Below are 60,775 nucleotides of genomic sequence, written 5' to 3' on the forward strand. Positions count from 1 at the left end.
TTGACAAATTTAACAGGGATGAATTGGTGCAACCCACCAGAGGTCTGTTCAGAAGGTGGTGCAAGAGGAAAAAAAAACATGAGGTCAAACTCTTGAAGTTACGGGTGAATTATCAGCCTTTTAGATGACACACGGGCAAAGGTGATGTACAAAGCAAGACTAAAATTTGAGCTTTCTCGCAATGAACACTCAGTAACTCGAGACTAATAGAAAGAGACACTAAACTAAGAACATTCTTGAGTGCGCTTATTTTCATATATAACTTCTAAACCCAATGTTCTCACAGTGGCAGTGAGCTTTTCTCATGGTGATTAGTCATAAAGAGACGGCCTGTGGAGTCGGGTTCAGTCTACAGTTAAATCAATAAGTAAATCAGTGCGTTAACAAACAATCCTCAGCTGTGCCTCCAGATTTTGGGAAATGATGAAGCAAATGTGTGTACTTTGTGTTGATTTCACAATGAGGTTTTTTTTATTTTGAGTAACGTGTGTGTACGGCAGAAAGTTCAGGATCAGCAGAGTGCAAGGTTATGACCTACCTAAGTTCAAGTCAAGAGATACAACATGGGGTATCATCTGGGCCGCTAACCTGACAAGACAATTCATTAAACCACCGTTCAAGGTTTAAGGACTAAAGATTATCCTCACTCAGTTCTACATTAGACAATTAAACTGTTTCATTTCAATGATTATTCTACTATGATGTTTAATTTTGAAGTTAAATGCAGTTGTTTGTGCCCAAAGACGCATGCAAATATTGATCTTCTTTTACCAGTCAGGCGGTTAATAAGTAACAGGATGGTCTTTGTCCAGTTTTCTGTCTGATCATCTCAGTTTACTCCATCAAATTCATCTCATTTTCAAACTGTTCCTCCTTTTAGGTCCAGCATGGACGCTTCTGTCTGCTGGAGTTGGCTTGCTGCACTCGCATGTCTCCTCTTTATGGGTAAGGTATCTATATTCAAGATAAAAGAATGTCCAAATGTCAGTAATGCTCACATACTTATTGTGTATTACTGTTTACACTTGGGTTCTATTTTATTTGGATTATCTTTAAATGTTTTATAAGATACAAAATAAGGGAATTTTTCACCACTAAAAGTAAATGATCCGTAATTTTGACATATAAAACAACAACGTGTATGAAATTTTTCATCTTAAATTTTAGTCGAATTTTAGTTGAATTATTAACGTACATGTGAAAGTTAATTCTAAAGATTATTTCCATGTATCAAGTCTACACTTAAATTCTGAAACACGGATTTCTAGAAAAGCTCTTCCTGCCTCCGTATTTATTTCATGACTTTATCTTCCTGATGTGTGCTTTTTATAGAGCCAACCTTAAAGAAAATGCACATTGTTTCCTCTAAAAAGCAAACGGTATTGAAATGAAATATATATCCACATCTAAAAGTGTAATGATATATTCCCACACTTTTTACACTGTGTTGAGTAAAAGTATGTGAACATAAAAGGTAAAAGTTGTCATCACAGGAAAATAGCACAGGTCCTGCTGGACTTTATAGTTTTATGGAAGTGTTTCAAATAATTTATTAATTAAGTATTAACCTTTGGATCATTTTCTAAATAGAGAAAAAGATAATCCAGTAAAAAGCAGAAGAAGTAATCGCATGTTTGTATCAAACCGACATGTTTTAATCATAAAATCAGAATGAAATTCGGCTCATTTAAAAAGTTTGTGCTTTTTAATACTTAGAATACTTCAAAACTGTTTCTGATCACTGTTTGTCAGTTGACCAAGTGATTGTGCCCTACTTCTATGTACAATTCGAAATAAACCGTAAACCTAACATGGTCGTTTCCTGTCAGCATGTGAGGTTCAGTGCAATTGCTCTGAGGAGAACTTGGAAATCCGGGGGGGAAATTACACACTGACCAAGGAGAATTCGCCAGGGAGCCTGCTCGTCTTCTACTGTCCTGATGGCTACTATCCGTACCCTCATTTTCGCCATGTATGCCAGCCTACTGGCCGCTGGGATCCTGAACCTTCAAAACATCAGAGATGCAAGCGTGAGTAACCTGAACTTTGCTGTTTTGCAGTTTGTCTCGAGCCGTAATAACTCCGATCCCTTTGTTCTGTTACACAGTGGTCCAATGCCCAGACCCCACGGTAATTGAAAACGGAGTTGCCGAACCTTATCTGGAGAGGTATTTTGTTACCAACATCACCACATATGAATGCTACTCTGGATACACGAGGAAAGGCTCGTCCATTCGTACCTGCTTACCAAACGGGAAATGGAGCGGTTACACTCCCATCTGCAGCCGTGACAGTAAGTCCTGAGGAGCACAGACGGCTTTCTGTTGGGTTTTAGTTATTTGATTTGTGTTGAAGCTGTCCACACATGTAAAGCTCTGGAAAACCAGTGTTTCCCATGTGGCTTCTTCTTTTCTTTTTGATACCGTTATGAGTTGAGTAAGATTTGAGCTTATATTTGTAGAGAATATCTGAGTAGTATTTATCACTGATACTCCCCACCAGCCAGTTTAGAACTGAAGAAGGATGAGAAACAAGTCCATTTGCCCCTATTCAAGCTTTTAGGATCACCATGACCTGCATCACTCAGTGGGGTTACATGGCACTGAAAGGATCTGATTATTGGCTAAATTATAATAAGACTGAGTTATTAAGTTCATGTAGACACCTTAAAGGGGAACTCCGGGGCATTTGAAGCGCGTTTCCATTGCTAGAGGTTGTCAAATACTGATAGTAGGACACAGACCGGTGCAAATCGGCGCTCCCTGTGAAGCGATTGCGCTGTTTGCGCAGCCTGTCATGCTAACCAAATACGTGGTGGCTAAGGGGCAAGCGCTAACCCTTCCACGTAAAACAACAACTTGCACACAGCAGAAACGTCACACCACTTTAGAAACCATCCGACAATAAAGTCACAAGCCTTACCATCAAAACCAAATGCATGGTTCTCACATTACTGGCATGGGGACGTTACAAAACAACTTTATAAACAGCATGTAACTCACCGGTTAGTTGTACGCCCGCGCATGTGACAGCCCAAAAGAGTCGATGGACGATAATCACATATACAAAACAATTATCTTCTCTAGAAAAACTGCGTTCAAGTATTTAAAACATTACAACAATACATGCCCAGTAATATTGTTGTAATGTTTTAAATACTTGACCGCAGCATGACAGGCTGCGCAAACAGCCTAATCGCTTCACAGGGAGTGCCGATTTTCACCGGTCTGTGTCCTACCGTCAGTATTTGACAACCTCTAGCACTGGAAATGCACTTCAAATGCCCCGGAGTTCCCCTTTAAGGCCTTGAACAATATCCGTTCAAAAGAGAAATACATTTGCATCACAAAATGTTTCTCCAGGAAAAAGTCAGACCTCACAATCGCTTGGCACTATTTTATCTCCCTTCGTATCACTGCCTGCTGTGTAGACCGTGCAGACCGAAGTGCAGACCGAGCAGCAAACACCGTAGCAGGCCCGGCTGTCCGCAAGCGGCATTACTGTTGTTGTTGCCGTCAGAAAGAAACAAACAACGCGATGGAGAATGCTCCGTTGTGCATCGCGTTTGAGCAACAAGCAGCTCATCACAGACCAAATGTAGAGGGACGTAGCTTCATCTTTCTCCAATGCCTGAGTTTGCTGTTGTTGTTGGTGTTGAAGAGGTCAACAGGAAGTGGCTCTATTAGCAATAGTTGGAATGGGTACAGCGCCACCTATCATACCGGGGTATGACACGCTTTGTGCCTCTGATCCGATTTATTCACCGCCATATATCCAAGGAGAATTACCCTTGCTCAAATAAGGAGCATAATCCAACTATAGTAATCCATTTAATCTCATCATGTAGACCCACTGACTGAGAATCTACTCTGACACAAACCCACCTCTCCTTCCTTCTCTTTTTTCAAGGCTATGCAAACATTTGTGGTTCTTTCCCGGCTTATCTTGCGTCTTGTCTTTCTTACAACAGCTGGAAACACCTGTCCTGATCCCGGTGTCCCACCTGGAGCCTCGAGATCAGGGAACATATTTGATGTTGATGACAAAGTGAAATATACCTGCAATGGAAACTTGTTTTTGGTGGGATCCAGTGAAAGAGTGTGCCAGGAGAACGGCCAGTGGACCGGGAAAGAGCCAGCATGCTACTGTAAGACGGATATCTACACATGACATTCACAATCCGTAAGATTTAGTAAAAAATAGGGCTGGGCAAAGATTACAATTTTTTTATTGAATTAATCACATGATTTCCTTGATTAATCGCATTTGTAAGCAAAATCCAAAAATTTATTCAAAAGTAGCGTATAGCTTTAAGCATTTAGTTTTATGTAGAAGCCTCGCTCCACTGTTTGTTTCCTTGAATGACTTGCTGCTATCAGTTGTGTGTTTTGCCTTTAAAGCAATACTATGTAACATTTCTACCTTAAAATAACAGCTTGAAAAAAATCGTGCGGCTAGAATGAGTTTTAATATTACGATTGGCCTGTCTCCTATGCCCTTCGTAGCCTGACTACGTCATACTCACGATTCTAGTCAGAATGTGAGTCTGATACTGCTCAATAGAGTTTTGAGTATGGGGCGTGTTTCAACCGAACCAGGAGAAAAAATGCCTCTTCGCTCAATTGGATAGACCTACAACCAATCAAAGCAACGTAGTATGTGACGTAGATTAAGCAACACACACTTGTTGTAGGAAGGACGGCAAAAACATATTTTCTATCGATAAAAGCCTTTATCGCTTTCCTCTGTTCGTCTTTCAAAATGAATGCAATGTGGAGATCCTGTACAACAGACTCGATGGCAGAATCTACACACCCTAGCTCTCCAGCGGCAGCCGTGTTCAGCTCTTTAGTGACATAGTCGATAATGTCCCTGTTGATCATCTGTCCATCATCGTATAAAGCCCGCCCTGGCAATCTGATTGGTCCGACCAATTCTTGGTCGGGCATAATGATTTCCCAACTGAGCAGAGCCAGACCGAACTTCCCGACCAAAACTTTAATGGGCGGGGCTAAGTTCGGCTGACACCCAGGCTATGCCCTTCGGGGGTCTGAGTTGGAAAAACTGCGCCATGTAACTTTGCTGGAGCGGCCCGGGAGCTGAGCGGAAGTACTTCGACTTGCTTTCTGGCACACCTACCGCAAAAACAAATAGACCCCTCTCACGCTCCCAGGTACGTTTGATTACTCTTACCTTCTCGGTCGACATAGATTGCACCTTCTGACTCCTCGCCGGTTCGTCAACAAACGTGAAACGTGAAAGCGAAAGGGTGTTGTATTTACGACAGTGTAACTATACATTACCTCCAAGCGTGTAAGGGGAGCTCCATAGTGGTTTTTTGAGAAGTTACATTGTATTACTTTAAGTGATATTTTAGACTGAAACTACTACGGTGAGAAGATAATTCAACTTGGCTGTAAATGCAGGAGTTTTTGTTAAATTTATTTTGAAATACGTGCTTTTATCTTGAAACAAGTTAAACAGGAAGTAGCGCCGGTTAGCTCCGTGAGCTCCACACAGAGACCGAGGAGCACCTGTAACGGTGATGTTACCAGCTAGTTTATTTTTATCTTAATGCGTTAATGCGCGATAAAATATTAATAGGCGTTAAATTATTATTTTTTGGGGGCTTTTTATGCCTTTAATGGATAGGACAGTTGGAGACAGATAGGAAGCAGGGGGAACAACACGCAGCAAAGAGCCGTCCGATGTGGGACTCGAACCGGGGCCAGCTGCAGCGAGGCCTATAGCCTCTCTACATGGGGAGGCTGCTTAACCCACTATGCTACCGACCGCCCCAGGTGTTAAATCATTTACAAGTTAAAGTGATAATAACGAGTTAACTCGCCTGGTCGTAGTAAAAAAGCCATTAAAGCTGCAGTCTGCAGGATTTGTTGTTGTCATACGTAAAGTCCTACTTTTTGGCATTTTAAGAGTTTACATGATCTATCAGAACGCTTGTAGTTGAAAACGGTGACCTCCGTAGTCGCAAAATGCAAGAAATGCTTATTTTTTAACCGAAAAATAAAAAGTTATTCAACTTCCTGTCCCGCCCCATCAAAACACATGAGAACTCGTGCACGTAGACGTGCACGCCAGATGCGCTTACACGACTCCTCATTCATCAACTCACCTGTCATTTGCGATCATGGAAGACACAGTAAGTAGACTAGCCCGTAATGAAGTTCAATAGTCCAGATAAATAAGCGTGGGGACGAGCCTACCTTGTATCGCGCGTGCACAATCGGTGATTGACAGGCAGCAGAGCCCAGCTCGTAAACCTGATTGGTTACCTTTTACCGGTCCGGTCTGCAATTTTGTAAACAAACCTGCTGGCTTTGGAGGGACCTAGCGGGACATATAGGGGACCTAGAGAACTCATTTTTTTTTGTATTGGGGTATTTAATGTACTACTTTCAGAATCCCCGGACAGTTCCAGGCATTATGCTTGAAAAAGAGTTGCAGACTGCAGCTTTAACCATTCTAATATGTCAACTTTATGCCTCGTGGAGCTTTACAGCTGACAGTTATTTCAAGTCAACTCCCTTTCTCTGTCCAGACAGATTTATATCTGTGGTTGAATACCCACAATAGCAAAATACATGCTGTTCCAAAAGGGAAATACTCGTCAATCAAGTGGAATTTCATAGTAGGCAGTTACGGGTCACGTTGAAGGGTATTAACAGGGGACATATAAAGTAGCTTCAGAGAACTTGCTCAGGGAGATGCTTTCTGAGCAGCCGATAACGGACGTGAGCCCTCACCAGTGTCCCACATGTGAATGCTATTTGAAACTGTTATGGGTGCATGCTTTGGTTTGACGTTGTCATAACCCGGCTCTAAGGCTGTAACAAAGATGGGAGACAGACGAAAGTTTCCAATTTCAAAATAACGTTTATCAACCAAAATTAACTAAACAAAGGAAACGTGGAAGTCAGTTGTCAATAGTGTATGCATGCCTGAGTGTATAACCGATCAAAAAACAGAACAAAACAGCAGCCGCCCTGCAAGTCAATCCAAGTCAGGGGGGGATCGTAACTGGCAGGAGAGGAGCTTTTAAAACACAAGCCCCAGGTGTAGCTCAATCAGCCTGATGAGCACTCCGCCTTGCTCCCTGCAAAAGGGTAGAAACAACAAAGAGAACAGGGACAACTAGTGGAGCGGAGGGGTCGTCACAATGTATTTAGGGCTTTTTTCAGAATTAAAATCGAAAAAAGTCACAATTATTGATGAAAACCTCAGTTTTTCTGGCTTTTTACTTCTTGCAGACAAATACACCTACGACACTGCTCTGGAGGTTTCTGATGCGTTTGGCAGTTCAATCAAAGACACCCTCACCACTCTGCAGCCTGTCGGTAAGTTCTGGGCCCCAATCTCATCATCAGCCCTGTTTACAATCATTGTTATCATGGAATATTTTGTTACTTCAGTCAATTTAATTGTGTGCTTTATCACGGGAACGGTACAGTAACGGCATTTGTTTTTTTATTTAGATGACACACAAGGAGGAAGAATTATAAGAATTACAAAAAATGGAACACTCAGCATTTACATTGGTGTGGACATTTCTGAGAGCATCAAAGAAGACTACTTTAAAAGAGCAAGAGAAGCCGTTGTAACGCTAATTAAGAAGGTGAGACACTAAAAAGACGCTCTGCCTTAATGACCTCATTCAGGTGGTGTTTTTAAACTTTAGGTGTGTTCAAATTTCCTTTGAAATATGGTTTTAAAACCATAAATCAAATGAATCAGAATCAGGTCTGACTTTAACTTGGTGTAGTTGGTGCAGACATTATAGTTAAACATACAGAATCAGTGCAAGCTGAATGCTATAAATGTGCGTATATACAACAGGAATAGAGACTGAAGTCTGGGGGGGTATCTGAGTGCTGATTCAGTTCAGTTTCAATTCAGTTTTATTTATATAGCGCCCAACACAACAAATGTCATCTCAAGGCACTTAGATAATAAAGTCCAATTCAAGCCAATTGGAATTCAATTCATTGTAATCATAATTAATTTCAAAATAATCCAGTTCATTCATATGGAGCCAATTCAAAAACACTTTCCTAGCTAAGGAAACCAACAGATTGCACTGAAACTTGTCTTCAGTCCAATCTCCCGGCCTGAGCGTGCCTGAGGCGACTGTGGAGAGAAACGACTCCCTTTTAACAGGAAGAAACCTCTGGCAGAACCAGAACCAGGAAGGGTGGCCATCCGCCTCCACCAGCTGGGGGCTGAGAGGACAGAAAAGAGGGGAAAAAACACTGTAACACCATTCAAAGGATATCTGTTGGAACAGGGAAACACAAGTTAATGACCACAATAATGTCACATGTACATAATATCATTTGAGAAATTAAACGGGGGAAAAAGAGAGTAAAGTGAGGAAAGGTGTGACAGATGAGGCCCCCCAGCAGGCTGGGCCTATAGCAGCTTAACTATGGGATGTTTCAGGATCACCTGAGCCATCCCTAACTATAAGTGTTATCAAAAAGGAAAGTTTTAAGCCTGGTCTTAAAAGTGGAAAGGGTGTCTGCTTCCCGGACATTTACTGGCAGCTTATTCCACAAGAGAGGGGCCTGATAACTGAAGGCTCTGCCTCCCATTCTACTTTTAGAAACTCTGGGAACCTCAAGTAAACCTGCAGTTTGGGAGCGAAGTGCTCTGTTAGGAAAATATCTTACATGCATGCACAGTGGAAGGAAAATGCACTGAGTGAGGAAAACCCTGCTTAAAGCAAAGTGGCTACAGGTGGTCCTCGGTGCAGGGCTGTTTGAATGACTTAGTTCCACAGATAAGTAAGCAACTCAAATCAGTTGAATTTCAACTAAAACAAACTAGATCTAAATCAAATTAGTTCAGTTAGTTTCAAAACAAATGTCATCTCAAGGCACTTTGTTGTCTTTGAAGGGATGTTGCATAACTCATTGCAGTCCTGGAGAGAACTGAGGCCGGGACTGAGATTGTCAACATGGATATCTTGGAAGCAAAGTGCTAAAACAAGCCTCGCCCGGTTTAAGGGAAACCCTTTAAACCAGCTGAAAATTTATATGTGGATCAATATAAATATTTGGGGACAATAATTGATAAAAACTTGACACATGACCTAAATGCCTCAACAATCTTCAAAAAGTTCCAGCAGATATTATACTTTCTGTGCAAACTAAAATCTTTTAGTGTTGATAAGACCTTAATGCTTATTGAGTCAGTTTTAACTTTTTGCTTAGAATAGAAGAATAGAATAGAAAAATACTTTATTAATCTCCCAATGGGGGAAATTCAAATTAGTCAAGTAGCTCAAAAAATTATTAATATTTACAATGATAAATTGTTTATTGTAATTAACAACAACAATAATAATACAAATTCTAATAAAAATACTACTAGTAACTAATAATAAAAATAATACTAATAATAATAACAAATGACTAAATAAATACATTTAAAATAAATAAATCCTATGCTTAATTTCATTTTATGGAAATTTGTTGGTTAAAAACAAAAATTGTGAGAGACGCAAATAAGATAACTGGCATGCAGCAGCTCTCTCTCTCTCAGAGATCTTTGACAGACGAGTCTCACAGAAGGCTCGGTCCATCAGGTCTCGCTCTGATCACCCATTGTTGGAGGAATTCATTTCTCTGCCGTCTGGACGCAGATATAAGCTACCTCGGGCACATACAAATAGGTATAAATTTTCCCTTTTTTCCACATGCAATCAATTTGCACAATCCTTAAATGCACAATTCTTGTGGCATCTTTTATCTTTTATACACTTTAAATATACTCGCTGATATTTATACTCTTACTTCGTTTAGGATTGTTAAAATCAAGTTTGGTTGTGCTGTCCTCTGTGACATTGTTTTATGTCACTGTTTTATTTATTGTTAAGTTCCTGTTTCTCTTTATTGTGAGAATGCATTAAGCATTCTCACTATTAAGTTCCTGTTTCCCTTTATTATTATTCTTCCGTATTATTATTATTATTATTCCGCCGTTTTTCGGCATTCAACTACTTCAGCATACTTTCAGCTATTTCAACAAATTTGGTATCAAAATGTTCAGCTCTTTCAGCTCTTTCCTGCAATTATTTGGTGTTTATATTGGTGTTTCTAACTTTTCAACTTTTTAAGATATTAAGCTTTTTGTTCAACTTTTTTTCCCTTTAAAGGACTTATGAAACGAATTTTAATTGTTGGAATTTCACAGTTTTTGCTGCTGATTCTAAAGGTTCCAAGCCTTGCGATTAAAATGAGATATTGTCTGGATAATAATTTATCCGGGAAGTCATGTTAAAACGGGCTCAAAAGGAGCCACATTTTGTCTTTTTGTGCGAATTCATTTTTTTATGCGTCTAAATGTAATGGCGGCGTCTATGGCTAAGACATCAAAGCACGGTGGAAAATATTGTGTTGCTGGAGGAACAAATGGTGTTAGTTGCAAAAATAACAGCTTCACTGAAGGAATCTCTGCACATGTTTCCCAAACTAAAAAATACTGGAACTGAGGCTGACAAGGAGAAGGCAAAGACAAGAACACGGTGGATCGTATCACTGCCTGCTGCCGCCTGCCGATAGCTGCACCTGTTACGGTGTTTGCTGCTCGGAAGCAGGGGACTGCTCGCTCTGCACTTCAGTCTGCACACATATCCAGCTAGAATTTGGCGACGTTGTGAGTGGCTGGCCGTCTACCTCTGCTAGCTCTTTTTGTGTTTTGTCATGTTTTTATCGTTTTCATCACTACTGATGCATGATCGCCTGAGTCTCTTGAAAATCAGAGATTCTGTGGACATTAAATCGATCACGTCACCGATCAGACAAAGCCACCGCCACCTGTTTTGGCGTCTGTAGTACCCTCTTACCTATGGCATCTACCTGGTCGGTTGCCACGCAACAGCCGTCGCAGACGACGTGGAAAGAGAGGTGGAGTAATATGCCGGCTGAAAGCCCACCTGGCTTTGCCCTCCACCAACAATGCTCGCCATCTGCTGTCTGGTCTCTCCGGTGATTGCGCCGGCTACGACATCCGAGGCTCCGTGGATCAGTCCTACAGATGGCTGCTGTCAGTCGTGCCGAGGCCGGGTGCCCATCTCCCTGCCGCCGACCCGTGAGGATCCGCAGATGGGGCCGCGCACTGGAGGATCTCCGACCCGTTAATCCACGCCACTGTTTATTAAGCTTACATTAAAACCATGTTATTATCACATACGTTTTTTTTAAGTGGCTGGATTTCAAAGTGCCACTTCGTTAGGTTTCAACGTGTCAAAGACAGCGCAGCAGAATGCCATATCTGCGAAACCGGCATGTTCAAATCTTTTCCAGTTTACCACAGCAAACATACACTATTGTGTCATTTGATTGATAACATCTTAATAATAATCAGTGTGTAGTAGGAGCAATGGCTGTTTTGTGCCGCCGATCCTGTGCCGAAAATGGTAACTTTAATTTCCATTACCCATACGGGAGGTGCAGAGAGCCTCTACAATATAGATACTAAATCGATTTGTGTGGCTTAAATTCAACAAAAGTTTTTCCACATAATGTGAAAGGTGTGTTCTTTCGACCTGCTGATGTTTGTATCAGAATTTTGGTTCCTTTATGAGATATAGGTCCATCAAATGTATGTTGTTTTCGCAGCCAGCCATACTAGCAAATAAGGGAGTCAACCCTATGACGTCACGGTCATGTGGCCAATTTCGCACCAAAGGCCATATAATTTACACTTTTAAATGGCCGTTTTAACAAGTTATGCCCGGAAAATTTAGTTCAAGTTGGATTGATGGTTTTAGAAAAAGACAAAAATTTTATTTGAATGATAGATGAACATTCGTTTTAGTTCATCTTTAAAAGTAATGGTAAATCTTCAAATCCTTCCAAATCTTAACTACTTCAGCATACTTTCAGCTAGAGACACCATTCAAATTTCAAAATGTTCATAAGACATTCAGCTGTTACCAAATGTTTCATCTTTTAAAAATATTTAGCCAATTTTGAAATATGACAGTTTAAAAAATTTGAAAATTTTGCTCCTTCTTGGATTTTAGAGTGAGACATTCAGCAGTGCGAAAAGTTTCAACTTTTCAAACAAATTACTATAACTTTCATACAGTTTAACTGAGAGAAACAAATTATACCTTAAAATGTAGGAAAACTTGTCCTCTTTCAGCCAATGTAACTCCTAAAGAGCTCACATGGACAGATTTTGAACTATGAGCCTTTAAGCTTGAACAAATTCTCAAATTCTGACAATCTGCCATTTTTTAATCAGCTTCAAGTGTTTCAAACTGCTTCCATTTAAATATAGCCCGGGTTCAATCCCCAACATGTCAGATCAAACTTTTAAAAATTTTTTTTTTAACAATTTCAGCATACTTTCAGCCATTTCAACTGTTTCTAGCTTGAAATCATTCCACTCTCGTCTCGACAGTTTCAAAAATATGAAAATTAAGTTTATCTTCAAATCCTTTCAAATCCTTTCACATCTTAACTACTTCAGCATACTTTCAGCTAGAGACGTCATTCAAATTTTAAAATGTTCAAATTTTTTAGCTTAAGATTTTTTAGCATGGTTGTTCAGCTCTTGCATTCTCACAGCTGTTTCGCAGGAACAGCTCTTTCTAGTTATTATTATTCCGCCAGTTTTCAGCACTTAACTACTCCTGCATACTTTCAGCTATTTCTACAATTTTGGCATCAAAACGTTCAGCTCTTTCAGCAGATTCCTGCTATCATGTTTGGTGTTTTTAACTTTTACACTTTTTAAGATATTCAACTTTTATTCAAATTTTCCCGTCATTCAAATTAATAGAAACTGCTTTCAGCTCTTCCAAATCATCTTCCTCTTTCCAACTATTTCTGCATGCTTTCAGCTAGAGAGACCATTCAAACTTTAAATGGGTCACAAGACATTCATCTATTACCAATTGTTTCAGCTTTTTCAAATCTTCAGCCAATTTTGAAATATGACAGTTTCAAAAACATGAACATTTTGCTCCTTGATTTTTATGAATGAGCACACAGTTGAGTGCGTGCTGATAAGTTTAAAAATTTTCATTTTTTTCAAACAAATTCCTCTAACTTTCATACGGTTTAACTTAGAGAAACAAATTATACCTTAAAATGTAGGAAAAATTGTCCTCTTTCAGCCAATGTAACTACTAAAGAGCTCACATTTACAGAATCTCAGCTATGAGCCTTGAACCGAGATCAACCTCTCAAATTCTCTGACTAACTCCAATGTTAAGTTCTGTAGTACACAAAAATGACAAATCACCTGCTGTTTCGCAGGAAAAACTCTTTCTAGTTAGAAATAGATTTCCTTGTGAATCCCAAATCATAGTCCTGTGCTGTCAGCTCACACTCCTGGACATTTTCCACGTGCTCACATGAAATTATCCATGTCATCCACAGATTGCATCCTTCAGTGTGACACCAAACTATGAAATCGTCTTCTTTTCCTCCAACATATACGAAGTCGCCAACATTCTTGATTTTCATGACGGCAGAGCGTCACTGAACTCCATCATAGATGATTTGCAAAAATTTGAAATAACTGGTGAGTGAAGCACAAAGACTTTCAGACTGTTATTGTTCTAAATGCAAAGCCTGACCTTGATGTAACGTTGAGCTGTTCGTGTGTGGCTGACTTGAAGGCAAAAATACCGGGACAAACGTGGAAGCTGCCGTCAAGCTGTTTGAAGAACGCATGGCGATCATAAAGCAACGGGTTACAGATGAGAAATTTAAGGAACACCGTCATGTCATCATCCTGTTTACAGATGGTAATTTCATACCTCCTTTCAACAGAAGCTCACAATTCCTTTGGGAAATTAGATTTTTGGCATACATGCTTGGAGATAGAGATGATTGAAACCACAAGCTTTACTTAAAAAATTCATGGTATCTTTCATCATTTACATGGGTAAACTAATCCAACTGTTTTCATGTATCAACTTTGGTCAAAACTGCTAAAAAGGCTGAAAGTTTGACAATAAAAGACGATGTTTTTCCTTTCCATTAATGTTATTCACATCTTTCCTTCTCTGCAGGTGCCTACAACATGGGCGGTTCCCCTGAACCCACCATTAAAAGAATAAAGAACATGGTGTACATGAACCAGGATGACGGCTCCAGAGATGAATTTCTTGGTACGTTCCAGTTCTGATTGTTTTCTGTTGTTATTGTGGCTTTTATCATTCAACCATATCACTCTGTTGCAGACATTTATATTTTCGGTATTGGGGCTGTTATCCACGATGACGACCTGCAGCCCCTCACAGCAGGAACCGGAGGCCAGCATTACTTCAGACTGAAACATGATACAAATTTACACGAAACCTTTGATGAAATAATTGGTGAGTTATCTTTGAACATGAGGAAGGAACACTGTTTGATTCTGAGGGCATTTGTGTGTTAGTGGTCGCCTTTGCTTTCATCATCGAGCCGTAAGGCAGCACAAGTCAGATTAAAGTTTATTTGGAGCACATTTAATGCACAGAACAGTTCAAAGTGCTTCACATAAAATAAAAGCATTGCAGCAGGGAGAGGAAGAAGAAGCATTAAAAATACATAAAAGAATATAAAGAGAAACAAATAAAATAAAAACAAGCAACAGTCCAGATAAGTTAAAAGATATCGTGCAGATTTCATGCATAGACTCATGAGAAAAGAAATGTTTTTAACCTGGATTTAAAAATGTCTCCATCTGGTGAAAGTTTAATCTCCACTGGCAGTTTGTTCCACTTGTTTGCAGCATAACAGCTAAATGCTGCTTCTCCATGTTTAGTCTGGACTCTGGACTGGACCAGCTGACCTGAGTCCTTGGATCTCAGAGCTCTGCTGGCTTTATATTCTCTGAACAGATCACAGATTGTAAACCATCTGCAGGCTTTTAAAATCTATTCTGTGACTGACTGGAAGCCAGAGTAAAGATTTTAAAGCTGCTGTGATGTGTTCAGATCTCTTAGTCCGGGTTAAAACTCCAGCAGCAGCGTTCTGGATGAGCTGCAGATGTTTAATGCTCTTTTTGGGAAGTCCAGTTTAAAGAGCGTTACAGTGATGGAGTCTACTGGAGATGAATGCATGGATGAGTTTCTCCTGGGACAGAAAACCTTTAATTCTGTTGATGATGTGAGATCAAACCTGGAGGCCTGTGTTGCATCTGTGAACATGAGCAATATCCGTTTGGTGTTTCTAATCATGAAACATTTTGGTTTTTTTTCATGCAGATGAGAGGGAAGTTGTAGGTCTGTGTGGTCTTCACAAAAATTATGAAACAACATATGACCATGTAAGCAAGCAGAAAAGATATCCGTGGATGGCGTTCGTTATCGTCCAGGTAAAGAATTCAGAATGACGCTTCATCATCATCGTGCTGCTGCTGCTGTAAGATGTCCAGACTAACGAGATGAACTCAGTATAAACTATGCTGTGCTGTAGAATATTAACCAGTACAGTTAGTCAGTAAACTGCAGGCCTAAAACTCTATGATGAAGTTTTAATTATTTTAATTATCTTTTTAAATTTAAGGGTGACTCGCCAAAGAAATGCCTCGGCTCCCTGGTGTCACCGAAGTTTGTCTTGACTGCTGCTCACTGCTTCCAGTTTGGTGATTTACCAAAGCATGTCACAGTGGAAATTGAAGATAGACCTGGTAGCAGAGGTAATAACGGTTTGCCTTAAATGCTGTGTTGGCACATGACTCTCTATCAGAATTAGAAGTAAGTGTTGCAGGTAATGTATTCTGCTAGCGGCTCATTTATGGGCCTATAAGAAAAAGCCTTAATGGGAAGTTTTTTTTTTTTTTTTTTTTTTTTTTTTTTTTTTTTTAAATACAATGCAAACATGTTGCTATTCTCTGCTTCTGGGGACAAGTACACCAACACCTGACTGCAGGTTTTCTCTTTCAGTAAAAAAAGTTAAAACGTTCATGTTACACCCGAACTACAACGTTAAGGCTCGAGTGGATCAGGGTGTTGCTGAGTTTTATGACTTCGACGTGGCGCTCATCCAGCTGGAGGAAGCTGTTCAAATCTCCAGTTATACCAGGTGAGAATTTGCTGTTTCTGGTCCTCAGATTTGATTTTATATTCTCACTCCTGCTTGGAAATGTATTGATAAAACACATTTTACTATCCTGTTTAAAGTAAAACTTTACTTTCAGGCCTATTTGCATACCTTGCACCGAGGAAACCAGTAAAGCTCTTCAACTGGACAGCGCTGCAACATGCAAGCAGCAAGGTGTGGTGACTCTGGATGTAGAATAATGTGAAGTTATATAATCTGATTCTGAGGGAGGAGCAGATTGCAGTTTGATAGACGGCATCAGAATCCAATCATATGTGTCAAAACTTTTAATTAATTGGTTGCAATGGGGGTGTGAAGAGTATTCAAGCAATATGTTAAAAAAATGTTCCAGAAAAAGATCCCCTACCCCGCCTTTAAGCCTTTAATTCTTTATGAGGACAAAAGGGGGGAAATCACAAGCTGAATCCGGCTAGATGTGCTGTAAGAATGTGTGCATGCATGGTCTGAATGCACACGTTCTCATCTCACGTTCTTTCTTTATAAACACCAGAACGCACGTTTTGCAGATAAACTTTGTTTATTCTTGGAGGAACCTTTCAAAACAAAACTTATTTCTAGGGCTGGGCGAGTTTATTCGTTAATTATTTAACGCAGATAAATATTTTATAGCGCATTAATGCAGGTTTCATTTAAAAAAAATAAAAAAATTTGGGGGGGCTTTTGTGCCTTTAATGGATAGTAAAGTTCAGAGAGACAGGAAGCAGAGAGAGGGGGAACGACACGCAGCACAGGGCCGTTCAATGTGGGACTCGAACCGGAGCCAGCTGCAGTGAGGACTATAGCCTCTTGTACATGGGGCGCCTGCTCAACCCACTACGCCACGGACCACCCCTGTTTTATTATTTATTTTATTATTGTAAAAGTCTGTTGCTCACAGGCTTTTATTTTGTAAAAGTCTGTTGCTGTCTGCTGCAGAACCGGAAAAGAAAGTAATCAGCGGATCCACCAAACATGGAGAAGGGTACGGAACTTTTACTCGGCCATTTTCATTTTAAAGTTCTTCCAGACGGCGCAGTCGACAGAACCAAAGTCATCTGCAAACACTGCCAAGTTGAATTGTCTTCTCAGCGTAGTAGTTCCAGTCTAAAATATCACTTAAAGCAATACTATGTAACATTTCAACCTTAAAATAACAGTTTAAAAAAAAATTGTGCAGCTAGAATGAGTTTTAATATTACGATTGGCCTGTCTCCTATGCCCTTCGGGGGTCTGAGTTTGAAAAACTGCGCTATGTAACTTTGCTGGACCGGCCCGGGAGCTGAGCGGAAGTACTTCGACTTGCTTTCTGGCACACCTACCGCAAAAACAAATAGACCCCTCTCACGCTCCCAGGTTTAAGGCTAAGGTAGCGCAACATTGTCAGTACGATCATGATGGCAGAGGCATCGAAGAAACAGAAGAAGACGTTTACTGATGAAGCAAGGAAGAGAGAGAGAGGCCGACAAAGCAGGAGACCGGACTAGAGTTGCTCTCGGAACAGCCTGTAGGGGGAGCTCCATAATGGGCTTTTTGAGAAGTTACATTGTATTTCTTTAAAGTTAAAACACACAACTGATAGCAGCAAGTCATTCAAGGAAACAGACAGTGGAGCGAGGCTTCTACATAAAAACTACAGAAAGATGCTGATGTTAAAAGTGTGTTTGCACAACAAATGTTATGGCACTTTCATTCATATGGCAGCACATTTAAAATAAAACTAAATGCTAAAAGCTATACACTACTTTTGGATTCGTTTTTGGATTTTGCGTACAAATGCGATTAATCGTGATTAATCAGGGAAATCATGTGATTAATTACATTAAATATTTTAATCGTTGCCCAGCCCTAATATTTCTAATTGAAATCACGGAAAAGGGATTTGTTCCTGACAGTTAGGGTGGGTTTGAAAGGACACGGATGCGGATATTTGGAAAAAGCAAACTTGATTTATTTCTCAAACACAAAGTACCAAAAGAAAGCGTGGCTGAGCCGGATACAAAATCCTAAACTGTGGAATGATTATTTAACAAAACAAAACACTTGGCATATCATTGGGGAAAGACACTTATCTGTGGCGTGGCGTGACAGTTCCTCTCACTTCACCTGTTTGAGATCTCATCCCATCATGTTTGTTGGAGGAGAAATCCTCTGACTTGCATCATCTGATAACATGGTTTTTGAACTGTGTAAAAAAAAGTGGTTCCTTAGTGGGATCTGGAACTGGTTTTAGAGGTTCAATAGCACAGAAAGGACGTGAGCGTGTTGGTGTCCCGAACAGAAGCTGAAGGCCCGCGGTGCGTTCTGCACCGATTGTAGTGAAGAAACGGGAACTGCACATAACCAGCGTCCCCCAGAGGGAATGCCAAGCTTTTCCACTAATATCAAGTTATTAATATTTATTTTATTACTATTCATTTCCCTTTTTTTTTTTTTTGGATAATAATGAATTGCGGGTTGTCCCTTTTCATCCATGCTCCTCTTCGCCTGTGATTTTAATGAAATACAACCGCATACTTTGGCTATAAAACAAGTGATCTGTCTTCTTTTACTGATTCTTGATACGGATGGCTTGTTGTTGGCTGTGAAGTTAAACAAAAGGTAGGATGCAACACACTGTGCCTTCTGCTCACATTTACAGAGGATCTTCTGCTGAAGGCTGATCGTGAAAGACTCAGTTTCCTAACCAGGGCAGCCCCCCTGGTACAAGAAAAAGACGTCTTTGCCAAGCTTGGAAATAGCGTGAGTTTTGGGGGTTGGTGGGGTTGACGATGGAAGGGTTAATGCCTGTCTGCTTTCTTCATTTCATAACCGATAGTTCTCTTTGTTTCGACTTATTACTCCATATAGAGACCCAACTGCATCGTGAAGGCACTCAAGGCAAAAGGTATAACAACAGGAGACCCAAAGGTTGCTGTGACTGATAGCTTCATATGCACTGGTGGTGACAGAGATCACATAGCGTGTACAGGTATGTTTCATACACACCAACACATGAGCAGCAGTGGTGATGATGGGTAACACTGTAGATTTAATTTATAGACTAAAAATTACGAAGCGAGACGTTTTCTTCAGTTCAGACGTACTTTAGTTCGCCTCTTTTGACATGAAGTTGTATGACATCCCATATTAGCAACATCATTTATGAACATTTTCTTACCCCCTGCTGCGTCCTGTGAGCCGAGTTCCAGCCTCGTTTTGGCGTTGACGAAGGTAGTCCGGCTAGTTTGCTAGGGTCCCGAAAATGAAGCGTTTTGCTTCTCAAAACAATATGCGTTCAAAAGAGTAATACATTTACATCACAAAATCGTTCTCCAGGAAAAAGTCAGACCTCACAATCGCTTGGCCCTATTTTCTCTCCCTTCATATCACTGCCTGCTGTGCAGACAGTTAGTTAGTTAGTTAGTTAGTTAGTTAGTTAGTTATTGCCTACCGCCCAACTTTGGGCATAGGCCACGAACAAGTGCTCTCCAGTCATCGCGATCCTGGGGCATCTTTTCTAGTTGTCCCCATGTATAGCCAGACCTCTTCACATCTGCATCTAAGTCACGGCGCCAGCTGTTTCTTGGTCTGCCCTGCTTCCTTCTCCCTTGTGGATTCCAGAAGAGGGCCTGTCTTGCTGTGTTTGTTGCAGGTTTGCGAAGGGTATGACCAACCCACTTCCATCGCCTTTGGAGGATCTCATGTTCTTCAGGGTGTTGTCTTGTGTAGACCGTGCAGACCGAATATTTCCTCCTCGTCCGTTTCTCCACCACAGCACCGAGAGGGTCCAGCCTTCTGCCTACAACAGAACCAGCCTTTTTCACCAGTTTGTCCAGGCGCCTACAGTTTTTGTCTGTAGAGCTACTCCCCCAGCAGACAGCAGCATAGAGCAGTGCACTCTCAATGATAGTGTGATAAAACATGCACATCAAATCACCGCAGACATTGAAGGACCTGAGCCATCTCAGGAAAAAGAGACGGCTCTGGCCCCTCCTGTACACTGCATCTATGTTGGCAGACCACTCCAGTTTATTATCGAGCACCATCCCCAGGTATTTGCAGGTCTGAACAGTCTCTATCTCCCCATCATCAATGCAGACTGACTGGTATAGGGTTTTAGATCTCCTGAAGTCCACCACCAGCTCTTTGGTCTTGGTGGTGTTCAGGAGCAAACAGTTCTTTTTGCTCCAGTCAGTAAAGGCCTCCACAAGGTCCCTGTACTCCTTCTCCTGTCCACCGCGCACACATGCCACAACAGCCGTATCATCAGAATATTTCTGTATGTGGCAGGACTCTGAGTTGTACCTGAAGTCTGATGTGTACAGGGTGAAAAGAAAAGGAGCCAAAACAGTACCCTGCGGAGCACCAGTACTGCATTCCAGTGTTCCAGAAACACATCTCCCCATCCTGACATACTGTGGTCTGGCAGACAAATGGTCTATAATCCATGATGTCAGGGAGGGGGCCACACCCATACCTAGCAGCTTGTCTTTCAGTATGGGAGGCCGTATGGTGTTGAAGGCACTGGAGAAGTCAAAGAACATGATTCTCACAGATGAACCAGGCACATCCAGATAAGCATATGCCCGATGCAACATGTACAGAATCGCGTCTTCCACTCCTATGTGTTTCTGGTAGGCAAACTGGAGGGGATCAAGAGCCTCAGCAGCCTGCAATCTCATGCGACGAACAAGGAGTCTCTCCAAGGTCTTCATGATATAAGATGTCAAAGCCACCGGTCTGTAGTCATTCAGCTCCACCGGTTGCCCTAATTTGGGCACCGGTATGAGACGAGAAGTTTTCCACAGTACCGGGACTTTTTCCATCTGAATGCTCATATTGAAAAGCCTCTGAAGAGGGACTGCTAGTTGACCAGCACAGTCCCTCAGGAGCCTTGGACAGACTCCATCTGGGCTTGAAGCCCTCCTATCCCTCCATCCTAATATGGGATGTCATACAGCTTCATGTCAAAAGAGGTGAACTATCCCTTTAATAACAAGGGAAAAAATATACAGCGTGCGGTTTTGCGAGTTACAACATGGCGGCCCACCACACCCAACAAACCCTGACGTAATCACGTCACGTTCACCTTCCTGCTCATAGAACACCTTGGGTAGTGAAGTCCTTTTAATGTAACTACAAATAAATTAAATTCAGTCTCCTTTTAACCACATATTCATCGCATGAACTGGGTTTTTATCAATATTAATGTTAACTTATATTTCAACTTGTATGAACTTATTTATTCTTCTCAAATAATGTCTTTGCAACATATAAATTCTCAACAAATACTCTGTGAATCTGCTGGAACAGGTGACTCTGGAGGTGCTGTGTTCAAGAACTACAATCTCCGCACGATACAGGTAAGCATCCATGTGCAGACTCTGTGTCACAAATCCGAATCACCTGCTGGCAAATATTCACTGAGAACCTGAGCTGAAGAACCAGGATCAGGTTTGCTCCCGCTGACTGTGAGAAGTAAGCAGCTGTTTGTCCACAGATCGGGTTGGTGAGCTGGGGAACCAAGGAACTGTGCACCTCAGGGGGTCTGGTGGAGTCCACTGACGACTCCAGAGATTTCCACATCAATCTCTTCAAAGTGATCCCTTTTCTCAAGTCTATTCTTGGAAATGATGACCAGGATGACTACGCACCTCTTAAGTTTTTGACTGGTTAAATAGTGTTGAAGTGTTTGAATAGTAAGAAGTGTTGGTTAAAAGCATCTTCGGCACCACTTGGAGTTCCAGTGTTTAAATGATCTGCATGTTCTGTACTAAGAATACACTCAGGAGTCCGAGTCAGACCTTAACTATTTATCTTTTCTTTCCAATCAGCCAGACCTTCTTGTAATCTTTCAGATTCACTTCAGATTAAATGCAGACAGTGTCCAGAGTTGGAATGTCCTTCAAGATGCTTGAGGATAGTGATATACGATACCACTGATTTTCATTACGATCCGATTCCAAGTTAAACCAAAGGTGATTTTGTTGATGCCAACACTTTTACAAAAGCTTAATGTGTTAAAAGAAGGGAAACTAATAAACTGAATGTTTTAAACTATAACCACCAAAACTCAGATTATCTTTCTTATTCTTCATTTATAATAAAGATGAGGAATTAAAACAAAATGACCCGCAGAGAACCTGCATATTATTCTAAAATTATGATGACTGACCTGCAGAACGATCAGGTCAAGATGAACCCTAACCCAACGTCTACATCCCATCAAAGCAGCGGGAGTCCGGTGCACAGCCCAAGACAGAGCCAGCTCTCCCAACCAGCGTATTCAGAGTCTTCTTGTGTACTTCTTGGTGTATTTCACCTAAAGATACACTGGATATGCTGAGCCTGTTTTATTTGACTGTTTTCTTTTCTGTACCCTGTGAAAGCAAAATGTTTATTGTTACTTAAACTCTGCATCCAACCCCTTCCACAGCTTAACTTGACAAACAGTCATAAATTGTGACTATATTGTCTCAAACCAGAGGTGGAAAGAGTGCTGAAAATTTGTACTCAAGTACAAGTGGAAGTACTAGTGTTAAAAAAATACTTAAGTCAAAGTACAAAGTACTCTAGTACTTCAGTAGTACAGTCTCGATGTGAGTCGCAGTCGAATTATTGGCGGAAGGGAACATTTCCGCTTTCCGTCAACTTCCGCTAACGCGTAAATGGACCGGAAATGAGATTTCCGCAAGTGCTAGCCGCTAGTGCTAGTGCCGGGTTAAGTTGCCTTCATTTGGAGGCCCCAGGGGTCTCTAAATGAAAGCAAATTAACTCAACTTTAACGTTTTAACGCAAAATTAGCTTTTTAGGAAAGATTAATGTGTTCTATAAATGTTCTAAATATTCTATAAACATGTCAAAGAGAGTGAAGATGCCTTGTTGATATGAGAGGTCAGAGGAGAATGGGCAGACTGGTTCCAGGTGTTAGGAAGCAGAGGTGGAAAGCTTTGGTGAAATAATTGGTGAGTAATCTTTGAAAATGAGGAAGGAACACTGTTTGATTCTGAGAGCATTTGTGCGTTAGTGGTCACCTTTGCTTCCATCATCGAGCCGTAAGGCAGCACAAGTCAGATTAAAGTTTATCTGGAGCACATTTAATGCACAGAACAATTCAAAGTGCTTCAGATGAAATAGAAGCATTGCAGCAGGGAGTGGAAGAAGCATTAAAAATATGTTAAAGAATATAAAGAGAAACAAATAAAATAAAAAAACAAGCAACAGTCCAGATAAATTCAAAGATATCGTGCAGATTTCATGCACGACGATAACGGCATGATTGGTGTGTGTTAATCCTGATTCCATTCTTCAGATGCTTGTCACACCAGCGGGATTTGCTTTGTGCATTTTCACAAGCAGAATTGTTACACAAACGCTCCACAGTCCATGTTTGATTCATAGGCTACTTTATTCAGTTTAATGAAAGGGGGGTAAAAATGGGTAAAAACCTTTGCCAGAAATACATATAAACACATATAAACAGGGGTGGACTGGGGAGAAAAAGTGGCCTCGAAAACCATCGGTAAATTAACTCGTTATCTCGAGAAAACAATCAGAAAAAAGTTTATACGTACCACGTACACTAACACAATCCCACTTAGAAAAGGAATACCTCAACCTTTTTGAAAGCTTAACCGAATCTCTAATAGATATTCAGCCCTGCTGATAAAGCTGCTCGGCTCACGGACTCGGGCCCAGTTCCAGCTTTGGCTTAAAGACGAACATGAACTGAAATAATCGGTTGTTGTGTTTTTATAGCTCTGACACCAACATGGCTGTTTCATTACAAAAGATTTGTTGTGGTCAGAGACGGTTTATGACTTCGACTCGTTGCATTTTATCACATGAAAATATGGATTCATTAAAAAAAAAAAGTACTAAATGTCTTTACTAATGCACACAGGCTTGGTAATCATCTGTTTTCCCTTTAACTGGGAGAAAGGGAGGAGGTCTGTGGGATGATAAAAGGAGGCAGAGACAGAAGAAGACAGGGCGTGAGAGGGGAGAGAGAAATGGGAGAGGCTTAATCGAATAAAACCCTCTCCAGGTCTCAGATGCAGAGGAAATCTAAACCAAGGTCCATTCCTTATCCAATCCCTCCTGAGGACTCCCCTCTTTGTCTTCTCTTTATTTCCCTGAGTACCAAAATAATGTCATTGCCTCGTATCCGTCCTTCAGTTTAAACAAAGCTGAACACCGGTTTTAACTGGAATAAATCTCCAGCTAAAGTTGGAGGAGTTTGCATGAGGGCAGGGCAGCCTGGCTCTCTCCACCCTCACTGCCCAAACAGCAAGTATCCTGCTGTTTAAACACGGACTGATCTGTCCTTTTACATACCTTTAATCAACCTTTTAGGCCATTTCACAAACTGCTACCATTAAAAACTGCATTTTTCTTTCCTTTTGAGCCCTGAAAAGATCATATGCTCTGAATCCTTGGATTCTGCGGCTGCTTGAGTATGAAAGTGTACAGCTTCTGGCAAATAATATGGAATTAAATGTTTTATTTTGTAAAGAACTAAAGTGTTTGATGGAACAGACACTGACAATGTTGTATATAATACAAAATGATCAGTGTTTGATATACAACGTCTGAGGTTCAAACCAAGGATTTGTCCAGAAGGTGGTGCTAAAGATAATTAAATGATAGATCGATAGATAGATAGATAGATAGATAGATAGATAGATAGATAGATAGATAGATAAGTACTTTATTCATCCCAATTTGGGAAATTATTGTGTTGCAGCAGCGTACAGTATAAAAGATATGTAATAAACAATTAAAGTAAAAACAAGCAAATAGAATAGAATAAAAATAGAGAATAAACATCAGCTATAAACAAATCTACAGTATAGAATAAACATTAGCTATATACAAATCTACAGTATGAAGAGTAGCGTAAATAATAATAATAATAATAAACATCAGTAAACTAAATTTGAACAGATTTGTACATTTAACAATAAAGGTAAAAATAAATTTAACTGAGCAGACTGAACCAATAAGAAATATAGGATATATGGAGAAAATATATGACAATTAGCTGTTATTACCCATGAAATCATGAAAACATTCAGTAAATTTCAAGGTCATCGGTTTGATTATTGGGCAAAATCGATGTCTTCTGCCTTCTGTGTAGACCGTGCAGACCGAATTGCAGACCGAGCAGTCCCCTGCTTCCGAGCAGCAAACACCGTAACAGGCGCGGCTGTCGGCAGGCGGCAGGACGCAGTGATACGAAGGGAGAGAAAATAGGGCCAAGCGATTGTGAGGTCTGACTTTTTCTTGGAGAACGATTTTGTGATGCAAATGTATTACTCTTTTGAACGCATATTGTTTTGAAAAGCAAAATGCTTTATTTTTTAAGCCCCAGCCAACTAGCCGGACTACCTTCATCAACACCAAAACGAGGCTGGAACTCTGCTCACAGGACGCAGCAGGGGGTAAGAATGTCACGTCCATGGGGTTTCTGTTTGCTCATCCACCTTCATTCACTTCACCTGTAGTTTTCTCCCCAGCTGCACTCACTCACCAAACACCCTCCTCAGCATTTAGTTTCCAGGTTTCGCCATGCACTTTGTCAGATCCTTGCACCTATCTCCGTCTTGACACCTTCATGCCACGCCAAGCCAACTCAAGCCAAGCTAAGTCCCTTTTGTTGTTATGTCAAGTCTTTTGTTTTTTCCCACAGCTTAGTTTTTTTCATCCGGCTCAGCCGTGCCTTTTGATAACATTGTTTCTTAATAATAAACCTAGTTTGCTTCTCACCTCTGGAGTCTGCATCCGTGTCCTGCCAATACCCGCACTCTGACAAAGAAAATGTTCATAAATAAAATTGCAAGTATGGGATGTCATACAGCTTCATGTCAAAAGAGGCAAACTATCCCTTTAAGGCAGGAGGCACAACATGTGGACCACTTGAAATGCGCGCTCAACCTTATAATCGATAAATATCTTGTTCAGGATCTTTTTTTTCTATTAAAACCAAATATTTCGAATAAAGGACAAAAGAAGATTTTTGCTCATTTCTAAACGCACACGTATCGATCTTCTTCTGCTGTTAATAAAGTTAATAAGTAACAGGACGGTCTTCATCTGGTCCCTCTGAGACAGCTCACTCTGCAATATCATTTCAGTTTCAAATGGTTTCCTCTTCCAGGATCAACATGGAGGCTTTTGTCCACTGGAGCTGGCTTGCTGCGCTCTTATGTCTCTTCTGTAAGGGTGATGTATATGTTTTATAGATAATTCAGCATCTCTAAATATCAGTACTGTTTGCATGCTTATCACGAATTTATCTTTACAGAATATGTCTTCTAAAATCCTTTCTTAGATATTACAATCAGAGGCTGGTGATCATATAACCAGAGGCTGTAAAAGCTCTAACAATCTTTAGTCAAGTGGAAAAAAGTGAAAAAGTTCAGGCTCTTAAATGTGCCTCAAGTGTATCAGTAAAAAGTAACTCTTAGCTCGCTGAAGCTGCCTGAATTTTTACACTAAAACCAAGAACAAACGCAGCACTCCAATCATTTTACACGTTTTAAAAGGACTGTTATTACAGACAATGCTAAGGCAATTAATGATAAATGCTAAAAAAAAAAGATGCTTCTTACGTCTCCAGATCTGGCCACCCGATGAACTCTTATCTGGTTCACTTTCATCCTTGATTTCAGTTACTGACCCTTCTTTGAACTGAACTGTCTCCCTCATGTTGTTACATCCATAGTGTGCTGGATTGCCACTTTTATACGTTCCATCCATGTAGGATAAATGTTAGGCGGGCATGAAAGAAAAAATGAAAAGAGTAGGGCTAGGCAGCGATTAAAATGTTTAATCTAATTAATCACACAATTTCCCTGATTAATCACATTTGTACCCAAAATCCCAAAATGAATCCAAAAGTAGTGTATAGCTTTTAGCATTTAGTTTTATTTTAAATGTGCTGCCATATGAATGAAAGTGCCATAACATTTGTTGTGCAAACACACTTTTAACATCAGCATCTTTCTGTAGTTTTTATGTAGAAGCCTCGCTCCACTGTCTGTTTCCTTGAATGACTTGCTGCTATCAGTTGTGTGTTTTGCCTTTAAGTGATATTTTAGACTGGAACTACTACGCTGAGAAGACAATTCAACTTGGCAGTGTTTACAGATGACTTTGGTTCTGTCGACTCCGCCGTCTGGAAGAACTTTAAAATGAAAATGGCCGAGTAAAAGTTCCGTACCCTTCTCCATGTTTGGTGGATCCGCCGATTACTTTCTTTTCCGGTTCTGCAGCAGACAGCAACAGACTTTTACTTTTTCTTGTTGTTCTTCTTTACAGCCATTTTTTGACAGTTTCTGCCATGCTGTCTACAGTTAAAATGGTGCATTGTAGTTTTAAACATATGCAACGCTACACTTCTATTTTCAACTGAGATCGAGCACTATGGAACAGAAGCATAGCAGCATAGAATAAGAAAAAAAACTGGAAATGCGTAAGTAATTCCAAATTTGTTCTTAAATGAGTACTACACGTACTAATTATCATTACTGCTTAAGTGAAACTTCATTACATTCCTTCATTGTTCAGTACATCATTGTCCAAAATAAATATATTAAAAATAGCCCGTTACAAGTTATAACCTGAGAAAAACACGCTCAAAACGTATTACGACCTGTTAGGCCCACTGGTGAGGTGAGAATAGGATATCTTTAGATTCTTTGACTTGTGTGCGATGGATGCTAATGCCAAGAATGTTTCAAGAATATCAAACAATCCCCTCTTGGAATAACATGCAGTCAAAATGACTTTTAAAGGCTTGATTAAAGGCTATGATAAAGGATATGACACAACTATTTTGATACTTACTCAACCAGGAACACTGTTGCTGTGAGGCTAAAATCTGTAGCATGAACTGAGAGAATTAGCTGAGATGCTATGATCCATTGTAGATCAGTGTAGAGCTTTCTAAAATCAGACTTTAGGTCTCTGTGTGTGGTGATGGTTTTTCAGGGGGCGAGGTTCGGTGTGACTGCAGCGAGGAAAATGTTCAAATCATGGGGGGTCATTACACGCTGACTAAGAAGCTGGTCCAAGGCAGCAAGCTGATCTACCACTGCCCTGAAGGCTACTATCCACACCCTCATGTGTACCGTGCATGCCAACCCGGTGGCCTCTGGGATCCTGAACCTGCAACACATCAGAAATGCCAGCGTGAGTAACCTTAAAGGGATATCATTTATGAACATTTTCTTACCCCCTGCTGCGTCCTGTGAGCAGACTTCCAGCCTGGTGTTGATGAAGGTAGTCCGGCTAGTTGGCTGGGGTTTAAAAAATAAAGCGTTTTGCTTCTCAAAACAATATGCGTTCAAAAGAGTAATACATTTGCATCACAAAATCGTTCTCCAGGAAAAAGTCAGACCTCACAGTCGCTTGGCCCTATTTTCTCTCCCTTCTGTATCACTGCCTGCTGTCACGATGGGTAGGTGCGAGGCGAAGAAGGACACGGATGCAGACTTCAGAAGTAAAAGCAAACTGATTTGTGTTTAAAAACAAAAAAAATTGTAAATAGCCGGTATTTTGTCAGATTTTCAACACGTTGGGGAACTAAACGACTACTTTCTCGCCTGAAAATGTTTCCAATGTTGCTAAAGTTTACAGTGTTTAGAGCTTAAAGGTAGGGTAGGAGATCCTGGATTTCTTTCTTCAGATTCCCCCCGAAGCCACACCTCCTAGAGTACATGAACGCGCAATGCTTGTTCACGAGCACAAAGGTGCACGAGCGCTGTTCTGACAGCAAGCATCGATTGGTTTGGCTAACTTTTGCTAACTGGCGGATTCACAGATAAGAAAATACCTTTCAACATCATAATGAATCGTTTAATAATGCTAGGTGCTAGCCAAGCTGGCTCTAGTTGAGCTTCCTGCCAAGCTTCTGGACGCGTAATTCGTTCACGAAGAAGGGTACGCCCACAGGGGGAAGGAGGGGGAGGGGGAGGGAGGAGCAGATTGCAGTTTGATAGACGCATCAGAATCCAATCATCGTTAACAGTCCTTTCAGTACTGTGAAGAGTATTTCAAGCAACATGTAAAAAAATGCTCCAGAAAAAGAACCCCTACCCCACCTTTAAGTGAAATCAGCTTCAGGCCGGTTGATTTCAGCTCGGGTAGGAGCGAAATGCATTGTGGGTAAACGCTCTGCATACTGTCTGATCGATGAGTATGCAGTTTGCAAGTATGCGGTTTCAAACACAGCCTTAATACTGAGGAGGGTGATTGGTGAGTGGGTGCAGCTGAAGACAATGAACAGGTGACGTGAGTGAACTAATGACCTGACATGGGAAGTGAGAGAAAAAACAATGGCAAAACTGAACTAAACATGAACTTAAAACTAAGACGTGAGAAAAACTAACACATGATAAAACTCAAAAAAACTAAAGACATGGGGAAAACCCCATGGACATGACACGGCCTGTGCAGACCGAGCAGTCCCCTGCTTCCGAGCAGCAAACACCGTAACAGGCGCGGCTGTCAGCAGCAGGCAGTGATACGAAGGGAGAGAAAATAGGGCCAAGCGATTGTGAGGTCTGACTTTTTCCTGGAGAACGGTTTTGTGATGCAAATATATTATTCTCTAGAACTCATAGTGTTTTGAGAAGCAAAACGCTTTATTTTTTAAACCCCAGCCAACTAGCCGGACTACTTTCGTCAACGCCAAAACTCGGCTCACAGGACGCAGCAGGGGGTAAGTCAATGTTCATAAATGATGTTGCTAATATGGGATTTTGTACAGCTTCATGTCAAAAGAGGCAAACTATCCCTTTAACTTTGATGTTCTGCAGATTCCAAGCCGCCCGCTCTTCGTGATTACTCTCGTTTTGTTACGCAGGTGTCCAGTGTCCCGACCCCACTGTGATTAAGAATGGATTCGTCACCCCTCAGCTAGAGAAGTACTTTGTAAGCAACGTGACTACTTATGAGTGCCACGCTGGATACGCTATGAGAGGCCCGTCCAGTCGGACCTGCTTACCAAACGGGAAATGGAGCGGTTACACTACCATCTGCAGCCATGACTGTAAGTCCTGAGGAGCACAGACAGCTTTTTGCTTGTGTTTTAGTTATTTGATTTATATTTAAAGTTATTTTTTAACTTCATGTGAGTTGCTTTGCAGCAGAGATGGGGGCTCAAGTCACTGTAACTTGGACTCAAGTCGACTCGAGTTGCTGTTTTGATGACTTGTGACTTGACTTGACAAAAATTAAAAGACTCGAGACTCGACTCGGACTTGGAAGTTAAAGACTCGGCACTTGACTTGACTTGAGACACAATGACTTGAATGACTTGAGTGTTCAGCATCTAGCATAACTTCAAACTTTGTTCGTCATTTGAAGATCCATTCTGACCAGTAAGTGCTTGTCAAATTAGCTAATATTAACCTGTTAGCCTAGTTGGTAGTTGGCTAACATTAGCTTGATATGATACGGGGTGGACAGGTTGGAGACATTGGCCAATGATGTTTACTGACAGTTACTTATATCTTTGTCTTTTCACTTTATTAACCCATTTAAGCCGGGAAAGCATTGCCGCATTTCTACCTTTAAAGCTGGGGGCGCTGTTGCGTTATTCTACCACTAAGGCCGGGAAAGCGTACACGTCTTTTTCAGATGGTAGCGATTGTGAGGAGTTTCTTGGCTTTGATGATGCTGATGAACGTGCTGACCCAATTGATGGAGATTTATGGCTAGCACATGTGTTTGAAGATGACGATAACGACGAGGATGATTTTGAAGGGTTTGAATGTGAGTGGAAGACTGACAATTACCACCGTAATCGACGGAGAGATTTCAATCGCACACCAGGGGTGAAGTCGATTTACCTGCAGATGCCACACTGTTGCAGGCATTTAATCATATTTTTACTGAGGAGCTTTGGGCGCATCTCGTTTCCGAGATGAATAGATGCAGTGAGCAGGTACTTCAGACTCCAGCTCGAGCAAAGATGGCAAAGTGGTCACACGTAACTGTGCCCGAGATGAAAACGTTTATTGGAACGTGTATGGGCATGGGACTCCTTGTGCTGCCAGTATGAAGAGATTACTGGCGATTTAAAATAAATAATTTAAATATTAAATTAAATTTTATTACTGTTTTTTAATTGAAAATAGTGCTGTTCCTGCACTTTACTTTTTACATTTTCTATTTTCGTGAAGGTGTATGTAAATAAACTCAATTTCCAAAGAAAGCCACAGGTGTAAGCTCTCAAATACTTTTTGAATTTTGTTTCTATCTGCTACAGAGGCTGAGAAATCAATCATTTAGTAGGCGTTGACACAATTGCTGAATTTCCAGGAAAAATTTCAGGTTTTAGGGGGTCTTTCTGAAATCGTCCATAGGTTTTACAGGCATTCTTTTCCAGGCGTTTTAGGCCTAAATGGGTTAGGATCAGATTCTGCAGGTAAAATTGCAATAATAAGTTGACTTGACTTTGACTTGCCCAAGAAAAAATTACTTGAGACTTACTTGAGACTTGCACATGTGTGACTTGGTCCCATCTCTGCTTTGCAGATAAGAAGTTTTTATGTTTTCTAATTAAATTTCTTTAATTTCAGTACATTTTCTGTTGAGTAGGACTTATCAGGCTTTTTTCCTGTATTTGTAGAAATTGTTATGGAGAGAGAGAAGACTTTTGCTGCTCCTTTATTGTTTATTTTGTATTTATTGCCACAGCTGGAAACACCTGTGCTGATCCTGGTATCCCACCTGGAGCCTGGAGAAGAGGGGACACATTTGGAGTTGATGACAAAGTCAAGTATTCCTGCAATGGCGACTTGTTTTTGTTGGGATCTAGTGAAAGAGTGTGCCAGCCTAGTGGCTATTGGACCGGGACAGAGCCAGTGTGCTATTGTAAGACTGATTCCTACACACCATGTTTTACATTTGTTCAAAGGTATGCCTACTTAAAGGGGAAGTTCGGTTTATTTACACCTGGACCTTATTTCTGGCTTTAAATACGTCCATCGACTCACCGATAACAGTTTGGTGAAAGTCGGAAGATATTTAGATCACTGGAGATCGGCGTATATCCATATAACGGGAGAGAACAGGGCAGAGACAATACAGCCTCTAAAGAAGGCATTATCTGTCTTTATTTCACCAACACTTTAAGACCAATGAATGAATGAACGCGTACTTTTGCACTGTTAGCTCAGAGCTGCCGTGTTGTTGTTATCGGGGGCTTTCTACTGGGATGACATCATAAACGTGCGCCGCTGAAGCACAGCTCATTCACTCCCTGCTCCTTGTCGGTCGGCTAACTTCACACGGAGTTTGCTGCTGCTAGTTTTGTGCAACATGGCAATTTGGAAATACGCAATAACGAACCATGTTACCAGCAGCAGAAGCAAATTCTGTGTAAAAATGCTGCTACGTCGTACCAGTAGACGCATGTGTAGAAAGCCCCGGATAACAACAACACAGCAGCTCTGAGCTAACAGTGCAATAGTACGCGTTCATTCATTCATTCATTCATTCATTCATTCATTCATTCATTCATCTTAAAGTATTGGTAAAATTGTCGTAACGGGTGGGGTGGCAGGACACGGATGCGGACTCAGAGGAGTAAGGCAAAAAGACTGGGTTTTATTCACAAAAACAAAGTTAAACAAAAGGCGCGGCTGAGCCGGACGACAAAAAACTAAATTGGAAAATAAAACATGACTAAGGAAAAACTAAACAAGGAACATTACTTCGTATAACATGAATAACACTTAACTTGGAAGGCGTAGCTTGATGTGGCAAGGGAGTGGTGATATCGGGGAAAAAGGATTTCACACCATGACAGGGGAGCCTGGGAACTAAATAGTGCACTGGGTGATTGTGAATGAGTAAAGCTGGGGACAATGAAAACAGGTGACATGAGTGACGACTAATGACCTGGTATGGGAAGTGAGGGGAAAAGCAATCGCAAAACATGAACTCAAAAACCAAGACATAAAACAACCTAAAACATAAAACTAAAAACATGGGGACAACCCCATGGACGTGACAGAAATAAAGACAGATAATGCCTCATTTAGAGGCTGTATTGTCTCTGCCCTGTTCTCTCCCGTTATATGGATATACGCCGATCTCCAGTGATCTAAATATCTTCCGACTTTCACCAAACTGTTATCGGTGAGTAGATGAAGGTATTTTATGCTAGAAATAAGGTCCAGGCTTTAAGCAAACGGACTTCCCCTTTAATGACTCATGGAGCCATACAGCTTACAGTCGTCACATGTCCATAGGATGGTCTACTGCCTTAAGAATAAAAGATTCCCACTTTTAACAACTAGATCATTAGTTAGTAGTAGTTTGGTGTCCAGTAAATTCCTTCAAACCTCTTTAATAAGCAGCTGAAAAGCTGAACCAACTCTGTAACTTTAACAAACTGGTAAACCAACCACCAACGCTCACGGAAAAAAACAAAAAACTCCTCCTTTAGAGCTCTGAGCCAACCACAAGCTCAATGCTGATTCTGCTGGACTGAAATCAAATGATTCCTGGACAGCTTCACGGACAACAAACAAATGGGATCCCCTCAGCCAAACCTCCAAGTTGTGCTTGCACAGCATTGATTTTAGGGTTTGATGTCACCGCTCCAATGCACCCTTGGACTCTGAATGGTATTCAATGCAAACAACATGTTAAATATTCAGGGTTTGAGAAACAGACTGGAAGTTTGTACTTTAGTCAGTTCCTATGACTTTCGGGAACTTAGATTTCACCACAGTGGGATTACGCAGTGGGATGGCCTCAGGGAACCGAGTAGCAGCACACATGATTGTTATCAGGTATTCATTTCCAGACATGGTTCTAAGTAGAAGTTCCAGTAAATTTCATCATGTTAAACGTGTGTCGTTATCCTGTTACTGCTATGTAGAGATGGGACCAAGTCACACATGTGCAAGTCTCAAGTAAGTCTCAAGTAATTTTTTCTAGGGCAAGTCAAGTCAAAGTCAGGTCACCTTATTATTGCATTTTTACCCGCAGAATCTGATCTTAATAAAGTGAAAAGACAAAGATATAAGTAACTGTCAGTAAACATCATTGGCCAATGTGTCCAGCCTGTCCACCCCGTATCATATCAAGCTAACGTTAGCTAACTACCAACTAGGCTAACAGGTTAATATTAGCTAATATGACAAGCACTTACTGGTCAGAATGGTTCTTCAAATGACGAATAAAGTTCGAAGTTGTCGTCTGGCTGTCTGAGATGTTGACGCCGCATGTCTTGCACTGTGCTGTTCGTCTTTAGCCGTCAAAATGGTAATTATGAAAGCCGAAGACTCTCGGTCCCCCTCCCACTGACATGTTGATGCATATCTGATATGAGTTTATTCTCTCCAATAAACACTTAAGGTATGTAGAGTGATTGACAGGGTAGGGATCCAATCATGACGCCATTCTCAGCCTGCGCTCCTACCGGGTAAACCATATTAGTTTTTTTTATTAATTTTAGATTCAAACTGAAAACATGAACTGAATAACACTAAAGTCATTCAAGTCATCGTGTCTCAAGTCAAGTCAACTGCCAAGTCTTTAACTTTCAAGTCCGAGTCGAGTCTCAAGTCTATTATTTTTTGTCAAGTCATCAAAACAGTGACTCAAGTCGACTCGAGTCCAAGTCACAGTGACTCGAGTCCCCATCTCTGCTGCTATGTGATGGTGTAGAGCAGGTATCCCAACCCATGGGAGCTCCAGGACAGTTTCAGGCCCAGGAACGAGCACAACAGAAATTGGTTCACTTCAGAATCACTCAGCAGCACATAGTTGTACGGTTCAAAACTTCTTTAATGTTGTTTTAACACCGTGGGTTCCTCTCGTTGTAGATAACTTCACCCACGACACTGCCCATGAGGTTTCAGAGGCCTTTGGCCGTGCAATCATGGACACCCTCGTAGAATCACAGCCTCCCGGTAAGTCCCTGGACCTAATGGGATTATCATAACTCTCCCTATTGCACCATGTTTTGTTAAGAAATAAATGGAATGAAGGATGACACAGTACAATGACTTCATTGAAACCCTCTCCTCCACACATCTGTATAATAACACAACAAGAAAGACACAAATGTGATGCGAATAGTAAAATAACTGTTGTTTCTTAGATGATATATATTCAGGGAGGTTAATCCGGATTTCAAAGAACGGGACACTCAACATCTACATTGCTATGGACATTTCCCCGAGCACCACAGAAGAGGCAGTCGATAGAGTGAGACAGGCTGTCGTGGCGCTTATTAAAAAGGTGAGGCACTAAAAAGTGGTGGGGAAGGTCTGCCGGATGTTTGAAGTCACCACATTCAGCTGCTCTGCTCCTGTCCCATTTTGATTACAGCTCCTTTTATTGGTGAATAAAAGCAAAGAGGTCTGTTGTGTTGTGTCACTGCTACGAGAAAGCACCTGTGTGTGAGTTATGATGCCTGCAGCTGTAATGTGGAGCAGGAGGAAGCAGTGAATCCAGTTCGGACTTTATTCTGAAGCGTGGGACACAATACTGCTTCTGGGCCTATTCAGATTCATTTTATTTGTGCCCCCGTGGGGCAATTAGTGCTGCATTAAGTAAAAAGGACATAAAACATAAAAGACTGTTGGGTCTAAAAGTTAACCCAGCTGGAACACAGTTCACTCAAGACAACCCCAGTGATCAACAAAACACACAGTGCACAAGATTGTATTTTTACTTGCAAGGGGAGCCGGACGGAGTGACAGAACTTACTCCTTCACCCGTGCTGAAACGACTCCATCCGACTTTCCCCGTGTAGTTCTTTTTATTACACAGCTTAGTTACAATCAGCATACGGAAAACAATCTTGTGAGCAAGATGCAACAAATGTTTCACTGGGACATTAGTTCCTCACGTGTTGAGTGGTTGCGCATTCTCCTACATGGGAAGACCAGAGCACCCTGTTTCTCACAGTTCCCTTTAATTACTTTGTATCACACTAAGCAAAGTTCACACACTTCATGTCTGTCTATAAAATGTTGTTTACTCAAAAATGAAAATCTATATACAGTTTTCCAACAAAGACATATAATTAAAATTAGGGCTGGGCAACGATTAAAATTTTTAATCTAATTAATCACATGATTTCCCTGATTAATCACGATTAATCGCATCAGCATCTTTCTGTAGTTTTTATGTAGAAGCCTCGCTCCACTGTCTGTTTCTTTGAATGACTTGCTGCTATCAGTTGTGTGTTTTGCCTTTAAGTGATATTTTAGACTGGAACTACTACAGTGAGAAGATTGGCTGAGAAGGTTGCCATTACAAGAATGTGACAGAATATAGCTGACCAATGCTGTGTCATTAAGGGCTACAGTGGCATACATGGCAGTAGCTTCTGCAGTCCAGTCCACATGTAACCGTCGCTCCTAACTTTTTCCTTCAGGTACCACACATCAAAAACCAGGTGCAGCCTCATGTTGTGCCACAGCATATATTCCACTGGGTCACATTTCAAACTAAGCTTGCAAAAAACATCATCTTTAGAGCAAAAACTTTGAGTGTCAGTGATAAACCTGAACGTTTACATTTAACATCACTGACAGATGAAGTGACTAAAGAGTTGGAGTCACTCAGTGGGGTTACATGGCACTGAAAGGATCGGATTATTGGCTAAATTACAATCAGACTGAGTTATTAAGTGCATGTAGACACCTTATTCTGACTAAGAATTGGATCTGATTAAGACCCCGAGATAACTCAGTTGAAAGTCACTCTAAACCTGCTTGTAGACACTGAAGCTCGTGGTGAATTAGACTTTGCGTTCTGCGCATGCTCCAGATTTTTTCCCGGGGTCGTGACCCGGAAGTCAAAGGAGACGATATTCCTGTTGTTGTCGCCTTCAGAAAGAAACAAACAACGCGATGGAGAATGCTCCGTTGTGCAACAAGCAGCTCATCACAGACCAAATGTAGAGGGACGTAGCTTAATCTTGCTCTTCGTTCTCCATCTTTCTCCAATGCCTGAGTTTGTTGTTGTTGTTGGTGGTGAAGAGGTCAACAGGAAGTGGCTCTATTAGCAACAGTTGGAATGGGTACAGCGCCACCTATCACATCGGGGTATGACACGCTTTGTGCCTCCGATTCCATTCATTCACCACCAGATATCCAAGGATAACTACCCTTGCTCAACTCAGTCTGATTATAATTTAGCCAATAATCTGATCCTTTCAGTGCCATGTGACCCCACTATGTGAGAGCCAAAATGGTAAAGTTTAGGGGCAAATGAGGGGCACAGAGGAATTGAACCCACTTAAACGACCTGATGGCTCACGGCAACGTGTTCTCAATATCAAAATTAAAATAAAATGAAATTTATTTGTAGCACATTTCATGGACAAACAATTCAAAGTGCTTCACATAAAATAAAAGCATTGCAGCAGGGAGTGGAATAAGCATTAAAAATACATAAAAGAATATAAAGATAAACAAATAAAATCATTTAAATTAATTTAAAAACAAGCAACAGTCCAGATAAATTCAAAGATATCGTGCAGATTTCATGCATAGACACATGAGAAAAGAAATGTTTATTAACCTGGATTTAAAAATGTCTCCATTTGGTGAAAGTTTAATCTCCACTGGCAGTTTGTTCCACTTGTTTGCAGCATAACAGCTAAATGCTGTACTGGCCAATGAGAGTTAGTTCGGTTCACAGGTCATTTTTCCAGATGATTTTAATGTTCAGAAAGTCTGAGGCTGCATCTTCCATGCATTTCATCCTCCTCTGCTGCTTTATGCTGAGCTGCACGCTCAGGACGGGAGATTGGACCGAAAAAGAAAAAAGTTTCAGTGCAATCTGTTGGTTTCCTTAGCTAGGAAATAGTTTTTGAATTGGCTCTATGTGAACGAATTGGATTATTTTATGAATAATTATGATTACAATTAATTGAATTCCAATTGGATTGAATTGGACTTTATTATTTAAGTGCCTTGAGATGACATTTGTTGTATTTGGCGCTATATAAATAAAACTGAATTGAATTGAATTATGTGTCCACAGATTTCATCCTTCATAGTGTCACCAAACTATGAAATCATCTTCTTTTCCTCTGAAATACATGAAGTTGTCAATATTGTTGATTTTTTTGATGGCAAAGCAAAACTGAACTCCATGATAGATGATTTAGAAAGATTTCAAACAGATGGTGAGTGAAGCGCACAGATTTACTGTTAAAGCTGGATCTCTATGTGTAGCTTAACTGTGTGTGTGTGTGTGTGTTAATGACTTAAAGGGCACACTGGAACAAACCTAAATCTTGCCTTCAAGACATTTGAGGAACGGATGGCGCTCATAAAGCAACTAGTTGGAGAGGAGAGCTTTAAGGACCATCGTCACGTCATCATCCTGTTTACAGATGGTAATTTTCAGCTCCTGGTGCTTTTAACAGATTAATATTAGCAATAACGCTCTCCATTACTTTCATATAAAGAAAAGTGTTATTTTAAGCCTTTTGAAATAAATGCTTAGAGATAAAAGTGATTGATGCCACACTCCTGGCTGTACAGCCAAAGACTTATTTTTTTCATTTAAAAAAAATCAACTTAACTTAACATCTTTCCTGGTCTGCAGGTGCCTACAACATGGGCGGCATCCCTGAACCCACCGTTAACAGAATAAAGAACATGGTGTACATGAACCAGGCTGACGGCTCCAGAGATGAATTTCTCGGTGCGTTCCAGTTCTGATTTGTGCAGTTTTTTGTTGTTATTGTGGCTTTTATCACTGTTTTAGATTAGGGCTGGGCGAGTTAACTCGTTATTATCGCGTTAACTTGTTAATAACTTAACGCCGATAAACATTTTATTGCGCATTAACGCAGGTTTTATTATTTTATTTAATAAAATAAATTTAAAAATAAAAAATGTTTAGGGGCTTTTGTGCCTTTAATGAATAGGATAGTTCAGAGAGACAGGAAGCAGGGGGCAGAGAGAAGGGGAACGACATGCAGCACAGGGCCGTCTGATGCGGGACTCGAACAGGGGCCAGCTGCAGTGAGGACTATAGCCTCTGTACATGGGGCGCCTGCTCAACCCACTACACCACGGACCACCCCTGTTTTATTATGTATTTTATTATTGTAAAAGTCTGTTGCTCACAGGCTTTTATTTTGTAAAAGTCTGTTGCTGTCTGCTGCGGAACCGGAAAAGAAAGTAATCGGCGGATCCACCAAACATGGAGAAGGGTATGGAACTTTTACTCATTTTAAAGTTCTTCCAGACGGCGGAGTCGACAGAACCAAAGTCATCTGTAAACTCTGCCAAGTTGAATTGTCTTCTCAGCGTAGTAGTTCCAGTCTAAAATATCACTTAAAGGCAAAACACACAACTGATAGCAGCAAGTCATTCAAGGAAACAGACAGTGGAGCGAGGCTTCTACATAAAAACTACAGAAAGATGCTGATGTTAAAAGTGTGTTTGCACAACAAATGTTATGGCACTTTCATTCATATGGCAGCACATTTAAAATGAAACTAAATGCCAAAAGCTATACACTACTTTTGAATTCATTTTTGGCTTTTGCGTACAAATGCGATTAATCGCGATTAATCAGGGAAATCATGTGATTAATTAGATTCAAAGTTTTAATCGTTGCCCAGCCCTATTTCAGATTGAATGTGTGTTTTGACTCATCAGAAATGGAACCCTAACCTACCAGGCTGCATATCACTCTGTTGCAGACATTTATGTTTTCGGTATTGGTGCTGTTATCTACGATGACGACCTGCAGCCCCTCACAGCAGGAACCGGAGGCCAGCATTACTTCAGACTGAAACATGATACAAATTTACACGAAACCTTTGATGAAATGATCGGTAAGTTATCTTTGAAGATGAGGAAGGAACATTGTGCGCCTTTGTTTCCATCATCGAGCCGTAAGGCAGCACAAGAGAGATGTGAGATCAAACCTGGAGGCCTGTGTTGCATCTGTGAACATGAGCAATATCCGTTTGGTGTTTCTAATCATGAAACATTTTGGTTTTTTTTCATGCAGATGAGAGTGAAGTTGTAGGTCTGTGTGGTCTTCACAAAAATTATGAAACAACATATGACCGAGTAAGCAAACAGAAAAGATATCCGTGGATGGCGTTCGTTATCGTCCAGGTAAAGAATTCAGAATGACGCTTCATCATCATCGTGCTGCTGCTGCTGTAAGATGTCCAGACTAACATTGTTGTGGCCATTTATGTTTCTAAATCACAAGTTCTATCAATTTAGTTTTTTTTAGTTAGTTTGGAATCAAAATCTGTAATTAATTTTTATATTTGAAATAGTTTAGATTATTTTGGTAACTTTTAGACCCTCCCATTAATTAGACAGATTAAGAACACACCGGGCGGGCGGGGGCGTGTTGGAGGAGCTTTTTGTTTGTCAAATGTCCGGTGTGAAGAAGGGAGGTTTTGGTAAAATTATATTTTTTTTACCACATTTTGAGCTCGTAAAATCAGATTAAGTTAACTTTCGTTTTTCGTCTAAGTTGTAGGAGATTTTTAGTTATTGTTTTGTTCATATTTTTTGTTGGAAATAAACTACATATATTTTTTAGGGCTGGGCGCTTTAACTCGTTAATAACTTACCCGATAAATATTTTATTGCGCATTAAGGCAGGTTTTATTATTGTAAAAGTCTGTTGAATGCATCACATTCACACAGTTACAGCAAACAACACAAAGCATGGAGTAATAAAATGAAGATAAACTAGCAGGTAACATCACCGTTACAGGTGCTCCTCGGTCTCTGTGTGAAGCTCATGGAGCTAACCAGCGCTACTTCCTGTTTTACCTTTTTCAACATAAAAGCACGTATTTCAAAATAAATTTTAAAAAAACTGCTGCATTTGCAGCCAAGTTGAATTGTCTTCTCAGCGTAGTAGTTCCAGTCTAAAATATCACTTAAAGGCAAAACACACAACTGATAGCAGCAAGTCATTCAAGGAAACAGACAGTGGAGCGAGGCTTCTACATAAAAACTACAGAAAGATGCTGATGTTAAAAGTGTGTTTGCACAACAAATGTTATGGCACTTTCATTCATATGGCAGCACATTTAAAATAAAACTAAATGCTAAAAGCTATGCACTACTTTTGGATTCATTTTTGGATTTTGCGTACAAATGTGATTAATCGTGATTAATTAGATTCAAAGTTTTAATCGTTGCCCAGCCCTAATATTTTTTAAACAATCAAGTCGGAAGTGCGTGCAAGAGTCAAACCACCTGTTGCCACCCACGGCCTTTCTTAGAAAACGTAGTTTGGAAACTTAGAAGGCTGCGACAAACATGATGAACTCAGTATAAACTATGCTGTGCTGTAGAATATTAACCAGTACAGTTAGTCAGTAAACTGCAGGCCTAAAACTCTATGATGAAGTTTTAATTATTTTAATTATCTTTTTAAATTTAAGGGTGACTCGCCAAAGAAATGCCTCGGCTCCCTGGTGTCACCGAAGTTTGTCTTGACTGCTGCTCACTGCTTCCAGTTTGGTGATTTACCAAAGGATGTCACAGTGGAAATTGAAGATAGACCTGGTAGCAGAGGTAATAACGGTTTGCCTTAAATGCTGTGTTGGCACATGACTCTCTATCAGAATTAGAAGTAAGTGTTGCAGGTAATGTATTCTGCTAGCGGCTCATTTATGGGCCTATAAGAAAAAGCCTTAATGGGAAGTTTTTTTAAAAATACAATGCAAACATGTTGCTATTCTCTGCTTTCTTTCTTTCAGTAAAAAAAGTTAAAACGTTCACGTTACACCCGAACTACAACGTTAAGGCTCGAGTGGATCAGGGTGTTGCTGAGTTTTATGACTTCGACGTGGCGCTCATCCAGCTGGAGGAAGCTGTTCAAATCTCCAGTTATACCAGGTGAGAATTTGTGTCCAACAAAAGCTGCAATTCGTCTTCAGATTTGAATCAAATCAAATGCACCTATAAAAGACAGCTGACCAAAGTTCTGTACATGACAGAAATAAGAAAAGAAAAGTAAAACATATGAGCAGAGACGGATAAAAAAAAGACAAAACCTTGGCAGACGGTGGCGGTCGGCTATTCTAAGGCACGATCCTACAGCTAAAAGCAGGTTCTCAGAGGATCTAAGAGTTAAAGTAAAGACACAGGAGTTCAGGAATAGATTCAGGAGACAACCCAAGTACAACCTGAAAAAACAGACGGAGGATTTTAAAATCAATTCGGTATTTAACTGGGAGCAGCTCAGGCAAGAAAAGGGGTCTTTGTCCTGGTTCAGTTAGGAGCCTGACATTCACAGTCCTAACGTTCTCAACCCCGCCACTCCTCTCTGCTCTGAGCCGAAGGATCGATTTCACTTCAGCATCTCACTCAGCTGGAACCAACATCTTCTTATCTGTCAAATTTGAGATTAGATTCAAGATAAAACACGACTCCCCATTTGGTTTTACATTCTCACTCCTACTCGGAGGTTTATTGAGGAAACACGTTTCACCATCTTGTTTGAAATATTCTTGTTTTCAGACCCATTTGCATCCCTTGCACCCAGGAAACCAGCCATGCTCTGAAACTGGTCGGCGCTTCAACATGCCCGCAACAAGGTGCGCCAGCTCTGCCGACATGCTCTCACATCAATGCACAGCATGACTTTTACATTACAATGTGATGTAATGTAAAAGTCATGCTGCAGACGCTTTTATCTAAAGCGACTTACAATAAGTGTGTTCCACATCGGTAGGCAAAAGAACTTCAGGTCACAAGAAATCATAAGTGCATTTCCTTCCAAAACCAAACAGCTAAGAGCATAACTAGTGCTAGAGTAAGTGCGGTAAGTTAGGTACCTAGACAAATGGGAAGACAATTTAGGAAACAAATAAGTGCGTAAGGAGCTAGGACGAAACAGGAGATGTCCTCAGAGGGCGGATCTGGGTAGTGTTTCCTGAAGAGATGGGTTTTCAGCCTGCGGCCAAAGATGGGCAGCGACTCAGTTGTCCTGACATCAGTCGGGAGATCGTTCCACCATCGGGGCGCCAGAACAGAGAAAAGCCGTGACCGTGTGGATGGTGCGCAGGGACCGCTGAGTGACGGGGCATCCGGCTGCCTGGAGGCCGCAGAGCGAAGTGGTCGGGCGGGGGTGTAGGGCTCAACCATAGCCTGGAGGTATGAAGGAGTTGTTCCTTCCACTGCCCTGAAGGCCAGCACCAGAGTCTTAAAGGGATAGTTCGCATCTTTTGACATGAAGCTGTATGACATCCCATATTAGCAACATCATTTATGAACATTTTCTTACCCCCTGCTGCATCCTGTGAGCCGAGTTCCAGCCTCGTTTTGGTGTTGATGAAGGTAGTCCGGCTAGTTGGCTGGGGCTTAAAAAATAAAGCGTTTTGCTTCTCCAAACAATATGCGTTCAAAAGAGTAATGCATTTGCATCACAAAACCGTTCTCCAGAAAAATTCAGACCTCACAATCGTTTGGTCCTATTTTCTCTCCCTTCGTATCACTGCGTGCTGTGTAAACTGTGCAGACCGAGCAGTCCCCTGCTTCCCAGCAGCAAACACTGTAACAGGTGCGGCTATCGCTAGGTGGCTGAACGCATTGATATCAAGGGAGGCAAAAATAGGGCCAAGCGATGCCATGTTTGCCCAGAATCAGGGTGGCCGCGGGTCCTTAAAAAGTCGTAAATCAATTTTCCTGAAAATAAGACCTTAAAAAGTATTAAATTGTCTTAAATACAGATTGCATGGGTCTTAAATATTTGTGTATTTTTCTTTTTGCTCTAAAGGAACAGTATTTTTTTTAAAAATATATTTACTTGATTTTATAAGGATTTGTTCATGGGACTTAAATGTTCTGAAAATATTGTAATAAATTTAATTTAGGACAGTGATGACATTTTTGTGATCTTTTCGCATGACACACATTTAGCCAATGTTCTTCAACTCAATTATCATTTGTCATTTTACCATACTGTCAGTGTGTTTACTTGGAACTACTTGGTATATCCATCGTACGTTTGGTCTTAAATTTAATTTAGAAGTGGTATTAAAAGGTCTTAAAAACTTGTTTATACCTGTATACACCCGGAGAACGACAGTTGGTCGTCCAGGGCCACACCCAGATTCCTCGCAGTTCGAGTTGACGTCATCCATGGTGATGGCCAGATCTCTGAACGGGCAGCCCTTCCCAGGGAGAAACACTAGTTCAGTCTGCTCCAGGTTGAGCTTAAGGTGGTGCATCGACATCCACCCCGAGATGTCCAAAAGCCCGTTCATTCAGTGTTGTTGGTGAAGCGAGAGATTCACCAGCTGGTTGCTGTGCTCCTCGTTGCCTTGCCTGTGCACAACAAAAACTAAAGGTGGTGGAGAGGGATGCAGCTGAAAGTATGAAACCTTCTCCAAGCAGCAAAGAAACAATCACAGACCTGGAAATAGGCTGAGTCTGGTAATTACAGAACCACTGAATCCCATAACTGCCAGCATATTGCCAAGCTCGTTTTCTGCAGAGTGATATTTTAAGGGGGAAGATTCAAAGGTATGGGACAAGTTACTGAGTTTTCTGCTCTCTGTTTACAGAAGAACTTCTGCTGAAAACTGATCGTGAAAGACTCAGTTTCCTAACCAGGGCAGCCCCCCTGGTACAAGAAAAAGACGTCTTTGCCAAGCTTGGAGATAGCGTGAGTGCCTCCTGTACGTGTGAGTGGGTGTGTTGGGAGGGGTGGTGCTTTCTGCATTTCAGCACCATTAAGTCTCTTTGCATCTACTTGTTATTACCCGATGCAGAGAGATGCATGCATCAACAAGGCCCTGACGGCTCGAGGCGTTACAGCGAGGGATCCAAAGGTCGCTGTGACGAATAACTTCCTGTGCACTGGGGGTCACAGAGATCACATAGCGTGTGCAGGTATGTTTCATAGTTTACTGTCAGACTTGGGCTTGAAAGATGACTCAGATGCAGAGGATCCAATTAAGCAGATTTTATTATTATATATATATCCAACCACCAAAACGAAGTGATGAAAATAATAAGCTATGAAAATGTTATTCTATATATATTATAAAACTTAATAAATAAAAGAGGAAAAAACAACCAAAACTCACTCTGCTAAGAGGAGGGCGAATAACTATGAACTATAAACCAAAAATCACTCCCTAAGGAGGAAAAACAACTTCGTACTAAAAACCAAAACATACTAAATGCACTCCTAAAAACCGGAGGCTCTACAAAATCTTTGAAACGTTAAAGGGGAACTCCGGGGCATTTGAAGCGCATTTCCATTGCTAGAGGTTGTCAAATACTGATAGTAGGACACAGACTGGTGCAAATCGGCGCTCCCTGTGCGGAGATTGCGCTGTTTGCGCAGCCTGTTATGCTAGCCAAATGCGTGGTGGCCAAGGGGCAAGCGCTAACCCTTCCACGTAAAACAACAACTTGCACACTGCAGAAACGTCACACCACTTTATAAACCATCCGACAATAAAGTCACAAGCCTTACCACCAAAACCATATGCATGGTTCTCACATTACTGGCATGGGGACGTTACAAAACAACTGTACTTATCCACTTATTATATGTACAATTATTTTCTCTAGAAAAACTGAAAAACTGAAAAACTCTAGAAAAAATACTTCAAGTATTTAAAACATTACAACAATATTACTGGGCATGTATTGTTGTAATGTTTTAAATACTTGAACGCAGTTTTTCTAGAGAAAATAATTGCTTTGTATATGGGATTATCGTCCATCGACTCTTTTGGGCTTTCACATGCGCGAGCATACCGACAACCGGTAAGTGACATGCTGTTTATAAAGTTGTTTTGTAACGCCCCCATGCCAGTAATGTGAGAACCATGCATATGGTTTTGATGGTAAGGCTTGTGACTTTATTGTCGGATGGGTTATAAAGTGGTGTGACGTTTCTGCAGTGTGCAAGTTGTTGTTTTACGTGGAAGGTTTAGCACTTGCCCCTTGGCCACCACGTATTTGGCTAGCATGACAGGCTGAGCGAACAGCGCAATCTCCGCACAGGGAGCGCAGATTTGCACCTGTCTGTGTCCTACTATCAGTATTTGACAACCTCTAGCAATGGAAATGCGCTTCAAATGCCCCGGAGTTCCCCATTAACTATAACAAAAAAAAAACGGCTATGAAAACTTAAGACTAGTTTACGTAATTTACAAACAAAAAATCACTCGCAAGGAGGCAAAGGATCGTGGCTTAGTATACGAACGAGCAAGGCAAGGTTTACTGTGACTGTGGCAGGCTTGGGTGAACGACAGAAGGAAACACTCAGGCACAAGACAAAGGAAGACACAGACTATAAGACACATGAGGGCAACGGGAAACAGGTGGACACAATCAGGAATCAGGGAAGACGCTCCAACGGGGGACACATGAGGAAGGGCAAGAGACCTGAAACAAGAGGAGAGTTAGGCTGTTCGAAACCACATACTTCTCCTACTTCTCCTTCTAACTTTAACTTTTTTTAAGTTCCCGGAGGCATACTAGTCTCTCCGAAATGTTGGGTATGCATCATGAGGTCACTACTCATACTCAAACTACCCAAGATGAAACGTAACGTGACGTCGCCGATCGTCATTTCCTGTCAAAATGGCAGTTTCAAGCTAGCTACAACGAGGGTAGGTTCACTTCCTGTTTTCAAAACAAAAGCACCAATTGTATCGTAATGGCTTTCCCTATGATAAAAGGTGACGGGTATTTTATTTTGTGAAAATAACCGGAAGTGCGTTGCTCACTGCGGCTAGCTTTAGTAGCGCCGAATTCGTGGGAACAAAATTGTAAATAGCCGGTATTTTGTCAGATTTTCAACACGTTGGGGATCTAAACGACTACTTTCTCGCCTGAAAATGTTTCAAATGTTGCTAAAGTTTACAGAGTTTAGAGCTTAAGTGAAATCAGCTTCAGGCCGGCTGATTTCGGCTCGGGCAGGAGCGAAATGCATTGTGGGTAAAGCCTCTGCATACTGTCTGATCGATGAGTATGCAGTATGGAAGTATGTAGTATGCAGTATGCAGTATGGAAGTATGTAGTATGCGGTTTCGAACACAGCATTACTCTTCAAAATAAAACAGGAAATGACAAAACATGTAGACAAGACAAAAACCCAACTTGACCTCACCGTGTGACAGTTTCCACACCAACACATGAGCAGCAGTGGTGATGATGGGTAACACTTTGTGAATCTGCTGGAACAGGTGACGCTGGAGGTGCCGTGTTCAAGGACTACGAGCAGCGCACGATACAGGTAAGCGTCCATGTGCAGACTCTGTGTCACAAATCCGAATCACCTGCTGGCAAATACTCACTGAGAACCTGAGCTGAAGAACCAGGATCAGGTTTGCTTCCGCTGACTGTGAGAAGTAAGCAGCTTTTTGCCCACAGATCGGGTTGGTGAGCTGGGGAACCAAGGAACTGTGCACCTCAGGGGGTATGGTGGAGTCCACTGACGACTCCAGAGATTTCCACATCAATCTCTTCAGAATGGTCCCTTTTCTCAAGTCTATTCTTGGAAATGACGACCAGGACGACTACGCACCTCTTACGTTTTTGCCTGGTTAAATACTTTTTAAATCCCTTTTTACATAACACATTTGCTCTTTTAAGCGCTTTGTGTGAGTTTTCAGACTGTTTTGGTGCCACCCATCCTTAGAGAGGCACAACTGGGAGTCGCAGTTATAAACAACCTGCATGTTCTGTGGTCAGTCGCCATGAAAAGCAAATAAATCAGGCTTCAACCAACTTGTCATGTTTTTTGTTTTTTCTTCACAAAATCCTAAAGCTGAACTCATTCTAGATTAGATGTTGAGACATTCTGATCTTTTACAGCATCTCTGCTGCTGTAATTCTGTTAATCCTGATACATTTATAAATGCCATGAAGCGCTTTCTAAACGATGCAACACAAGCTGCTCAGTCAAGGAACTGGTTAAGAATGCACGCCAAGTGTAACCTTACAGTATTTATTTCATTTGTCAGCGTGTAGAAAGCAGAATGAGGGCAGAGCAGCGATCATGATCAGTCCTGGGAGCACAGACAGATAAATAAACAGATTTTTTCTGAAATAAATCTGGCCTGAATAAAATGCCCTGATCAAGAGGATTAATAGAACTTACATTTCAGATATCTCTTAGGGTTTGCACGGTGAAAACTGAACTGATGCCTCTCTTGGGGCCTCTCCAGAAGCACGTATAAAAGGAATGACATATATTACTTCAGCCCTTAAAAGGTTTCATCAAAAGGCTTTAATGGCTGCTCAGCTCTGCTGGTGGAGCCGTCCAGCTCCCTGCGGGTCAGTGACTCAGGGCCCACTTCCAGCTCCCGTACGAACGTGCGCAGTGCGCACACACTGGCCGCGGGCCAAAGTCAGATCATTCAAACTGGATTTAGTGGAGAGTTATTCTTTTGTGCGTAATTAAGTTTTCTTCTTCTCTTTCTGGCTTTCAGATCAACTGAAGTTGTCAGCTGTTGGGTCTTTACAGCCCCGACATAAACAAGGCTGTTACATTTAAAATGATTTGTTGTGGTCACAGCCAGTTAATGTCTTCAACTCGTCTCATTTTACCACAGAACAATCCACATTTATCTCAATAAAAATGTAAACACAGCTTTACTGATGCATGTTGGCTGCAGCATTGATCGGGAATCAGCTCTCTTGCACAGCTTCGAGTTTGTGATCCACAGGCTTCCCATGAGGACATCCATCTGGTTTCCCTTTAACTGACCGGGAGAAAGAGAGGAGGTCCGTGAGATGAGAAAAAGAGGCAGAAGAAGACAGACTTTGGGAGAGGAGGGTCTCTCCAGGGCTGTGTTCCAAACCGCCTACTACATACTACATACTTGAAAACGGCATACTGATCGATCAGACAGTATACAGAGCGTTTACCCACAATGCATTTCGCTCCTGCCCGAGCCGAAATCAGCCGGCCTGAAGCTGATTTCACTTAAGCTCTAAACTCTGTAAACTTTAGCAACATTTGAAACATTTTCAGGCGAGAAAGTAGTCGTTTAGATCCCCAACGTGTTGAAAACCTGACAAAATACCGGCTATTTACAATTTTGTTCCCGACGAATTCGGCACTACTAAAGCTAGCCGCAGTGAGCAAACGCACTTCCGGTTATTTTCAGAAAATAAAATACCTGTTGCCTTTTATCATAGGGTAAGGCATTACAATACAATTGGTGCTTTTGTTTTGAAAACAGGAAGTGAACTTACCCTCGTTGTAGCTAGCTTGTAACTGCTGTTTTGACAGGAAATGACGATCGGCGACGTCACGTTACGTTGCATCTTGGGTAGTTTGAGTATGAGTAGTAACCTCATGATGCATTCACAACATTTCGGCGAATCTGATATGCATCCGGGAACTTCTCGCTTACTCAAACTCGCTTACTAACTCAAAAAGTTAGTATGAGTAGTAGAAGTAGTAGGAGTAGTATGCGGTTTCGAACACAGCCCAGGTCTCAGACGCCCATGAAACAACCGGGACTTTAAATCAAGGGCTCCCCCCTCCCTCCTTTCTTTCTATATCACAGAGTGCTGCAGTAATGTCCATATTTCTCATCCCTCCTTCAATCTAAACAAAGCTGAACTCCAGCTTTGACTGGAAATATTCCACCTAAACTGGTTAGTTCAGTTCGGGGAGGGCAGCATGCATGAGGACAGTGATTATCCACCCTACTTACTGAACTCACAGCACACAGCATGTCCCTGCTGTTTAGACTCTGGCTGATCCGTCTCTCTGCGAGCCCTAAATAAATCTTATGGCCTTTCATTTCAGAAATTGCAGCCATTAAGAACACTTTTCTCCTTTTTGTGAGCGCTGAAAAGAAGGTGGCGTGCACTGAATCCTTGGATTCAGCTGATGCTGCTGCTTGAAATATGAAAGTGAACAACTGCTGTTGTTGGAGGAATGCTCATTCAGCTGTTTTATCTCGTTAAAAAAACAAATAAATCACAAATATGACACAACATTGTTTCATCTAAAAGCTAAACTGTTGGGGTTTGTAAAATAAACTTGGAATAAATCCCAATTTTCTCTTTTTCCAGATCAAGCACAGGGAAAAAAAATCATGGAATCATCAACCAAAAAATGACAAATTAGTGCTTTGCCACATATTCTCTGGTGTTTCTGATAGCTTGAACTCAACTCAGTTTTAGGGCTGGGCGAGTTAACTCATTATTATCGCGTTAACTTGTTAATTATTTAACGCCGATAGATATTTTATCGCGCATTAACGTAGGTTTTATTATTGTAAAAGTCTGTTGCTCACAGGCCTTTATTTTGTAAAAGTCTGTTGCTGTCTGCTGTGGAACCGGAAAAGAAAGTAATCGGCGGATCCACCAAACATGGAGAAGGGTACGGAACTTTTACTCTGCCATTTTCATTTTAAAGGGGAACTGCGGTATTTTCAACATTAAGCCTCTTTTCTGGGTCGTCTGCAATGTTTTAGAACCCCCCTCACCGCTTTTTTGATGTTTACTACTGTCTCCGGTATTTGCCTAATTTTGATTCATCTCTGCTTCAGAATGGCAAGTCATATGCATGTCTTAAAAGGTCCGTAAAAGCACCATAAACGTCTGTTTTCAAAATCATCAACTCACCGGAGTGGTTACTGGTGTGCACTGGTAATCCATATCAAATTTCGTGGCGAAAAGTTGTTTCTGTCGTGTTTTATTTGGCAGCTCGTTCATGCTCGCACTATTTTCTTAGCGGTGGCGGAGTAATATCAACGAACATCCAGGACAAAATGTCAAATAGAGCTACCTGAAGGCTTCTTCAGTGTTTAGTTTAATCTGGAGGACTCAGAAGAACAAAAGACCGACCCAGCTAGCTATTTTGAGTTTTGGGTGTTACAGTTTAAAATGTTAATCCAAATCAGCCCATTACCATCAGTTTTCAAGTTATTAATTAAGAGGTATTTATGTCATTCTGATCGTCCCATTCAGAGGTTTGTACCCGGTGTTTATTTGGGAAAACAGTCGTGTTGAAGTCATGATTAAATTACTGAGTTCTTCATCAAATTCACCTTAAATCTACATAGCTGCTAATAATAATGAGAGCTAATAATCTGGTGTTCCAATCTGAGATCAGTTAACAATTTATTAACTTGATTATGACCAGTGGTCACGGGTAACTTTTTTATGTACCCTAACCCTGCACCGTCGTTGCCATTCAGCACCTGCATCCCGTTCTGTGTAGCTGTACAGCATCGCTCTTAAAAAGAGAGAAACGATTCCAGAAAAGCTTTCATCAAAACCTTGTGGTGGACAAGCTGACTGCAAACAAGTGTTGAGATTAAGGAGCCTTGTAAAATTAGCAGAACCGCCACTGACTGCACAAATGGGCCCTGAGATAAAGACAGACTTTGCACAGTGTTTTTGGAAGTTGAAAAGACAGTTAAAGGCAGCTGTGGTCGACTCATACTGCTAACGAACAGGATCATTTGTTCCCACGTGAACAACGGAAATAGAGCCTGATCAGTGAATTGTTAACAGTGATTTAATTCACTGAAGAAGTGGACGTTTCTGAGTATGGAGTCAAGAAAACAGGCCAAGGAGTTGACTGATGCACATTTGGAGTCTGTGGAGAATAGCGCACTTACAGACTGAGGTCGGACTGACTCGTCTAGGAGCTGATGCTCTCTGTGACCGGCAGCGAGAAGAGAAATCTGGACAGAATCTACTGATGTTGAAGTGTCAGATGATGCTGTAGCCAGGCTCTGATACCAGGGGAACTGTGGCAGCCTCAGAGCAGAACTGCTTAGAAAGTTTAACGGTTTGAGGTGTGGTTGAAGCGTAGCAACACCTCAGAGGTACCAGTGGTAACCCTGAAGAAGATGCAAAGCCAAAAGGACAGATCGAAGGCTTCGGGAAAAAGGCAGGATGGCTGGTAGAAGCCCTCAGAGGCAGAGACTCCCAAAACTTGTGGAAAACGGTGATCTGTTCAGGTGAAACTACAGACAAACATGGCTGTTAGTAGCATCCTGCTGTGGGGGGGGGGGGGTTATTCATTGGCAGGGCCTGCAGAATCGGTCAGAATTGAAGGATTGAAGAGTGGAGCTAAATGGAGACAAAGAGCCTGTCTTAGAAGTGCTTTACAAAAAGAAAGGTTTGGATATGTTGGGGTGGAGATTTCTTAACACCAGCAGAAACCATCCAGCTTGAAGGAGCCGCAGCAGTTTTGTCGTGAGGGATGTGCAACAATCCATGTGCCAAACTTAAAAAGATATACCTCAGAATAATTGCAGCTGTAATGGATACAAAAGAGGGCACAAGGCATGCTGAGTAGATTAAATTATACTTGTAGGGCAACAAAATGTGACAAAATGCCAAAGGAGGTGAAAACTTTTGCAAAGCACTGTAAGAATAAACTTTCACTTGATTAAAACCTGCCAAAGACATCGAGCAGTCCTCATCACTATATATTGTTTCAGGTTCTTCCTAAAAGAGAGATCAGCTGCCACAGGCGTCTCTAACATGCACGATGCTGAGTTTGCAAAGAGTCAGCAACATTGTGCTTGGACCAGCGTTATCATGGAATTGCTTTGCAGATCGCGGTCTCCATTTAGGGGTCTGAGGATTCACATGGGCTGCGGCTGCAGAGTTCTGTTGATGGCTGCTGGCAATGACTTTGCTGACTCGTTATAAAAATGCGATATACTGCAGTTAGTTGGCTTTGTTTAGACATTTAATCAATCACTTGATGTAATAAAATGACAGGTTAGCGCTCCGAGGAAGTCAGTTTTATAAGGGGTCAGAAATGTGGAAACATTCACTCGTGTTTTCTGCCCAAATACATCTTGAACAGCTGGTTTGTCCGCTAATGTGTCTGAATTACGCATTGAGCACGTTGGACACACTCTACACACAGCATGTGCACACCTACTCTAATCCAGCTTGGCTGCCAGCACAACCACTGAAGTACAAATCATGATCCTGACTTTTATTTCTCTGTGAGGGTCGTTTGGCTTGTTATCAGTGCACGCTTCTGGAAATACTTTATGGCATTAAATGGATAAATTACTCCACAAAAAACAACCATAAGCAGTTTGAAATGCGTTGCATTGGCAAAGTATTTCACAGCAGTTACACAAGTTTACATGTGCTTACGGAGATCCCACCTCCACTGATGTGTGCGTCCACAGATTTCATCCTTCGGCGTGTCGACCAACTATGAAATCCTCTTTTTCGCCTCTGGTATAGTTGAAGTTGTCAACATTGTTGAGTTTATGGACGACAAAGTGGCGCTATCCTCTGTGATGAGTCGTTTGGAAAATTTTCAGATAGGTGGTGAGTGAAGCACGCAGATTGAAAAACATAGTTGTCTCTATGACAACGTACATGTCTGTGTGTGCGACTCAAAGAAAGCACGAGTGGAGCAGATCTGAACAGCGTCTTCCGGAGATTTGAGGAGGTCATGGCGGTCATAAAGGAACGAGCTGGAGAGGAGAGTTTTAAGAAACACCGTCACGTCTTCATGCTCTTTACAAATGGTAACTTTCATCGTGTTCCTTCGCAGAAACACGTCTTAAAACAGTTGTGAAAGGACCATGTTCACCACTGTGTAGCATCACCTGCTGTTTTTAACATCTGGGAACTGTCTGATTTACAGTCCTGGGTCCCCTTTGACTTTTAGCTGTTGGACTTTGCGGTTTAGCATCGTCTTGCTGAAATGTGCAAGGCCTTCCCTGAAAATATGTTGTCCAGATATGCAGAGATGCAGGCTTTTCAAACTGAGTGCTGATAACAAACTGGATCTTCCCTTTCCTCTTCAGTCCAGAGGATGCAGCATCCACAGTTTACTACTTTTCCTCATTCCCTTTAAACAAGCTACAACTCAGACTAACTGATTCTACGCATTATAAAGCTTTAACCTGCATCTGTGGACAGCTTGGTGAGCTGTGTTCCTGGGGCCACGCAGTGATTTCCAGAACAGAATCGGGTCTGTTTTTAATGCAGAGCTGCCCGAGGGCACAAAGATCGTGAAAGATACAGATTTGCACACATAGATGTCTCCGGATTTGATGACACGATGTAGCCTACTGCTAAATCTCTGCCCATCTTTTGATAGACTCTGCACTCCTTGCACACATAAAGCTGGCATTGTGGAACTTGCTACTTCAACCTACAGTGCTGCTATCCCTCAGCTGACCATGTGAACCTGACGTGATGTGTCATGTGTACCAGTGTTAATCAAAGAAAAAAGAACAATATTAGACAATGCAGTTTCATTCAATGCAAGCTAAAGTCGGCACCGATAGCTTCTGCTTGTGCGGCCTTGTGCACTGCAGAGTGCATGTCAGCGCTGTGCACACAGCAGTCCGATCCCTGCTGGCACGTTACAATGTAAAACCGTGGAGCAGAGCGCTGCAGATCCTCTGTAGGTGCATGGCAGAGAAGGACAGTTTAGATGCAGTTTGCAACACAGCATCTTTGCAGCATTAATTCAAATGTAGCACAAATAGGAGCCTTAAAAGAGAGGTTTAATATTTCTGAGTCATAGCAGGCCTGTACGCTAAAGTAAGTAGAGCTTTACTGTATCCCTGGGGTTAGGGTTAGGCTTGTGAGTTTTTACTCAGTGGCTTCCCTCCTACGCGTCTGAATAGCCGCCATGGAGTTTGATGTAGGAGCCAGGGGGGTGCACGCTATAACTTTAGACCAGGCTGGTAGTTGCTGCGTGTACTGACATGGTCTTGGAGTAACTCAGGAGGCCGTGGGAAACAGGAAAGTGGGTGCAACAGACACACGGTCCATACATATGTGTGTTATGTGCTGCAAAAGGAGGGAGAGATGAAGACAAATTATTAAACATTTATTAAAAACTCATGTTTGTTTTTCAAATTGTGGCAAGGACATCCAGAGTTATGGTTAGTGGCTGGTGCTGTGGTCCTTAAGGGAAGGTAGGGGTACAAAGGCAGACATCACTGGAACACCTCCCTGGAGAAATTATTCAACATTATTAAAGAAATATATTAAAAATTAATATTAATTTGCAAAAATGTGGCATGTAAGCCCCGACTTATGGTTAGGCATGCAGACCTGTGACAGAGCCTGGCCCTGTTACCTTAGGGTTAGGTTCAGTGGGAGGGAAAGGTTATATACACACACAATCACTGTTGAAATTATTAAAACTTTATTTCCATAATGCTGTGGCAGAACAGGTCGCTGAAGTTGTCCCCGTAGAGTCATCCTGTACCATAAAAACATAGAAACCAGCAGCAAGTTGCATTAAAGAATTGTGAGCATGCAAACCGAAAAAGCGATTGATCCCTCTTCATAAATTTGGTATTCTGTATTATTATATTGTTGAGGTTTTGTAACGCTGTTAGCCTGGAGATACCAGCTGTATTTCCATGCTACCCGGAAACTAAGCTAATTTTTCTTAAACAATTTCAGGACTAATTCATCAGTGGTGTACCACAAAATCAAAAGGTGTTTCAGCTGTTTATCACCATATGCCCTCCTTTGTGGCAGCCCCTTAGGTGATCAGATCTAAGGGATGGTCCCATGTCCAATTTGGTGGTGATTTGGTGATAAGAAAGTTTATCTTTAAAGGATAACTGCGGTATTTTCAACATTAAGCCTCTTTTCTGAGTCGTCTGCAATGTTTTAGAACCCCCCTTTTGTAATTCACTTTTTTTATTGCTTTTCAGCAGTACAACAACATGAACAACATACATGAACAATGACGAGAACAAAACAACATAACATGAGAAAAAAACCAACAAACAAAAAAAAAAAAAAAAAAACACACACAAAACATTACTCGCTAAAAAATGTTTACATAAACTAAACTAATCCAAACATAAAAATAATTACATACATCTACATACACAGGGTTAACATCTCCAGCATCTCACCCGGCTCCCTCACTCCCACAGTCACGTCCAACAACAAATCAGACTTTTGTCACAGTTAGGACACATCTCGCTATCTACATAAAGATTCATCAACATTGCCCCACCAATCAACCATCTCGCACAACACTTATGAAGGGACCCCATAGTTTCATGAATATCTCCTCCTTATTGTTCAGCCTGAAAATCAGTTGCTCGTAGCTCGCTATTTTGTTCATTTCTCCTAACCACTCTTTAAATGGTATGATATTTTTGGTTTTCTAATGTCTTAAAACAACCCTGTAGTAAGGGCCAATCTACACCATAAAGTTTGCTGGAATGATAAGTCTATTCCCTCTGTAATTATACCCAAAATACATAGGGCGGGACTCTGAGATAAATTTGTCTTGAACACTTTGTTGATGAATAATATTGCATTTTCCCAAAGGTTTTGTGTCATTTCACATTCATACAACATGTGTAAAAGTGTTCCCCCCTCACCCCTTTTTTTATGTTTACTGCTGTCTCCGGTATTTGCCTAATTTTGATTCAGCTCAACCTGCTTCAGAATGGCAAGTCATGCGCATGTCCAAAAAGGTCCGTAAAAGCACCATAAACGTCCGTTTTCAAAATCATCAACTCACCGGAGTGGTTACTGGTGTGCACTGGTAATCCGTATCAAATTTCGTGGGGAAATGTTGCTTCTGTCGTGTTTTATTTGACATTTTGTAAATCCCATTGAGTTCTATTGAAGACTGGATGTTCGTTGATATTACTCCGATTACGTGCCGAAGGATAATGAACAATCGCCATCAATGGCGCTATCAAGTGGTGTGGAGTATAGCAAGTCAGATTCAACTGCTGAGCGGAAGTTTATCCACGGCTGTGAGGTGGCTAAGAAAATAGTTTGAGCATGAACGAGCTGCCAAATAAAACACGACAGAAGCAACTTTTCGCAACGAAATTTGATATGGATTACCAGTGCACACCAGTAACCACTCCGGTGAGTGTAAGATGTGAAAGACACTTGCAACTGAAACACGGAAGAGGAAGCAAACACAACAGAACACACAAGGGTCGACTTCTACAAAACACAACGGGAAGCAAAGTAACTGAGGTGCAGAAAGCTCACTATAAGAAGACACTGGAAGCTGAGAGACCCATCTTTTCCTTTCAAATACACGGCTTTTCTTTTCTGCAGGTGGCTACAACACCCACTGTGGCCCGAATAAAGAAGATGGTGTACATGGGCCATGCTGATGGATCCAGAGACGAAGATCTTGGTTCGTGCAGTTTTTCACTGAATTTCATTCAGTCATGTCAGCATTTCTGATTAAACCCCAGTTTACACGTTAACCTGTCGGTCTGCTGCAGACATCCATGTCTTTGCCACTGGGGTTGAACTCTTTGATGCCGACCTGCTGCCCCTCGCTTCAGGAACCGGAGGCCAGCGTTACTTCAGGCTGAGATATGACACAGTTTAGGATTAGCAGGGATAGGCTCCAGCTCCCCCCATGCAACCCTGAATTGTATAAAGTGGGTATGGAAAACAGATGGATTGATAGTAACAGCAGCTTTCATTATCAATAATGCAGCACAAAGGGAGATATATGAGCATATCTGGAAGCCTGCGTGTTTTTTGTTTCCTGAAAGCACTTGAGAGGAAAGCGGAATCATCTCTCTTGATTTTGTTTGACACCACTAATGTAACAGGGATAGACCGATATGATATAGCATCCCACTGGGCCGATGTAATGTCGTTTGATGAAATGTAATCGGCTAAAGGCATCGAGCCTCAAACAGATTGTAAAGTTTAGTTTCAGCGTGGAGCCTACGTGATGCAGCCAACCATAAATATATCTGTGAACGTGAGCAGAATGAACGTGTTATTTCTGATGTTTCTGCTGTTTTTATGCAGATGAAAGCGAGACTGTGGGTCTGTGTGGTCTTCACAGAGACTCAGAAACATCAAACGACAAAGAAAGCAAGCAGCAAATTTATCCGTGTTATGATCCAGGTAAAGAATTCAGCTTTTACCTGAAGATATTTGGGGCAGAATGATACTGGAATCCATCTCAGTGATCAAAATCTTTTTCCACTTACAGTTATAATTTCATTAAAAAACCTTCAGTGACTCTCCCATATTATGCTGTTAGATGGGATCTAGATTAAACTTGTTAAACGGGGAACTTTCAGAGGAAAACTATCAAATACTTTCAAATTTAAGGGTGAATCACCAAGGAAATGCCTCGGCGCTTTGGTGACGCCTTCGTTTGTCTTGACTGCTGCTCACTGCCTCCAAGCTGGTGTCACAGTGGAAATTGAAGATGGATCTGGTAGCAGAGGTAATAATTAATGGTGTTTTTACCTGAATCTTATCTTTAGTCACATAGAAATATAGACTTATAATGATAGCACCTGACTGTTTCTTCTTTTACAGTCAAAAAAGTCAAATCTTTCCACATACACCCGAACTATAATATCACAGCTAAAGTGGATCAGGGTGTCGCTGAGTTTTATGACTATGATGTGGCGCTCATCCAGCTGGAGGAAGCTGTTCGACAGACTTCCTGTCCACCAGATGTTGCCCTCTGTACCTGGATTTGATTGAGCAGTCTCACTCCTGCTCGGAGGTTTATTGATGAAACACGTTTTACCATCCTGTTTGAAATATTCTTGTTTTCAGACCGATTTGCATCCCTTGCACCCAGGAAACCAGCCATGCTCTGAAACATGTCGGCGCTTCAACATGCCAGCAACAAGGTGTGCTAACTCGTGCTCCGACATCAAGGTACAGCTTGATTTCCAAAGATAGAAAAAAAAGCCTGTTCGTAAGTAGGATGTTGAATAAACTGTTTCTGACTTTTCACTTGTTTCTGACAAGTCCCACACCCTGACTGTGAAGCTTTTTGTTGCTTCACCACTCTTTTATACGGAAGCCCAGAGCGGACATGGTACGTACAGTATAAACTTTTTTTTGATGGTTTTCGAGATCACGAGATGCTCACGATCAGTTTCTCCGTGTTCTTAAAGCCTTTCCAAGAACGGACTCAAGCTGAAAATGTCAGATTTTGGAGAACCCGGCATAGATCAACGCATCAGATTTGACTTCTGTCGAGGTCTAACAGGCTGAAACTGCAGTTTATTTGTCTTGTAGAGACGGCTGGCTCGACTGCAGCTCAACAGGCGTTTACACCTCAGTGATCCTGCTGATAGAGTCGACTTCATCAGTGACCAGCTGAGGGGACCAGGTCGTCTCCATGGTGACCGAATGATGCACGTTATCGTTTTTTCTCGAGATAACAAGATAAATAACTCGTTATCTCGAGAAAACGAAATGCTTGTCACACCAGCGGGATTTGCTTTGTGCTTTTTCGCAGCAGAATTGTTCCACAAACGCTCCACATTCCATGTTTGGTTTATAGACTACTTTATTCAGTTTTCAATGAAAGGGGGTAAAAATGGGTACTCCTTTGCCAGAAATACATATAAACACATATAAACAGGGGCGGACTGGGGGAGAAAAAGTGGCCTCGAAAACCATTGGTAAATTAACTCGTTATCTCTCTTTTTTATCTATAAAAAAGTTTATACGTAACACGTTCGCTCTGGGCTTCCGTACTTTTACACAAATTTCCAGAACTTTTAGAGACAGTCAGACGAGTTTCGAGAAAAGCTCGATGGGGGGAATCTATCTTCTCATTTTGGTGCAAGTTACTGAGTTTTCTGCTCACATTTACAGAGGAACTTCTGCTGAAAACTGATCGTGAAAGTTTCAGTTTCCTAACCAGGGCAGCCCCCCTGGTACAAGAAAAAGGCGTCTTTGCCAAGCTTGGAGATAACGTGAGTGCCTCCTGTAGTGTGAGTGGGTGTGTTGGGAGGGGTGGTGCTTTCTGCATTTCAGTCCCATTAAGTCTCTTTGCATCTACTGTTTTTTTTGGACTACGTAAACTGATCTTCCCTTGCTAATCGCCTGCCTCATTGTCTTGCTTTTGGGTTCTCCTTTGCCAGCATCGTGACAATTTCACTTGCACTGGAAAAAATCAAAGTCTTACCAAGTATATTTGTCTCATTTCTCGTCAAAATATCTGATAACACTTGATATAAGACACAACTGCCTAACAAGTGCTATTTCAGCCAGATATAGGGACTTGTTTGAAGACAATACATCTGGAATATCTTGTTAAATGAAAAAGTCTTGAAAACAAATTGTTTTGAGTCACATATCATATGAAACAAGCTTTTTTTTTACATTTGAAGAGGTTTTTAAGCTAATTTCAAGATCACTTTTATCTCAAAAGTCCTAAATATCACATCTTATTTCAAGAAATCTTGACAAGCTGATTTTCACTAGTTCCATTGGCAGATTTTTTGCTTATTTCAAGCAAAAATTCTTGTATTTGTTGTTTTTCTTACTTATTTTTGGAGGTGCATTTTTTTCCAGTGTGATAAGATCATACACAGGTCAAAATTCAGCAAAAACAAACTAGAAAACCGATTATAATGTTGTAATCATAGTGTCACAGTTCTCAGGTGAATCTGTATCCAGAGGTTACACGGGGGAATATGAACAGCTGGCGTTACTAATGAGGTCAGACATGCATCGATCGTGTTGTTCATACCGACAGCCGTGGATATTTTGCTCTGTGGATTGTGCAGATTAACAAGTCCAATTCAATTCAGTTTTATTTATATAACGCCACATATTTATTATATATTTTATATTTTATGAATGAATCCTAATAGCACAGCACAGTAGCTTTATTTAAGATGGGACTTATTTGGGATAATGACCTTTACTCAGTTAAATGTCCCAGCAGATAAGAACCAGACCTGAAGCAGAAAGATGACAAGCTTTCACAAACACGACACCAGTCCTATCTGAAAGTCT

The 60,775-nt window shown here is 41.2% G+C and overlaps 2 protein-coding genes across 2 annotated transcripts; both read left to right on the forward strand.

The window, feature by feature from the left end:
• Positions 1-973: 973 nt before the first annotated feature.
• Positions 974-21,723, forward strand: LOC142401920 (complement factor B-like). The gene is made up of 18 exons (XM_075487373.1): positions 974-983; positions 1,830-2,030; positions 2,108-2,293; positions 3,971-4,147; positions 7,269-7,355; positions 7,494-7,633; positions 13,413-13,557; positions 13,655-13,783; positions 14,051-14,149; positions 14,222-14,356; positions 15,230-15,339; positions 15,531-15,663; positions 15,911-16,049; positions 16,165-16,241; positions 18,706-18,806; positions 18,915-19,035; positions 21,360-21,409; positions 21,547-21,723. Exons 1-18 carry the CDS (start codon positions 974-976, stop codon positions 21,721-21,723), a joined length of 2,217 nt encoding a protein of 738 aa, XP_075343488.1.
• Positions 21,724-26,212: 4,489 nt separating this feature from the next.
• LOC142401921 (complement factor B-like) lies at positions 26,213-57,368 on the forward strand. Its single transcript, XM_075487374.1, has 21 exons — positions 26,213-26,270; positions 28,041-28,241; positions 29,917-30,102; positions 31,755-31,931; positions 34,898-34,984; positions 35,176-35,315; positions 38,076-38,220; positions 38,308-38,433; positions 38,646-38,744; positions 39,754-39,888; positions 40,068-40,177; positions 41,476-41,608; positions 41,794-41,932; positions 42,557-42,633; positions 44,605-44,705; positions 44,812-44,932; positions 47,248-47,297; positions 47,435-47,606; positions 48,309-48,379; positions 57,086-57,167; positions 57,259-57,368. Exons 1-21 carry the CDS (start codon positions 26,213-26,215, stop codon positions 57,366-57,368), a joined length of 2,520 nt encoding a protein of 839 aa, XP_075343489.1.
• The last annotated feature ends 3,407 nt before the right edge of the window (positions 57,369-60,775 follow it).

The sequence above is a fragment of the Odontesthes bonariensis genome, chromosome 16, assembly GCF_027942865.1.
Source record: "Odontesthes bonariensis isolate fOdoBon6 chromosome 16, fOdoBon6.hap1, whole genome shotgun sequence".
In the NCBI taxonomy this organism is placed as follows: domain Eukaryota; kingdom Metazoa; phylum Chordata; class Actinopteri; order Atheriniformes; family Atherinopsidae; genus Odontesthes; species Odontesthes bonariensis.

Excerpts from the sequence above, each read along its gene's own strand:
- LOC142401920 (XM_075487373.1), top strand. Across the intron at positions 2,031-2,107 it reads AAAACATCAGAGATGCAAGC|TGGTCCAATGCCCAGACCCC; the intron begins GTGAGTAACCTG and ends TCTGTTACACAG. Across the intron at positions 7,634-13,412 it reads TTGTAACGCTAATTAAGAAG|ATTGCATCCTTCAGTGTGAC; the intron begins GTGAGACACTAA and ends TGTCATCCACAG.
- LOC142401921 (XM_075487374.1), top strand. The coding sequence starts at position 26,213 with ATGGAGGCTTTTGTCCACTGGAGCTGGCTTGCTGCGCTCTTATGTCTC. Across the intron at positions 44,706-44,811 it reads TTGCCAAGCTTGGAGATAGC|AGAGATGCATGCATCAACAA; the intron begins GTGAGTGCCTCC and ends TACCCGATGCAG. Across the intron at positions 48,380-57,085 it reads CTTCCAGCTCCCGTACGAAC|GTGGCTACAACACCCACTGT; the intron begins GTGCGCAGTGCG and ends TCTTTTCTGCAG.